Source organism: Lathyrus oleraceus, chromosome 3, assembly GCF_024323335.1.
Source record: "Lathyrus oleraceus cultivar Zhongwan6 chromosome 3, CAAS_Psat_ZW6_1.0, whole genome shotgun sequence".
NCBI lineage: Eukaryota > Viridiplantae > Streptophyta > Magnoliopsida > Fabales > Fabaceae > Lathyrus > Lathyrus oleraceus.
The window spans coordinates 258,309,514-258,381,602 of NC_066581.1; the positions used below are offsets into that span (position 1 = coordinate 258,309,514).

At 36.6% G+C, this 72,089-nt stretch overlaps 2 protein-coding genes across 2 annotated transcripts; both read left to right on the plus strand.

The window, feature by feature from the left end:
• The first annotated feature begins 6,503 nt into the window (after positions 1 to 6,503).
• LOC127130725 (uncharacterized mitochondrial protein AtMg00810-like) lies at positions 6,504 to 6,944 on the plus strand. Its single transcript, XM_051059693.1, has one exon. The coding sequence runs from the start codon at positions 6,504 to 6,506 to the stop codon at positions 6,942 to 6,944; it is 441 nt and encodes a 146-aa protein (XP_050915650.1).
• Positions 6,945 to 24,224: 17,280 nt separating this feature from the next.
• Positions 24,225 to 32,053, plus strand: LOC127126762 (aspartokinase 1, chloroplastic). The gene is made up of 14 exons (XM_051055753.1): positions 24,225 to 24,402; positions 24,478 to 24,879; positions 25,275 to 25,357; positions 25,486 to 25,526; positions 26,119 to 26,273; positions 26,392 to 26,541; positions 26,653 to 26,748; positions 26,940 to 27,056; positions 30,044 to 30,163; positions 30,254 to 30,346; positions 30,425 to 30,541; positions 31,032 to 31,148; positions 31,482 to 31,544; positions 31,716 to 32,053. The coding sequence occupies exons 2-14, from the start codon at positions 24,502 to 24,504 to the stop codon at positions 31,854 to 31,856; spliced, it is 1,671 nt and encodes a 556-aa protein (XP_050911710.1). The 5' UTR covers positions 24,225 to 24,402; positions 24,478 to 24,501; the 3' UTR covers positions 31,857 to 32,053.
• Positions 32,054 to 72,089: the final 40,036 nt, after the last annotated feature.

A 72,089-nucleotide genomic window follows, 5' to 3' on the forward strand; every position in this document is an offset into this window, starting at 1 on the left:
AAGTTATAAGAGTTAACATCCTCTAAAAATTAGCAAATTAACCTCAAATGAAACATACAAAACTCCCTGATAATCAGCAAAGTAGGATCTTTCGCGATATACTTGAAATTTCCCACTAATGGAACAGTCTTTCAAGTTATAAGACTTAAGATCCTCTGAAAATTAGCATATTAACCTCAAATGAAACAAAAAATACTCCCTGATAATCAGTAGAGTATTATCTTTCATAATATACTTGAAATGTCCCACTAATGGAACAATACTTCAAGTTATAAGACTAAGATCCTCTGAAAATTTCCAGACAAGAATCTCATATGTTCATCTATTAGGGAAAATAATCCAGAAAAGACTCCCTTGGGAGAAGGTTTAGTAGCAATGCTTCGCAGGGGGAAAGTTCCTATGAGACTTTTTAGGATAACCTATTCTTAGGGAGAAAAAACAAAAATTTGAAAGATGACTTGCTAAGGAGTAATCCAATTAGCACATGTCGGGTAAGAGCTCACTCAGAGTGATACCACTGACGTAGCTGAGGACTGACTTGGATACTTATAATTTACCCTTGATCCTGATTTATATTATGTTATGCATGTTTGATTTTTGTATGGTAATCCATCTTAGTGGGAATATTATGCATGATCTGATGCATGTAGGGATGCAACTGGTTGATTGAAATTTGTGTAATGTCTCTCCTTGGCGGAAATGATATGTATGTAGTGATGCATGAAATGCATGTGGGAATGTATGTGATTGATATAATTTTGTGTAATTAAACTTCTCACCTCAGCGGGAATACTATGCATGAAATTATACATATGATGCATGTGAGAATGCATATGGGTGATTGGACTTTTTGGTGGAATTGGTCTCCTTTTTCTCAAATATGAGCTTTTAGTGTACCAATGTCAATTGTATTTAGATGAAGGAAAATGCCAACAGGGTAGACTTTTATTCTGGGAGACTAATAAAGACTGGTGTTGAGTGGGTTTGACTTCTCGACACTTGAGATTTTACGATGCTATGATCGATAAGAAGATATTGATACCCATAGTGCCCCAAGCTAGATTTGTTGATGTCAAGCTGCATATGAGCGAGTTCTTGAGAGAGCTAGGCTATTTGTGCTGAAAGGGTTGTGTCGACCTGCAAATTATTTGATGTCTTTATGCGACTGGATCATTATTGTCTCCCTTTAGACATTTCGAAAATAAAAAACAAAGTATTGTTATTTTCAAATGCTTTCATTATTGACCAAAGTCTTAATGCAATGTTTATAAAAAATAATGATATTTTGCAAACAAACAGATAAAGTAAAAACAATTGGTAACATTTTTATGAGTAAATCATCTTTTATTTATTTGACTTTAAATGGATAATGGTACATAAGGATGTAATTCCTTGAAGAGGTAATAAGTAAAATGGCAATGGGAACAGTCAAGTTTCCATCTAATTACAACACTACTATAGCCCTTAAGTTTCTGAAAATCTCAACACCTTGCTTCTGAGGAGAACAACTGGATTGATTCTTATCTTCTATAGCTTTCCATGTTAACATGGATTCACAGACCATATCCTTTTCCTTGAAAAAACCCCTAACTTTTGTCGGGACCACCCTTTCGAGTTTTTAGACCACTAGGATACCCATTTTTACCTAAGTCGCCCTATCGGGTTTTTAATTCAATTAATCTAAAGATCGTGATGAGTCAAGATATTGTGATTGATAAAAATTCTGCCTAGGATTGGAATTCTATTGATGAAATTGACAAGCCATTGATGAGTTGTGGTTTCAACGAAGCAAGTAATAATGTCGAAGTCGAAGATATTATCGATATTCAAGTCAAAGTCGAAGCAGTTGCTGACATGCTCGACACAATCGAAGTCGAAGATGGTGTAACTAGTATTAGTAAAAGACCTCAAAGAACTAGAGCTCGTCCAACAAGACTTCAAGATTATGAAGTGACTGGTGATGATGAAGTCACACCATATGGAGAATTAGTTCATTTTGCATTACTTGCAGGTGTTGAACCAATCAACTATAGCGAAGCCTTAAACAATAAAAAATGGAAGTCAACTATGGTCGAAGAGTTATAAGCAATAAAAAAACACATGGGAGTTTCTCTAATTGCCAACATATACGTAAGACATTAAAGTGGAATGTGAAGGAGAATAGTGATCCAAAATGCAACGGAAATTAAAAAATTTCTCCTTTAGTGATCCTTACAATGGGCATGATCAGTGATAGAATCGTTACCTCTTGTGGCGATTGAAACCTTTAATGTTGATCTAAGGAGTGATCACGAACATTAAATGATGACAACGCCTCTACTCAGTCCACACGAAAGGATTCCTTCAATCTCAGTGCTAGTTGATACGAATGAAGGCTTTGAGTGAGTGAGTGTGTGTGAGAGAGAGAGAGAGAGAGAGAGAGAGAGAGAGAAACGAAATTTTAACTGAACAAATGCTTCTGCACAATGGTTTTATTTATAGAACCACTTATGTGGGATGCAAGCTAAAAATCCCACTTAAGTGTATGTGGCCCAGATCTTATGATATGCCAAAATCGCTTAAGCGTGTGGTACCTTACCATATTTCGTATTCTACTTAAGTACATCATACCTTACAATGTTCTACAATTCACTTAAGTGCACAGTACCTTACGGTGTTCCTTATTTACTTTATCTCTCATCAATCCGTCCTTTTGTGTATGACCCTATAGGTTTTTGCGACATTGGTAATTATATTAAATCACGTATTTAACATAATAAACAGTAAGCGGTATCTAGCAACACATCACTGCTACCCAAGACACGAAAATGTCATGTGATCTGACAAATCCTTTTGTGATAATACTTATGTGTACAATTACCCGTTTGCCCTTATGTCTATATTAAACACAAGGCATAAACCGTGTCATCCTTGTCCAGTTCAATATTGGGCCCTTAGACATTTATCCTGTTACGCAGGATGGGAAAATTCCATCTAGGTCACTCATGTCCCTCAGCATGCTTCGTGGAGTACCCATCAACTGTCTTTATGGTCATCCAGTTACGGACAATGTTTTATCAACAATAAGGCACTCGACTCTACATCTAGGGTCCATAGTGGTTTCATGTCAAAGGGTGGTATACACCACTATCACTATGAGAATAACTTATGACACTTTGCATAACATTTTATATAGTATTCTCATAGTGGGTTAATCCAATATAAATATTACTCCTAATATTCATACTTATATTTAAGACTTGATAACTCTTTATCCATGACCCATGAGATGTGATCATCAGTCTATATACATAATAGTCTTAATGCTTTAATGTTATCTCACTTCACAACAAAGCTCGACTACGGATACTTTAAGAATATTTTCCTTATGTTTAATGGGATCTCATGATTAAGTCACACTTGATACATTAAACTGACTATCTATTTTAGGGACTTTATTAAACAAACATAATAAAGAAAAAGTCTTTTATTATTAATAAATAATTCGATACAAGTACCAAAAGTATTGGCCTCTAGGGTTTACACCAACAAATGGGTGTTCAAGTTGAATCACAATAGAAAGAAATAAGGAGAAATTGGTAGCTCTAGGTTTTCTTAAGACATCACATGTCGACTACTCTGAAGTATACGCACCAATAGAGGTGTTTGCAGTGCGGTTTGGGCAGTTTTGACGTTAAAAGTCATCTGAACGGCAAGAGAAAAAAACATGTGGTTTGGTTTAGTTTGATTGGATTTTAGAAATAAAACCAAACCAAACCAATGCGGTTTGGTTTGGTTCAGTTGGTTCCATTTTTACAAAAAAAGTTATTGATCTCATACATACATATATAGATGACAACATAACTTTGTATTTAGTCATTCATACACCGAATAACAACAAAACTTATCATGATTGGACAATAACTTCCCATTTAATATATAAAAATCATATTAGATAAATCTGAAATAACTAATATAAAATAATAGCATAAAACAATCAAAAATATTATAATAAAATAAAAAATAGAGGAGATACGAGATTAGTGAAGATGAAAAAGAAAGAACATAAAAGATAGAGATTATAGAAGAATGGGTGCGATGCAAATGAAATTTTAAGAGGGAACAATTACAGAAAAGTGAGAAGATGAAAAAAAGGAATATAAGAGAGTAAATATTAGATAAAAAGAGGCTAGATGTATGTGGTGAAGAAGGCGCAATACTGCTAGGAGATATTTGAGAAGGCTGAAACTGAAACACTAAGTGTGAGGTAGAGAAAATCATTTGTAATCGTAAGGCTAAAACATAATAGATTTAGGTTTGGGTTGGACGTGAGTTAAGTGAAATTTAAGTTGTAGCATAATGCAGTTTGATTCTGTGAGTGTAACTTTCCGTTAGATATATTTTGTATGATGTCAAAACTATGATACTCTAGCGTTTATGTATATTGGATGATATCCTCTGAGTCTCAATATGCATCTAAGCATTAGGAAGCATAATTTTTTTTTTAAATGAGTTGGAAAAGGTTCCATTCATCAAAAACAAGTTTTTATGGGCAAAACAATCTATATGTCGACACATACGTGCTTTAGGTCGACACATATAAGAGAAATTTCCATATGTCTCGACACATATGATTTTCAGGTCAACTCATGTAACTCATTTTTAAAGCATGTAGTCTCGGTTTGATGTGCTGATTGCATGTGTCAACTCATGACCTATACAGGTCGACACATGCATCGAAAGATACACATGACTTACATAGGTCGACACATGCACCATATTTTTCCAAAAATTCATGGTTTTTCTAAATCTTTTGTATTCCTTTTGCCTCAAAATATGCATGCGTGTAAATACTTAATACATGCATCATTTCTAGCAAGGTTCTAGAATAAACCTACATGAAACCGGGATTTCAAAGGGTTCTCATCATCTCCATCCTCATTCTATGCGTACACACAAGCAAACTACATATGATCATTCTTTGTTGGGGTGTCGTCTAGAATCCATTGATAATGTCTAATTTAGGTTGATTATATTATAAATTGGGTTGAGATCTTTGAGGGTTTCAAATAAGAAAACCAAGTTGGGGTTTTCCTTCAAGATCAATTAGGGATTTGAAGGTTTTGGACAATGTTAAGCAATTTGGATCCGATCGAGTGAAGGCGTTGAAGAACATAAGGTTCTTGCAAAGAAGTAGCGTGGGACGGCGAATCGTATTAGTAAATCTTAGGTTACAACAATTCACAATTTGTATTAGATCGAGTAAAGGATTTGAATAACGTAAGGTTCTTGCAAAGGAGTAGCGTGAAATAGTGAATCAAATTGGCATTGTTGGGTTATTTGATCAAGGGAAGATAAAGTTTCAGAATCAACATCAAACTTAGGGTTTGTAGGTTTGGATTTCTACATTTCTCTTATATTCTACTTTTGTAAATTAAGGTTAATTTCATTATCTTAATTCGAGTTTGAATTAAGGAGAAACGTACTCATAGCAAGGTCGATTGGGGAGCTGCCTAAACAAATATTTGTGTAATCTCTCTCTCTCTCTCTCTCTCTCTCTCTCTCTCTCTCTCTATATATATATATATATATATATATATATATATATATATATATATATATATATATATATATATATATATATATATATATATATATATATATATATATATATATCTTATTTTCACTTGTAAATTGTTGAATTAATCGATTGTGTGATTAATAAGTTTGGATAAGATTTTGATAAACCTTTTAAAAGAGGCTTTGTTGAGTAGATCACAATCAATTAGATTATGGTAGGATTTGAAGATCAACAAAACCATACATATTTTCAAACGAAATCGATTGCACACAAGGTGTTCGATAATTTGACTACAAGTCTTTTTATGTGTTTTATCAATGGAAATAGTCTATACTTGTAGCATTCCACTCAACTGATTATGATTAAAAGTGTTGTGGTAAATTTGTTGTCATTATCATCACTTTGATTCAATATACAGATATCCAATTTTTTCGATAGCGGTTCGGTTAGATAATTCGATACATGTCACTTCCGCTACCCCATAAAGTTTTAAAACAATTTTTTTTCAAGTTTTTAACTTCGGATCTATTCACCCCCTCTAGATCGTTGTTTATTGTCTAACGAGTTTAGTTTGCAAAATATAAACCACAAACTAAACCGTGCGGTTTTGTTAAAAGATGACATAAACACATCCAAACCAAATGTGGTTTTTTGCAGTTTTCGGTTTGGTTTAGTTTGATTTGTGATTTTATATTGGGTTGGCTTGGTTTTCAATACCCCTACGCACCATAGCAATATTGAATACTGTTCAACTAGTAATCGCCTTGACATGCAATTAAGGTCGGTCAACATTTCACTTAGATGTGAAATTAGCATTTTTGAATGGTCCCTTGGACGAAGAAGTCGATGTCACGCAACTTCCTGTGGTTTTGATTCAGGAGGAAGCAAGAAAAGTATAAAAGTTGCACAAAGAGCTCTATGGTGTCAAGTAGGTACCTAGGACATGAAACAAGAAGATCGACTCATACCTAGTCGAATTGGGATTCATCAATGCAAATCTGAGTATTGTGTTTATGTTCAGGTTATAACACAAGATAAAACAATTATCTGCTTATATGTCGATGACTTACTAGTAACTGGAAATAACTTGGAGAACCTGTTGAAGTTCAAAGAGCTGATGAAGAAGGAATTTAAAATGTCGGATTTAGGAAAGTTGTCGTACTTCTTAGGCTTGGAATTTCAAATGTCGAAACAAGGTATGATGCTACATCAAAGAAAGTGTGTCAAAGAGATACTCAAGATATTCCGGATGGGTGATTTGGCTCATGCATCTTCACTTGTCGAACTAAACTTGAAGTTGGATAAGCCTGGAGAGAAAGACCAAATTGATACAACTTTGTTCAAACAAATTGTCGAATCTCTTAGATTTGTGTGCAATAGTTGACCTAATATAGGTTTTTGAGCCAGATTAGTGAATAGATACATAAGTGAACCAATGGTGTCACACATGAATATTACAAGAAGAATCTTGAGATACTTAAAAGGATCGATAAACTATGGAAATCTATTTCGACGAGACTCTGAAAGCAAAGAAGATATGGTTACTTGTTATTCAGATGCTGATTGGTATGGAGATAAGGAATATCTAAGAAGCACGACTGGTTATTTCTTTCAAGTATTTGGTGTCCCAATCTCTTTGCTCAAAGCAACCTGTGGTGACATTATCATCGTGTGAGGCTGAATATATAGTAGGATCATATGCTTATTGTTATTGAAATACAAGAGACTAAGAAACATTTAAATAAATTGTGTGTTTTAAAAAGCACTAGGGAGACTTTATTATATATAGAGAGATCACAACTAATTACATGATATAGTCGATGTGGGACTATTCTATATACAAATATTCTTAACACTATATATTTACAAATATCAACACTTTCATTCAAGCTTGAGCATATAAGTCAAATGCACCAAACTTGTTACATATATAATTAGTTCCAGGGATTCACAAGGATTTTGTAAACACGTATGTCAATTGGTCGTTAGAGTTGACAAAGTTTGTGACGATGTCACCTGACTCGATTTTCTCTCTGACAAAGTTACAATCTATCTCAATATGTTTTGTCCTCTCATGGAAGACTGAATTTAAAGCAACATGCAATGCAACTTGATTATCACAAATAAGTGTCATTGGTCTTGCTTCTTCAATTTGAAGTTCCTTGAGCAACTATTTTAACCAAATAAGTTAACATGTTATCATTGCCATAACCCCATACCCTGCCTCAACGCTTGATCTTACGGCTACATTTTATTTCTTACTTTTTCAAGATATAAGGTTTCCTCCAACAAGTACACAATACCCAGAGGTGGATCGTATATCAATAGGTGACCCTACCCAATCAGCATCGGAGTACCGAATTATCTGAGTATGTTCTTTATTTTCATACATTATACCTTTTCCTGGAGCATATTTGATGTATCTCAAAATTCGGATAACAACATCCATGTGTTCCCGACAGGGGGAATTTAAGAACTGACTTACCATACTAACTGCAAAAGAAATGTTTGAACAAGTGACTGTGAGATGATTCAACTTTCCAACCAATCTCCTATACCTTCCTAAGTCAGATAGAGGCTCCCCCTGATTGGATAGTAGTTTGACACTTTGATGCATAGGAGTATCAGCTAGTTTAGCATTCAACAAACTTGTTTCTTCCAAAATATTCGTAGCATATTTCCGCTGAGAAATCACCAAACCATCTTTAGATTGGGCTACCTCAATACCTAAGAAATAACGAAGTTTACCAAGATCTTTTGTCTGAAATTGATTTGAGAGATGTTGTTTTAACTGGAGTATACCCTGCTGATCACTACTGGTTATGACAATATCATCTTCATACACAATAAGATAAATACACTATTGGGTTGAGTGATGATAAAAAACATAATGGTCAACTACATTACAGACCATACCAAACTATTTTACTACAATGTTAAATCTACCGAACCAAGCTCTCGGAGATTGCTTAAGACCATAAAGAGACCTGTGTAACCTACACACCATATTCGGTGACTCCCTCTGAGCAACAAACCCATGTGGTTGCTCCATATATACTTCCTCTTCAAGATCACCATGTAAAAAATCATTTTTGATGTCAAGTTAATGAAGAGACCAGTGTAGAATGGTTGCAATGTCCATAAGAAGTCTAACAGATGCCATCTTGGCTACAAGAGATAAGGTATCACTATAATCCAATCCCAAAATCTGAGTGTATCCTTTGGCTACCAAGCGAACTTTAAATCGATCAATCTTACCATCTGGACCAACCTTCACTGTATAAAGATAATGACAACCTATTAAATATTTCCCATGGGGTAGAGGAACCAGTTCCCTTTGAAGAACACACATTTCATCAATCATGGTTTGCCTCCACTCAGGGTGAGATATTGCTTCACCTTGAGTTTTAGGAATAGAAACATAAGACAAAGAAGACAAACAAGTATACTGCAAAAGAGAAAGACGATGATAACATAAATTAATATAATATGGAGAAGGATCTTATGTTTGACGTATACCTTTTTGAAGGGAAACCGGAAGATCAGACCCAGGTTGCAGGGTTAGATCCGGTGATGGCAGAGGCGTCAAAGGAGAGTCTACAATGACCTTAGGGACATGTATGACCTCATGGACAGGGACGAAAGGCGTTGGGTGACGATGCTAATATGTTTGAAGTGGTCGAGAAGCGTGTGGGCCAAAAGCCATAGACTGATGGGGGATAATGGTAGGCAGGGCATTAATAACTGTTGGAAAATGTGTGAGAGTACTTTCTTGGATGGGTTATGGAGTTACGTGACTGGACTCTAAATATGGAACAGACTCGAAGAAGGTAACATCGACCGATATGAGGTATCATTGTAGAGTATGTGAATAACAATGATAACCTTTTTGAGATTGATGATAACCAAGAAAGACACACTTTAGTTATTAAGATGATAGTTTATCAAGACTATGAGAGAGATTATGTACAAAACATGTAGAGCTGAAGACTCGGGAAGGAATTGGGTGAAGTGGGGAATTGGGAAAAAGGATTGAATGAGGGATTTTATTGTTAAGGACATATGAGGGCATGCGGTTTATAATGTAACATGTCGTTATAACAACATGCCCCCCCCCCCCAAACTGAAATGGAACATTACCATGGAGAAGTAGGGTAGTGGTCTCTATGAGATGTCAATTTTTGCGTCCGGCTACTCTGTTTTATTCAGGTGTGTGAGGGAAAGATGTTTGATAGAGAATACCATTGTGTGACATAAAATATTGAAATTGTTGGGATAAATATTCACGGGCATTGTCACTTCTTAAGTTATGGATAGACACACTGAATTGAGTTCTTATTTCTTGATAGAATTGTTCAAAAATAGAAAATAACTCAGATTTATTCTTCATTAAAAATAACCACGTGCAACGTGAAAAATCATCAACAAAGATAACAAAATACCTAAACTCAAGAGTAGAGACAATACGCGAGATACCCCAAACATCGGTGTGAACTAAAGAAAAAGGGGACGAGGCTCGTTTATTGACTCAATTGGGAAACTGACCACAAGTGTGTTTCCCTAACTGACATGACTCACAATGTAAATTAGATACCTTCGATAAACTTGACACCAACTTATGTAGTTTGGAAAGACTGGGAAGACCTAACTGAGCATGGATACTGAGTGGAGAATCTTTGACTAAGCATGTTGATGATGACATTAAGAGGTAATAAAGGCCTTGAGACTCACATCCAACGCCAATCGTCTATCCCGAACTCCGATCTTGCAGGGTAACATTATTGTTAGTGAATGTTATATTACAATCAAGATAATGAGTTAAACGACTAACTGAAAGTAAATTAAACAGACAATTAGGTAAATAGAGGATATAAGTAACAAAGAGAGAAGGTAAAATTTGAACATTACCAATCCCTTCGGGTCGGGTTTGAGAACCTTTGGCAGACGTTATACTAGGTAAGAAACCAGATGTAGAGAGGGAAGAGAAAATATTTTTATTACCAGTAACATGATCAGACGCACCAAAATCAAAGACCCAAGGTCCAACAGAAGACGATTGAGAAAGACAAGCAGATAAATTACCAATGTGTGCTACTAAAACAGTAGAATCTAAGTTTTGATAATCCTGATACACTTGAGGAAATCATTGTAGTTTGGTATAAAGTTATGAGGAGTAGCCATGAGTATCTAAAGCGAGAAAATATCACACGAACCGGGTAAAAAAGGCCCTGGTTGAACTGAATCACAATTTTCCGTAAGTGGAAAATAAAATCTGAGACCGAATCTGAAACAGTTGCCATATGAAGAGTGGGGCGGTGGAAAAACTATCGAGATCGATCGTCGGACATGCTGTCACGTGCGAATCATGTGTTGACACACGAGGCCCACGCATAGAGACGTACGTGACGCGTGCGTAGGTTTCTGCCGGTGAAAAGTGGGGAACGACTAGATCAGAGGAGACGCTTCTTCCAATATGGTTAGTTTGCTGGAACTTCGTCGAGAACATTAGCAACGACAGCAGACGACTGCAGCAGTGCGGTGGTGACTGGAGAATTTTATAAACATATGTCGGAATGAGTCACGAGAATGTATGAAAGGAAAGTCAGATTTATGACACGGTTTTTCAAAAAAAAATTTTCATCGGAAGACAGTTGGTCAATCGGGTAAATCACAGTGAAGGGTTGTCTCTCAGTAGGCTCTAGATACCATGTTGAAATACAAGAGACTAAGAGATATTGAATAAACCTTTTGTTTTGAAAATCACTACAGAGACTTTATTATATATAGAGGGATTACAACTAATTACACGATATGGTCGATGTGAGACTATTCTATATATAAATATTCTTAATACTATATATTTACAAATATCAACATTTGTCAAGCAATTTGGATCATATATGTGCTTGAATAAATGGAAGTCGAAGTAAAGAAATCCATAGTGTTGCAGATTGGCAAAAGGTCAGCTATAAATCTTGCGAAAAATCTAGTTTTGCATGGAAGGAGTAAGCACATCGAAGCTAGATTTCATTTCTTAAGGGAAAAGGTAAATCGAGGTGAACTTGAAGTAAGACATTGCTCAAGTGAAGCATAGTCGACTGACATTTTCACAAGAGGATTGAAGATTAACATATTCCTGAATTTGAGAAAGAAATTAGGAATAATTAGATTGACTACAATTAGTTGTCGTGTGAGAATCGGAGACCAAGCTATTAGGTTAACTTGACTCGCAAAACAAAATGTCACCACTGAACTTTAATTTATCCAAGGGAAGGGGAAAAGATCAAATAACCCATAAATATGTAATGCAAACTAGTGCAATAAAGAGATTGAAGGTTTGGAGGTTTGTTATGAAAAGGGAAGGTACTAGCACCTTAATCATTTATCGTGTTCTATAGGAACCTCTTGAGATATTTGTGTTTGGTTATTGTTGTTTGATAAAGATTAGGGAGATGAGAAGAGAAATGTGTTTTATTGATTTTTTAATATGAAAAGACATAAAGTCTTGTGTCTACGTACCAATGAAGGATAAAAATCCCATAGTTCGGGGTACAAATAACAAAAGGGTTTGTTTAGTTGATTTTAGAAGAAGAGATAAGTTGTCATCTTAAGAATAATACTCATCTAAACCACAAAAAATATGAGAAGATGAATCTTTGCATCATTATGAAGGAAGGACTCCAACTTGGATATAGAATCTATAAGTATGCCACTAACTCCTTCATATGGAAAAAAATCAACATCAATTGCAATCATTATTATGGGATAGGAGATTTATATCTCAACTATAAAGATGTTTCATGTCTAGTCTCTTTTGAGAAAGGGTTTAAAGTGAAAAAGCCAAGTGGCAAAAGTTTTGAATGAGATTTGTTGTTGGTGTAAGCCCTAGAGGCCAATACTTTTGGTACTTGTATCGAATTATTTATTAATAATAAAAAGGTTTTTTCTTTATTATGTTTGTTTAATAAAGTCCCTAGAGTAGCTAGTCCGTTTAATGTATCAAGTGTGACTTAATCATGAGATACCATTAAACATAAGGAAATTATTCTTAAAGTATCTGTAGTCAAGCTTTGTTGTGAATTGGGATAGCATTAAAACATTAAAACTATTATGTATATAGACTGATGATCATATCTCATGGATCATGGGTAAGGATTTATCAAGTCTTAAACATAAGTATGAATATTGAGAGTAATATTTATACTGGATTGACTCGCTTTGAGAATACTATATAGAATGTTATGCTCAGTGTTCTAAGTTATTCTCATGGTGTTAATGATGTATACCACCCTTTGACCTGAAACCACTATGTACCCTAGATGTAGAGTCGAGTGTCTTATTACTGATCAAACATTATCCGTAACTGGATGATCATAAAGACAGTTGATGGGTACTCCACGAAGCATGCTGACTGATGAGGGACATGAGTGACCTAGATGGGATTTACCCATCCTGCATAACAGGATAAATGTCTACAGGCCCAATATTGAACTGGACAAGGATGACACGGTCTATGCCTTGTGTTCAATATAGACATAAGTTCAAAAGGGTAATTATACACATAAGTATTATCACAAAAGGATTTGTCATATCACATGACATTTTTGTGTCTTGGGTAGCAGTGATGTGTTGCTAGATACCACTCACTATTTATTATGTTAAATACGTGATTTAATATAATTACCAATGTCGCGAGAACCTATATGGTCACACACAAAAGGACGGATTGATAAGAGATAAAGTAAATAAGGAACACCATAAGGTATGGTGCACTTAAGTGAATTGTAGAACATCGTAAGGTACGGTGCACTTAAGTAGAATACGAAATATGGTAAGGTACCACGTGCTTAAGTGATTTTGGTATATCATAAGATATGGGCCACATACACTTAAGTGGGCTTTTTAGCTAACAGCCCACAAAGTGGTTCTATAAATATAACCTTTGTGCAGAAGCACTTGTGTAGTTGGAATTTCATTTCTCTCTCTCTCTTTCTCTCTCTCTCTCTCTCTCTCTCTCTCTCTCTCTCTCTCTCTCTCTCTCTCTCTCTTTCTCTCTCATACACACACATACACACACACACGCACGCGCGCACACACACACACACTCAAAGCCTTCATTCGTAGCAGCTAGCACTGAGATTGAAGGAATCCGTTCGTGTGGACTGAGTAGAGGCGTTGTCCCCATTCAACGTTCGTGATCGCTCCGTAGATCTGCATCAACGGTTTCAATCGCCACAAGAGGTAACGATTTTATCACTGATCATGCCCATTCGTAAGGATCACTAAAGGAGAAAAATTTTATATTCCGCTGCGTTTTGGATCGGTATTCTCCTTCAGTGGTATCAGAGCCACTTTCGAAACCATGCATCTGATAGCTATTTATTTTCTGTATTAATACGATTAAAAGACATAATGAATCAAAGAATAAACGAGTAATTAAATCTGGCATCGTGTGTGTACCTTTTGGATGATTGATGTTGACTATGCTTCAGAATCCGATGTTAGTATGGTGAAGCAGCGATACATCGATCGTCCATAGGTTACGCAATTGAGATCGATCAAGTTATATATATGATATAAGTAATTCTGATGCAAAATACGACATATATGATATATTGTTTCTGTTTCGTTCATTCAAATACTTAATGGTTGTTTTCCTTTGAGCGATCAATGGTCATTTGCTTCTTGATCCGACATTAGTATGGTGAAGCAATGACGTGTTGATCAATCATACTGAATTAAAAATCGAAGTGTGTTTGACGATCTGAAATTGGTGCATTAGGGTTCATGACAGTACAAGGGTTATGCTATCAAAGAGTTATGCGATTAGGGTTGTGACTGTGCAAGAGTTGTGCTTTAAAGTATCAAGTGTTGATGCGAAAAACAACGTTGATTTCAAATGAATTGTTCATTAAAATTTTGTGTCGGGGCGCTGCCCCTAACAACCCCGCAAGGGGGTGCTGACCGGGCAGCGGAACCCCCGACTAACTATGCGTAGTGTGATTGGTCGCCGAAATTTAATTTGGTTTATTTAATTAACAGAATTTAAATTAAGAATGCTAATGTGTTTATTATTATTGTCTTCTGGTGATCAGTTATGGCCTTAGTTTTCCTTTATTTTGTTTTGGGATTTTAAAATACGACTTGCGTGTCGTGCCTCTCTTTTAATCTCTTAATATAACTTCTTTTCTCGTCTCACTCCCTTGTATGTAAAACGAGTTTCTTTGATGTAATGTAATGTTATAAAGTAAGAGAAGAATACAATATCAAAGGAGGAAACCCTTGAAGATCTTGCTTGGAGAAGCTTAGATCTTTATTAGGATAGCTTATGTTCTCTCATTGGCTTGGGAGAACACTTGCGCTAGGGGCCATAATTGTTTCATTTTGTATGTATGTTGATGCATGTGAAAGACGATTTATATGATAAATAAGCCACTGAGATCAGAATTATTGTAAATTCCCTCAAATTAAATATTAAGTTTATGCTTTCCAAGTTTTAGCACTCATCAAGACTAGTATCAAATAATGTAGGTTTCGCCTACGCGAGATGCATGTTCTATATTAGTAAGGTGCGATGACATATTTGTAATATCCAATTGCTAAAACAATGGGTCAAACTTAACTAAACAAATTATAATAAGATTATATATGTTTAGAAGCAATAGTTGGAAATGATCCATATGATGGATTTGAACAAGGAGTTATTCATCCAACTAAAATATTCGAGAGTTCTATTAGATACAATTGGAAGGAGTTCCTACCTAAATAACATAGTTTTATGTAATCCGCCTACGCGGACTTAAAACAAAGTGAAATATGGATCTCGACCCACTAGAAAATCTTCCAACGAGATTTTTCGAATCAAATGGTGAGGGTCATTTGTTTTGAGTAAAATAGTGGGAGCATATTTAATTAAAGGCCTAATTAAATATGTTATTGATACTTATATTTTCATTATTTTCATGTAGATTACCATGACAATAAACACCTCTAATAACATTTTGCAATTAATCCTTTATAAGGAAAAATTGTCTGGGAGAAATTTTCTGGATTGACACCGAAATCTGAAGATTATCCTCAAACATGATAGAAAGTTGTATGTCTTGGAGAAACCTGTTCCTGAAGAAGAACCTCCTAGTTCTGCACCTAAGGCAGAAAGAGATGCTTATAAGAAACATGTCGATGATGCCAATGAAACTGTTTGCCTCATGCTAGCTACCATGAACTCAGAGTTGCAAAAGCAACATGAGAACATGGCAGTGTTCGATATGATCGAACACCTGAAGATGCTCTATCAAGATCAAGCAAGATATGAAAGGTTTCAAGTTTCAAAAGCCCTATTTCAAGGCAAGTTAATTGAGGGAGCTCTTGTAGGTCCTCATGTGCTCAAGATGATTGGGTATATGGAGAACCTTGAGAGGTCGGGTTTTCCCCTCGGAAAGGAACTTGCGACTGATTTGATCTTGCAATCGTTGCCAAATAGATTCAGTCAATTTGTCCTTAATTTCAATATGAATGATATGGATAAATCTCTTCCTGAATTGCTAGCCATGTTAAGAACTGCTGAGCAGAATCTGAAGTCAAAAGGGAAGTCCATTCTGATCATCGGAAATGGAAAGAGACAGAACAAAAGATCCACCAAGCAGGGTGATAAAGGGAAAGGCAAGGAAGTTGCCAAACCCAAACCAACTGCTCCTGCTTTGAAGCCTAGTGGAGGCATAGCAAAGGAAGACACCTACTTCCATTGTGGTAAGACCGGACACTAGAAGAGAAACTATCCAAAGTACCTGAAAGATAAGAAGAATGGAGTAGGGACTTCAACTTCAGGTATTTTTGTTATTGAAATTAATTTATCTACTTCTGCATCATGGGTATCAGATACTGGATGCGTTTCTCACATTTGTACCAATGTGCAGGGGCTAAAAAGGAGTGAAGATTTGGCAAAAGGTGAAGTTGACCTACGAGTTGGCAATGGAGCAAAGGTTGTTGCTTTAGCCGTAGGAACTTATGTATTGACTTTACCTAGTGGTTTAATAATTCAGTTAGAGAACTGTTATTATGTACCTGCAATTAGTAGGAATATTATTTCCGTTTCTTGTTTGGATAAGTTTGGTTTTTAATTTATAATAGAGAACAATTGTTGCTCAATTTATTTGAATGATATATTCTATGCTACTACACAAATGAATAATGGACTATATGTCCTTGATCTTGAAATGCCTATTTATAACATTAATACTAAAAGGATGAAACCTAATGAGTTAAATCCAACTTACCTTTTGCATTGTCGATTAGGCCACATAAATGAGAAACGCATTTCCAAACTCCATAAAGATGGACTCTTGGACTCTTTTGAATATGAATCATATGAGATATGCAGATCTTGTTTAATTGGAAAGATGACAAAGTCTCCATTCACAGGAAAAGGTGAAAGAGCTAATGATCTTTTGGCCCTCATACATACTAATATGTGTGGACCATTGAACATACCAGTCAGAGGAGGTTTTCAGTACTTCATCACATTTACTGATGATTTCAGTAGATATGGTTATGTGTATTTAATGAAACACAAATCAGAGTCCTTTGAAAAAAGTTCAAGGAATTAAAGAATGAAGTACAAAACTAAATAGGTAAGAATATTAAAACTCTTCGATCAAATCGAGGTAGTGAGTATTTAAGCCTAGAGTTTGATGACCATATGAAAGAGTGTGGGATCTTATCCCAACTTACTCCTCCTGGAACACCCCAATGGAACAGTGTATATGAGAGAAGAAATTGAACCTTGTTAGACATGTTCTGATCCATGATGAGTAACGCCGATCTTCCAAACTCCTTTTGGGGGCATGCACTATTGACATCAGCTTACACACTTAAATGTGTTCCATCCAAAAAGGTTGAGAAGACACCATATGAGATATGGAGTGGTAAGAAACCACATATGTCTTACATGAAGATTTGGGGTTGCGAAGTTTATGTGAAACGACAAATTTCAACTAAGCTTGAGCCCAAATCTGACAAATGCTTATTTGTGGGGTATCCTAAAGAAACAAGAGGGTATTACTTCTACAATCCTTCTGAGGGCAAAGTGTTTTCGCTCGAACTGGAGTTTTCCTACAAAAGGATTTTATTTCCAAAGAAATCAGTGGGAGGAAAGTAGAGCTTGAAGAAATTCAAGAATCACAAAGCATTGATACACCTATGGAGGAATTAGAGCAGGAAACACAAGTAGTTATGGAAGAGCAACCTACTCAAGTAGAACAAGACCAATGTAGGTCAAGCAGGATACGTCACCTACCTGAGAGATATGGATATCTCATAATTGATCAAGATGATGTATTACTCATGGATCAAGACGAGCATGTGACCTACCAAGAGGCCATAACGGGTCCCGAGTCTGAGAAGTGGCTAGAAGCCATGAAATCTGAAATGGATTCCATGTACACAAACCAGGTTTGGACCTTGGTAGAGCCTCTTGTAGGAGTTAACCCTATAGGATGCAAGTGAGTCTTCAAAAAGAAGACTGACATGGATGGTAAGATACATACCTATAAGGCAAGACTGGTTGCAAAAGGATATAAACAAATTCATGGGGTTGACTATGATGAAACCTTTTCACCAGTTGCAATGCTTAAATTTGTTCGGGTCTTACTTGCTATCGCTGCATATCATGATTATGAAATATGGCAGATGGATGTCAAAACTGCTTTCCTTAATGGGAATCTTCTTGAGGATGTGTACACGACACAACTTGAAGGATTTGACATACCAGAAGAAGCCCAAAAGATATGTAAGTTACAAAGATCAATCTATGGATTGAAGCAAGCTTCCAGAAGCTGTAATCTTCATTTTTATGAAACAGTAAAACAATATGGATTCATCAAGAATGAAGATGAGCCTTGTGTCTACAAGAAGGTTAGTGGGAGCATGATCGTCTTCCTGGTATTATATGTAGATGATATATTACTCATTGGAAACGATGTACCTACCCTACAACAAGTAAAGTATTGGTTGGGGAAATGCTTTTCTATGAAGGACCTAGGTGAAACATCCTATATATTAGGAATCAGGATCTATAAAGATAGATCACATAAACTGCTTGGCCCAAGTCAGAGTACATACATAGACAAAGTGCTGAGACGCTTTAATATGCATGATTCCAAGAAAGGATTCATACATATGCAATATGACTTGTGTCTATAAAAAACACAATCCCCTTATACTAAGGAAGAAAGGATAGCATGAATAAGATTTCATATGCATCTGCAATAGGATCTATCATGTATGCCATGTTATGTACTCAACCAGATGTCTCATATGCTTTAAGTGAAACGAGTAGGTACCAATCTGATCCCGGTGATGCTCATTGGGTAGTTGTCAAGAATATACTTAAGTATTTAAGAAGGACTAAGGACTCATTCTTGATATATGAAGGTCAGGAAGAGCTTGCTGTAATTGGATACACCGATGCTAGCTTCCAGAAAGATAAGGATGACTTTAGATCGCAATTTGGTTATGTGTTTTGCTTAAACGGTGGCGCTGTGAGCTGGAAAAGTTCAAAGCAAGATACAGTTGTTGATTCTACAACCGAGGTCGAGTATATTGTTGCCTCAAGTGCAGCAAATGAAGTTGTTTAGATCAAAAAGCTCATTAGTGAACTTGGCATAGTTCCTAGCATTGTGGATCCCATTGATCTATATTGTGATAACAATGGTGCTATCGCACAAGCTAAGGAGCCTAGATCTCACCAATGATCCAAACACATACTTAGGCGTTATCACCTTATTTGAGAGATAATAGATAGAGGAGATGTGAAAATGTGCAGAGTACATGCACTTGACAATATTGCTGACCCACTGACAAAGCCTCTTGCGCAGTAGAAGCATGTTGGCCATACTAGATCTATGGGCATTAGAGGTATGCCTGATTGGCTATAGTGTGGGTGTAAGCCCTATAGGCCAATACTTTTGGTACTTGTATAGAATTATTTATTAATAATAAAAAGGTTTTTTCTTTATTATGTTTGTTTAATAAAGTCCCTAAAATAGCTAGTCCGTTTAATGTATCAAGTGTGACTTAATTATGAGATCCCATTAAACATAAGGACAATATTCTTAAAGTATCAGTAGTCGAGATTTGTTATGAAGTGGGATAACATTAAAGCATTAAGATTTTTATGTAGATAGACTGATGATCACATCTCATGGATCATGGATAAGGAGTTATCAAGTCTTAAACATAAGTATGAATATTGAGAGTAATATTTATACTGGATTGACCCGCTATGAGAACACTATATAGAATGTTATGCTAAGTGTCATAAGTTATTCTCGTGGTGATAATGGTGTATACCACCCTTTGACCTGAAACCACTATCTACCCTAGATATAGAGTCGAGTGCCTTATTGCTGATCAAACATTGTCCGTAACTGGATAACCATAAAGACAGTTAATGGGTACTCCACGAAGCATGCTAAGGGACATGAGTGACATAGATGGAATTTGCCCATCTTGCGTAACAGGATAAATGTCTACGGGCCCAATATTGAACTGGACAAGGATGACGGTCTATGCCTAATGTTCAATATAGACATAAGGTCAAAAGAGTAATTATACACATAAGTATTATCACAAAAGGATTTATCAGATCCATGACATTTTCGTGTCTTGGGTAGCAGTGATGGGTTGCTAAATACCGCTCACTGTTTATTATGTTAAATACATGATTTAATATAATTACCAATGTCGCGAGAACCTATAAGGTCACACACAAAAGGACGGATTGATGAGAGATAAAGTAAATAAGGAACATTGTAAGGTACGATGCACTTAAGTGAATTGTAGAACATCATAAGGTACGATGCACTTAAGTAGAATACGAAATATGGTAAGGTACCACGTGCTTAAGTGATTTTGGTATATCATAAGATATGTGCCACATACACTTAAGTGAGCTTTTTAGCTTACATCCCACACAAGTGGTTCTATAAATAGAACCCTTATGTAGAAGCATTTGTGTAGTTGGAATTTTGTCTCTCTCTCTCTCTCTCTCTCACACACACACACACACACACACACACACACACACACACACACACACATACACACACACACACATACACACGCACACACACACACACACACACACACACACACTCAAAGCCTTCATTCGTAGCAGCTAGCACTGAGATTGAAGAAATCTGTTCGTGTGGACTGAGTAGAGGCGTTGTCATCATTCAACGTTCGTGATGGCTCCGTAGATCTGCATCAAAGGTTTTAATCGCCACAAGAGGTAACGATTCTATCACTGATCATGCCCATTCGTACGGATCACTAAAGGAGAAATTTTTTATATTCCGCTGCGTTTTGGATCGCTATTCTCCTTTATTTGTGTTTTTAGTATTATAGAAAGAGTTTGATATGCTTAAAGTGTTTTTGAAGCATTTATGAAGAAGGAAAGTTTGAAAATTCAATGACCTAAAGTCAGGTTTTTTTTATGAAAGAAGTTCAAGTTTAAAAATCCTAAGATTGGACTAGGGTTTAGAAGGGGATAAAGGGCACAAGATGGGTACAGGAAGCTACAAACACATATAATTAATATGCACATGACAATAAGTCAACTATAATTCATTTTCCTTGGATTATGAAAGAAGTTCAAGTTTAAAAATCCTAAGATTGAACTTGATTATGATGAATGGAGATCACTTGAATATTGTGAACGAATGAGAAGCTTGAATTACTGAGGAATGCCCATAATCTTGACCAGTCAATCACTTGAGCTTCTTAAACTAACACATCTACCCTGTGAAAGAATCAAATAAAACAAAACATATTTTTGTATTTTCATAAGGTTGGTAATGCATAAAAGACACACGCATGAGGTGTTTGATGCTACTCAAATGATGAAAATGAGATGGGATATTAGGGGTAAAAATTAGGGTAGGACATTAACGTTTGTTTAACAACTTGCATTGTAGGGGGTATGTTGAGATATAATATAACCCAAGTTGCGGGAGGCCCAAACCCAAAGATAATAAAGGTTTATGGTTGTTATATTTGTTATTTTAGTAGTCAAGTCACTTAGGTGTATATAAATAGATACATTGTAATTCAGTTTTATATCACAATCATTCTTCAATAACAATAATTCTTATTTCCTGACTCTCTCTCTCTCTCTCTCTCCTCACTAAAAGTGTCTCATGAACTAATAAAATGCACTATCAAGGATGTGTTTCAACAATTCATAGATTTACCAAGTTTCATATTCAAGCATAAACTAAAATTTGTTGTAAAATCAAACCATATGTGTAAAATACCAATCATCAAAGATCTCCATTTGAATCATTATAAATTGTTAGCATCCATGTAGTTTTAAAAATGAATCACCATATTTGATACAAATCAAGTATGTCAATATTAAACAGGTGATCACCAATATAAATCAAACAATTATGATTTTTCTATTTTTTTATTTAAAGTAAATAAAAGTAAAATAATTATTTTAAAAGATGTAGATAACATAAAAGAAAAAGGAAAAGTCGTTTACCAACTAACAAAGTGTTTGGAAGACCTCCTTGTACACAACATTAGTAGTAGTCAAACATGGTGCATTCTCCTTGTCATGTATTATAATTTTCAAAACACTTTTGCTCTTAACTCTTGAAATTGTAATATACAATTGACCATAACTAAAAATAGGTATATGTAAATACAATCTCACACTATCAAGTGATTGACCTTGGGACTTATTTATTGTAATTGCATACGAGACAATGATGAAAAATTATCTCTTAATCAACTTGAATGACCATGGTGAACCAGAAGGTGACATATACATATAAGGAATATAAATTATGTTACCAATGTTCTTTCCGAACATAACTTTTGCCTCAATAACGTGATTTGCTAACCTTGTCACAATTAATCTTGTTCCATTGCACAACTCTTCAGTCTGGTCCAAATTTCTCATTAGCATAATGGGGGATCCAACTTTCAATTTGATCATATGATTTGGTAGACTTGTACTAAGAAATTTATGGAGTTAGCACTTCATAAGCTTGATTATAATTGACTTTCGTTCTATCATTTGAATCGTAACTCATATACTCTTTCTCTTCTCCTAAAAAATTGTATAAGATTAAAATATTAATAATAGAATTTGATATATATGATTTTTATATGCATAAATTAATGCAAGTTAACGCTTTTTACATGGAATCAAGTCTAATACACAATGATTGATTATGTTCACTACTTCAATGGTTGAAGAAAGAATAGTTATGCATTGTAAGAATTATTCTTTTTTGTATATGCTATCAACAATAGCCCTTATAGGATCCTCAAAACTTGATATTAATATCTCTTAAAGAACTTCTATATCTACCAAATCATCAGTTGGTTCACAAATCTTACCATCCCCTACATTTAAAATCCATTTTGAGAATTCATAATCTTGATTAATTCCAAGTGCATTGTTTTGACAAAATAAAATTAGATAAACATTTGACTCATAGGTAAGACATACATGTCGTGGGATAAAAAAATGCAAAATTTCCAAAGAATCATTATATTGAACTTTATGGATGTTCTATATAAACCACTTGTAGTATATACATATGACACATTTTCCTTTTTTAACACGTCTTCAATTGGACGTGTCATTAACTTGGTATGATAGTTTGAAACTATAACAAAGATTGAACAACATTCAACAAAATTTAATGAATTTTCCAAACAGTGAAGTACTTATGAAATTCTCATTGAAGTTTATTAACATACTTTTTTCAACAACAAAGAAGGAATACATATTTCCATTGAAAAATGTTCAACCACACATCACGTTTTCCAAACAGTAATATGAACTCCTATATTGTGATGTCATAGATACCAACAATAATATGAATTATATGAAATATTTACATTGAAAAAATTTCAAGCACACATCACGTTTTCCAAACACAAAAGTTTATGAACATCAATGACTTCTTTGAACTTTTGTGTTTCCAAAAATAAATATTGAACGACATTCAACAAATAGAAGGTATAATCCATGATATAAATCTATATGAAATTCAACATTGAGCAAGTCGAGAAGGAAGACAAATATAATCGCGTTATTTAAACATTCAAGTTTATGAACAATCATGACAACTTTGAGCAAGAGTTTTCCAAAAACAAAGATTAAATAATATTCAACACAAAGAAAACACGAATAAGAAATCAAAGATTGAACATAAACTGCGATCGATGGAACAGAGATATAACCAAACCTATGGAACAAAGAGTAAAAAAATCACCTTGTTGGCATTCTGCGATAGCGATGGTAAATTTCTTCTTGCGCTCTACATAATTGGTGGAACACTACAACATTGATGGTAAAATTTGCGATGAAGGTGGCGAAATGAAGAGAGTGAATTTTGAATCTTTGAAAGTAATGTTCTTTTAATATTTCACCAATCAATGCGTGTCACTCCAAGTTCTAATGTGTCATTTGAGTACTCTATGCATCAAGTATAATTAAAATTAAAAATGACATATTTGAAATTGAAAGGAGACTTTTCAATTTTGTATGGATAATTTAAAGAATTAACTAAATGTGTTTAGACAAAAATAACCCGTAACTAAGACAAAACAGTCTGAATTAAAAAGGGTTTAATAGCTATTTCTAGGGCATATACTAGATAACAAAAGTCATAATCCTTTTGTTAGTAATTGTTTACTCCATACTAATTTGCTTTTGATTTAACAGCACCTAATTGTCGTTTACTCAGAGCGAGTTGAAAAAAGAAAAAAAAGTACAGCCGCCGGTGGAAGCAGCACACCAGCCTCTTTCCCACGATCACAAGGTACTCATTTTTCTGTTTCTCTCTAATTCTCTCCCAATCCTTCATCTTTTCCAAATCTTACATTCCATTTTCTAGGTTTCTCTATCAGTTGAAATTAACATGGCAACGCAAGTTGGTTGCGTTAAAAGCGTCTTCCATGTATCGACTAATAGTCAAATCTTTCATCGGGAATCACCGTTATTGCCGTGTCGAATTGGGTATACAGCGCGTGTTGCTCACGTTCCCCTTGTGAGGAAAGTGTCCAGTAATGCAATTAGAGTCCGTTGTTGCAGCAACAATGGGAGGAAAAGTGGTGTGGCGGTGGAGAAGGTGGAGGAAATTGAAAACAGTTACACCTGTGTTATGAAATTTGGTGGGTCTTCCGTTGCCAATGCCGTGAGGATGAGAGAGGTTGCTAACCTTATACTGAGTTTTCCTGAAGAAAGGCCTATCATTGTTCTATCTGCTATGGGAAAGACTACTAACAGGCTTTTACTGGTATTGCTTTTCTATTTCTTGCTTCTTTTTTTTTTTCATGGCTTAATTAACTTTTTAGTCCATATATGTATATAGAATAGACCTATTTCAGCTTTAGGGTATATTGGGATGAACAATTTAATCAAAAAATGTATATAGGATATGTAAAATGAAAATATAGTCCTTGTTTTCTGGCCGACCGCTATGAGAAGAGCCTTAGGTGCATAACACTTTAGCGGACGCTGTAAGGTAAATAGTAGGATAGCGGCCTCTATCGTTTTCCCCTATATTATATACCTTCTATTGGCCTGTGCTAGTAGGTTACTAAGTCCTGACTGACATGTGATAGTCAGTAAGTTACAGTAGTTACAGCATTTATATCTGTCTTTGACAGAACCATGCTTTTGTCTTGTCAGGCCGGAGAAAAAGCTGTAAGCTGTGGAGTTACTAATGCCGATAGTATCGATGAGCTCAGTGATATAAAAGACTTGCATCTCAGGTCTGGACAATGGACTGTCCTTTTAGTCTTCCCAAGTGCAGTGAAAACGCTTTCAACAAATAAATAAAGGAAATCACCTTTTTAATTGACTGTGCTCTCTCTTTGTCACTGTGTGTTATCTTATTCAGGACAGTGGAGGAACTTGGAGTGGACAGAGATGTTATTGCAAGTGAGCTATATTCTTCCGCATTACATAATTTTTCTATTACACTGGATTCTGTTCTGTAACTGGGAAGTTATATTTATGCATTTGTGTGTTGCTCCATTATGCTTATGAGTGTTAAACATTTGTTTGAATATATCAGTTTATTCACAATATGCTTTTATGCTAGTTACAACTTGTTTTACTTTTATTTCTAGTTTCAATTTAAGCATTATGATATCAATGTTCATGTTTTACTGAAAGTATTCTTTAGAAGTTTGCTAAACTAAAGAGCTTATTTTAATATGGTTGCTTGATATTGAATATGCCGTGAAAGTTGTATAGTGGTAGGCTAGTTGTATAGTGATTGGCAATATTTTATATTCAATGGCTTACATGATGAAACTGGTCCTTTCATGAGTGAGAAGATGCTGTATATGATAATGGTAATTGGTAATTATTGTAATTGGCAAAAAGGACATACCACAATTTGAGCTTGTTATATCATACTAATTCTACAGAGGCCTTCTTTATTCTCAATATGCATATTCAATAAGTTTTATTTTGTATGTACTCATATTTTTGCGTGTCTTGGTGTTGGGTGTTGCCACATGAACAGAGCATCTAGAAGAATTGGAGCAACTTCTTAAGGGGATTGCTATGATGAAAGAATTGACTCCACGGACGCAAGATTACTTAGTCTCATTTGGAGAGTGCATGTCCACTAGAATCTTTGCTGCATATCTTAATAAAATAGGTGTTAAGGCTAGTCAGGTATGTTTCTCTTGTTTGCCTATGAGTACATATTGCAGCTAAATTATTTGGTTTTGAAATTGCGATGAGGGGATTGCCTAACTCTGGATCCCGATCATATAATTTGTTCCTAATGCAGTATGATGCATTTGAGATTGGTTTTATAACAACTGATGACTTCACTAATGCCGACATTTTGGAAGCAACATATCCAGCTGTTGCGAAGAGGTTACATAGTGACTGGGTTTCTGATCCTGCAATTCCAGTTATTACAGGCTTCCTTGGAAAGGTCTTTGTGATACCTTACATTTTTAATGGTTTTTCCTCCCCTTGTCCTGCTCTCTACATTTGCTAAAGTAAGAAACTCGCAAATACGTGTAATATTTTTTACTTCTTTCAGGCCCGGAAATCATGTGCAGTGACAACACTGGGTAGAGGGGGCAGTGATTTGACTGCTACAACAATTGGAAAAGCACTAGGACTGCCAGAGATTCAGGTTTGTACATAAACTCTTAGTTGGGCATGTCAAAATCTTGCCAGAATGTCAGTGTACTTATTTTACATATTCATATTATAAATAAATAGTAGGATGAAGTATGAACGACTGAAATAATTTATGCATAATTTCCTTAGCTTGTAGACTAAGCGTTGATAAAAAGAAATGGCTAATCTCGGTCCCTTTAACAGGTATGGAAAGATGTTGATGGTGTTCTAACATGTGATCCAAATTTATGCCCACAAGCAGAACCTGTTCCATTTTTGACATTTGATGAGGCTGCCGAGCTTGCTTACTTCGGTGCTCAGGTATCATTATTCATTATGTTCCCTTATCCTGTTCTCTTGCCAAAGTACACTATATCATTTTTTATGGGTATAAAATGTTTATGCATTGTAGTTTGTACTCTTTGTTCTTCTTTAGTGATTCACATTCCTCATTGCCACAATCCAAAATATCAGAAATAATATTTTAAAATTTATATTTGCTTTACAGAGTATAGATCCCACATTTTGGGATAGAGTTTGATTATCATCATATTTGTTTCTTCCCTTCACAATTTTTTATATTTAATTTGATTCATTTTGAAAATAGAAGATAGCAAACAATGCAAATGAATGGCTAGGGACTAGGGAGGGTATGTTGTCCGGCAAATAGTGGAACTAAATAAAGGAGTCTACATGACTGACACAACAAGGCTGTTCAGTCTTTTAACGCATCATAAAGTGATTCTCTCTTAAAAATGGTCATGAAGGGAATATCAGACAGCAGCTTTTTCAATAACTAACATATGGCTATTCTGCTCCATCCTTAATTCCTTATATACGTGAGAACCACATAACACAATAACAACAATTACCACAAAAACCCTTTGCCACTAAGTGGGATTGGCATTATGGATCAAAGTCAAACAATACTAGTGTATTTGGAGAGCCACACAACACAGAGGAATAGTAACAATTGTTACAAATTTTTGAATATTTATTCTTATCAAATTCTTTGAGTTGTATTAGAAGAAACTGAGCCATGCAAAAAGTAGGCACCAAATGTTCACCAATGATGCCATACAATTTAATCGAGCATTTATGTAGCTGATCACAGTGTGAAAATAAGTGGGCTACTCTCTAGAGCTAGACTTGCATATAATGCACGTTTTGAAGAAAGTAGAAACATCCATCTGGCCCTGCATTTATGCAATCTGTTATTCTGAATTAATCTGATATATGTGATTGAACTGGACCGAAAAAGAAAAGGAAAGAAAAAATATTTATTGAATTGAATGAAAGAATGATACCAAGAGTTATTTGTAATATGTGAGCGTAATGGATGATAATAATGAAATGTAGGTGATCTAATATTGATACTCTCTGGTTTTTCGTTGCCGGCAGAGGTTGTTACATTAATCACATAAAATACAAATTGTTGTCACAAGAAAATAACTGCAGAAAACCAACAAACCTCCAGGAAGTAGAGAGCCTAATCTCTCCCAACCAACCAAACTTAAGCAAACAACCGAAGTAGCAGTATATGTCCATCATTATTCTATTTAATACATGAAAGTAAACTATATCCGGCCTTGTCTATTAGGCCTACGCCTCATGTAGATATTCTTAATTGGAAGCCTAACAAATACTCAAGTCTCGACTACCAAATTGTCTAATATGTTGTCCTTTTCAATTTCCTTTCAAACTGTTTATACTCCTTACACTTCTCCTAACCAACTATCTAACTAACTAGCTGTGGCCAACTCTGATGAGTTGAAACCTGGCTCTGACTAGCTTAGACCAACTCCAATGAAAGGAACCCAGTCCACCATCTTTCACTCTAGTAATTTTGAGCCTTATGGTTTGTTAATTTGTCCAACGACTTTGAATAAGTTATGCTCTTTTTGTGAGATTAGTTGCAAACATATCTTGTGACTTGTTAATTTTGCTGTCAATTTTTAATTGTAATGCTGGTCTGGCCTGGCCAGGTTAGAATGCCGAATATTGAACTTTATATTACTTAGTTAGAATGTGGAATGTTGAATTAGTTAGATTGCTGACTTTTTCTATGGACCGAGTGTTTTTGAAGTTTCTCAAGTTTGACAACCTTGCACAACACCCAAATTTTAAATACAAAACTGTATACAATAAAACTATTGGAAATCATCTTGTACTAGAGACCACACAATGAGCTTTAATCTTTCAAGTGGGACCTTCAAATTTCAGATAAGTTTCATCATGAGAACATAAAGGTCTGTTTGGGAGTTTGGAGGAGAAGGGAGGGGAGGACTTTGAAAAAAGGGAAAGATTGAGTGGAAAAAATTGAAGGATTTTGATTGGGAGGGTTTTGGAGGATTTGTTTTTATTCATAACACCAAAAACCTCCTAATTTGGGAGAACTCAAAATTTGTATTGAAGGAGGATTTTGGAGGGCTTACATAAATTTTCCAAATATATTTTATATTGTTATAGTATTCTAAAAATTAAAAATGTAGTAATGATAAACACTCTTTTATCATTCTATAGAAAATCATTCTTTCAGAAAATGTCAAATATTATTCTATATTTTATTTTAATTTTTTTTTTAGAAGTCTTCCCCTCCCCTCCAAACTCCCAAACAAAGCCTAAATGTTTCATTAAGTACAGTGGCTAGAGGTGTGCGTGGATTATAGATGCTAAGGAATAAGAAAATATCTAACAAGTCATTGAAAGAGTAAAGTTAAGAAGGCATTTATCCACATAAGATGTAAACTCAGAAATGCCTCATTAAGTACAGTGGATAGGCAATGAATTTAGGAAAAGTTGTAAAAGAATGAGTTTATACTTCCTAACTTTACTTTCCCAAAACTAATCAAATAATCGTCTCCTAAACCAGTATTCCAATTGGACAAAATATAGATTCACGATTGAGTTTCTGAGCTTCATCACTCCAATTCCACTCTAGGCACTGACATTAAGTGGCTTAGCTGAGTTTGGTTTTGAACTGCATGGGATTAAATGGCCTAGATCTAAATATTATGATTAAGATCATTATTCCATTCTGGATGCTGTCAAATGCCAGCTATCAAAACCTCTAATTTGTATAAAACGTTCAACAAAAAACAAAATTTCTTGGCCAATTGACTCGGCTCGCCATATTATCTCAGACTTGTATTAATAAAGGCTGTTCCTCACATTGTTTATGGGTTATTTACCCAGTTTCTAGTAAAGTCTGTAGCACTGTCATGAACAGCATGGGTTTGCAATTGATATGATATGGACCTTGGGATATTAGATTAATCTTGTGCGTGAATTATATCTCTAATTTGCAGGTCTTGCATCCACAGTCTATGAGACCTGCCAGAGAAGGTGATATTCCTGTTAGGGTTAAAAATTCTTACAACCCTAAAGCTCCGGGTACCCTTATAACCAAAACAAGAGACATGAGCAAGGTTTGTAGAAATGTGTCTTGGCGCATAGAAAATATGATTATCTGAAGTATGATTTTAGTCAATGCTAACTATTCCTATTTTCAATTCCAGGCATTATTAACTAGCATTGTTTTGAAACGTAATGTTACCATGTTGGATATCGTAAGCACTCGCATGCTCGGTCAGTTTGGGTTCCTTGCTAAGGTGAGAAAGTTAATGACGGTGAAACTTGTCCTCCTAGTGGATGAATACTTTTGTCTTCATGTTTGTACATTTATGCAGGTGTTTTCAATCTTCGAAGATTTAGGCATATCAGTTGATGTCGTAGCTACAAGTGAGGTTAGTATTTCCTTGACGTTGGATCCGTCAAAGCTGTGGAGCAGAGAGCTAATTCAACAGGTAAGCTTTACTCCCATTCAATATTTTTTTGAGTTCCTTCCTTCAACTATTTTGTTGACGATTTATAATATTATTTGAAAAGTCTAGTTCTTTGTTTATTTTTTCAAATTTTGCAAAACAATGCTGTTATGGGTGAGTTTTTTTTAATAAAAGAAGCATGGCCTGGCTGGTAATTAGAAAGCATGACCCAACCAGCTGGCCAAGTCACCAGTTATTTGCACACATGACTTTTTCGTTAAGCACTGAGATTGGTCATATGATGAGTTATTGGGTTAGCCGGTCCAACTGTCCTGTCCAAGCTGATAATTTAACATTGCAATGGGATCATTTGTTCGATGTAGCCTCTCTTATCTAATGGGATTGTCTTTGGTTATTATTATTAATTTTCCGGATGGTTCTATAAGATAACATCTATCAACTTGACACATATTTTACACTAAAAAGACCCTTGTGTAATTCTAATTGGCTGTTATTCTTTCTCTCTTTCCAGGAACTTGACTATGTTGTTGAAGAACTGGAAAAAATTTCTGTGGTGAATCTCCTAAAGAATAGATCCATTATCTCCCTCATTGGAAACGTTCAGATGTCATCACTAATACTGGAGAAGGTTTTGTATTGCAGTATCTCTATTTGAATATTTGTCTACAATTTATTAATAAAAAGTTGTTTTAATGCTTAGAGATGCTACAATATCACTATTTGGGCCTTCTGTCCTATCCCTCCCTTTTGATTTCTGGCTTGAGGATGTGATTTTTGTTGATGGTGCCTTTTCTTCCTAACATAGGGCATTGTCAAAATCAGCATATAATTAAATTCCATGCATTGTTAAATGGCACTTTTCAAGCATATAATTAACTTGATTGGCACCAACCTGCATGATTATAAATCTTCCGCATAAAATTGATGTTTTGCTCTTTTTTTGGCTTGCATTTTATTGCAGGCCTTTCAAGTTCTTCGCACCCTTGGTGTCACTGTTCAAATGATTTCTCAAGGTGCATCTAAGGTATTCATCTATCAGCTATTGAACTATGCATTTCACCTTCAGTCCGTCCTTCTACTGCCAACAAGCTAAAATATAATTAATCAATTTAAGGGCTTTCACCCTCTTTAATAATATTATCATTAGGGGGAAAATGAATATTTTTGTTTTTTGTTCTTGTTTGTTTTACGGCAGGTAAATATCTCATTAGTTGTAAACGACAACGAAGCAGAGCAGTGTGTCAGGGCCCTTCATAAAACCTTCTTTGAGTGCGAGGTCTCTGAATTAGAGAATGAATGCATATCAAAAAATGGTTCTGTTCCTGCATTATCTTAAAGAAGACACTTTCAGATCAAGTTCTACTAGAAATATTCCTGTGTAGCAGATAATTTTTATTAACATTATGGTTTAAAGACAATTTTGGTTGGGAGGAATGATATATAAATACATTATGTACTAGTCCAGTTGTTTGTTTCTAGATCATACCTTGGTATCTTTTGGTAGCCACCCCGCAACAGGGGGATTTGACTGAATTGAGGTTATTAGGTTTTTTTTTAGCAAATGTACTGAGAACACACGGCAGACTTAATGAAAAGTATATTATTTAATAATACATTAAAAAATAAAAATACTTTTTTTCACTAAATAATTCTATTTTAAAGTATTTTAAGTGTCATTTCTAATAGCTTCCTTTATTATATTTTTGGATGTTGGATCTACACAGAAACTGGAAGTCCCTTTATGTCCTATGAGATGGATCTGAAGTAGGTATCCATGTATTTATATGTATATTTTTCTTTACAAGTATTTATATCTCATATGTATATGTTTATTTTTCTTTACAAGTATTTATATCTCATATATGTATATGTTTATTTTTCTTTACAAGTATTTATATCTCGTGTTTTTAAATGATGTTCCCTAAAATAACGTTCATGTGTAGAATTTAAACCTTCATAGTTGATAATTTGGGTGAAGGTTAAGATGTTGAATTTTTTTTTTATTATTAGGATGAACTATTAAAATACATAGAATATGTTAGCAAGTTTAATAACAATTTATATGATTATTCAATAGAATCTTGAATTATATTTGTATTTTTTATAATTTATATAAAAAGTGTTTATAAAATTATTCACTAGTCAAAATAAATATTTCAAATATAAATTATAAAATCATTTATTTTTATGATAATTAATAGTTTATTAAAAAATATTAAAAACCATTATTGTTTCTCTCACATGAAAAACATTATCATAGTAAAATATCAAACAATCACGGAGTAGTGAATTGAATAGACAAATAATCACTTTTCTTTGAAGTGTAGTTCATCTGCGACAAAGTATTTGAGAATTGCTCTTTCCATCCTTAGGGTTCTCCTACACCATCCTGAAAAGATTCAAATGTCTCCAGCATCCGGATATGCATCTCCGAACGCATATTTTAACACAGTTGAGGCGAAAATGGTGCGACACCTTTTTTCTATTAATATTTAATATGTAGATTGATTCGGAGATGCATCTTCGTAACTCCTTAGTTCATTAGTTTCTGAGCTTTTCGAAGATACATCTTTGAAATATACTCTGTAAGTTCAAAACAGAAAGATTGACAGAATGAAAACCCAACATAAATTAACATCAAAATTTACAAAACAGAAAGATTGACAGAATGAAAACCCAACATAAATTAACATCAAAATTTACAAAACAGAAAGATTGACAGAATGAAAATCCAACATAAATTAACATCAAAATAAATATTACATAGATAAACATTACATAAGTTTAACATTACATGTCATTAAAAGTAGGTAGTCCAAGGCGTTGCAACATTTCTTATAATATCTTCGGGCAATCTTTGAATCGTCACATCCACTTCAATCGGACATTTGTTGAGTAACGTTAAAAGGTACTCTAATAACCTTTAAATCATCATTTGTCTTCAATTCAAACATGGTGAGCCGTATCTTCCATTTGTTGTTTATCGAGGGTGAACGATACAGTTTGACTACTCTGCGATTTTTTGGATATCGCATGAGAGTATACAATTTGGTTTTCAGATCGACGAGAAGTATGTCCTCGCATATCCGAAATTGAAATGGGATTTTGCGTCATTGAAATACACAAATGCAATATAAAAGATATGTAGTCATTGTGGTTTGTGTAAATAAAATAAAATTATAGACGCTATTTATAGAAGTTGTAGAGTAATAAGGATCTTACAAACATGATCATATATGCATGAAAGACTTCAGAGATACATATTCGGATACGCCTTCTTTTTAAAAAAATAAGGGTATATCCTGATATGCATCTCCGGATGATACATTGTTTTATTTTTTTAATAATTAGAAGGTGTGTCCGGAGATGAATCTTCAGATGATCCCCTGTTTTGTTTTGTTTTTATAATTAGAAGGTGTGTTCAGAAATGCATCTCCAGAACCACCCAAAAATTATGCAAAACAAATCCAATTGATAATGCAAATCAGAATTTTAAAAACAAAATTTGTCCTGAAAATATCATCCAATTTTATAACATTATGTAATGTGTCAGTTACAAAAAAACGTATTACATTGTTAGATTACAACTTGATGACTTCTCAACAAGTGTACCGATAGTGTCACAGTAATAAATCAGGTTGAGTTTAAAATCCCCTCGCGAAATAACTCACTAATCACTACTCGAAGCTTCATATCCATAGTCCACCAGCGTAAGTAGGATTAAACAATGCACAAAATGTTAGTACCGTATGCCACTTATCTTATTCCTAATAAACCAGTATAAGTACAACAATTTCCCTAGGTCCAACACATAGACTAATAGTCAGTATTCCATATGTGTCCATAATCAATTTAAAAGAGTATACCACATAAAAAGCATTAAGAACAATAAGCAATTGAATGAGATTATAAATCAAAAGATTTATACAAAGTCAAATCAACATATTACCCAACACTATTGAGATAAGTTTATCATAACACAACCTAGTCTAAAGGAGCTTAGCTACTCATAATTCAGATTACAATACCAAAAACAATAGATGAAAATAGAATGTGAATTTCCTGGAAGTAATGGCCTCTAATAGCTTCCAATGCCCTCAAAATCATCCTTGATGTTGTCAAAATTGTGCTTTGCTCTCCAAAATTCGTAACCCTTATCAAAGTGCTGAATTTACCCTTAAAAATAGCTCATAATAGATCAAACGCATCAGAAAAAGCCCAGAAAAATGAGTCATCGCGCGCATGATTATTTGCATCGCGCGTGCGATGCAGCCTTTATGTCAATATCGCGTGCGATGATGCGCATGAATTTTCCTTAAGTTGCACTCTTCTTCTCCCCTTTTCACCCAAATTTCCACTAAGTCCAATTTCTTCACACTTAGTTATTTTTTCCTCATTCTTTGGTATTTCTTCTTCATTTTAGCTCATCTTTCACCTGTTTTGATCTGATTCTTCGACTAAATTTATGCAATGATGAACTGTCATCACAACCTCAAACTTGAATTGTTGTTTGTCCTTAAGTAACCCGCATGCAACTACACATTCCAATAAAAAACAAGTTGTATAATAACAATCGAGCATTACCAAATTAAAATTTTCTTTTACTTGACCATTGTTCTAACTTCTGAATTATATTCGACAAATTCGAAAAACGTCTTCAAACATTGATGAGTACTCAACCCATCTCTCAGCTCACATTGACCCACTTAATGGATAAGGTTGTCTCTCAATCAACATGCAAACTCAAATGTGCTTAGCTTGACCATGTTCTAATATAGTTCATCTCATAAATCACAACACATACATTTGAGGTCTTTTTAGGTTGTAACTTGACTTATATTTGGATAGGATATTTTTAGGAACGTAGGTTTAAACCTTTAGAGATCGGTGTCTAGTTCTCCTTTTAATATCATACCTCTTTGTTCCTTTTTTACGGTACTAGAGATCTTTGGTCCTTCTTATACTTACTTTTTTTTTAAGTGTCTTTTTTCACTTCTTATTTCCGCATAATTTTTGAAGTTTTTGGCCAATTTTCTCTAATACCCCAACCCCAAAATTAAAACTTTGCTCACTTCTAAGAGCAACCCCAAACTTAATCTTTTTCATACACTTTCGAAACTATATTTCTATCTAACTCCAAAGAGAGGATGGAAAGAAAGATCTTTCAAGTCATATGACTAAGAACTTTAGGCTACGTCACCGAAAAAAAAGGCTAAGCTCAAAGTGGTTAGCAATAGATAAACCTATTACTACATGGTGGTTTAAAAGGCTCAATGTTATAAACAAAAAAACTGCCTCAGTGTGTGTTAGTCAAACCAGATGAACTTAATCGAAAATAGATTAACCCAGATAAAATAATAATGCACGGATACACTAAAAAATAAAGAAAAATGAATAATGGAATTTATTTTGCTCAAATCTTACTAGATGAGGTATTTGTAGGTTGAGTACAAGTCATTTGATTCTTTTCTCATCTTTTACCTTCAAGTTGCAACTTGTTATTCGAATGATCAAGTTTCTTTTAGAACATATGTTCAATGCCAGAGTGTTAAACTTGCAAATCTGGAAGGGAAAAAACACAACTACAAACTTGTTTATTAAAGACAATGAATAGTCATGGAAAGGGCATGCTCGAGTAGCCAATTCCTCTATAGGAAGATCTCTAATAATATAATGTAAACTCTTTTTTAAAAAATTGGTTATAACTGATGGGTTGCCTCTCATCGAGCGTTTCTTTTCCGTCATTAACTTGACATATGAAATCATGGGTCTGACAATATTAGGGAGGTTGTTTCACTTGGGATCTCCTATCTATAATAATGCTTTAGTCGTTATACATTCACTTTAAATCTCCTCATGTCACCAGGATCCTGAATTTCAATAACACCGCTCTGATAAACTTCGGTAACCACAAATGGTCCTGACCACCTGGACTTCATCTTTCCTGAAAATAACCTCAAACGTGAATTAAACAATAATACTTGTTGGGCTACTTGAAAGTTCCACCTTATGAGTCTCTTATCATGATATATCTTGGTCCTTTCCTTATAAACTAACGCATTTTCATATGCGGACAGTCGTATCTCCTCCAATTCATCCAGTTTCAATAATCTTTTCCTCCCATCTAACTTTTCGTCCAAATTTAGGAATTTCATCGTCCAATATGCTTTATGCTCCAATTAGACTGGGAGATGACATGCTTTCCCATAGACCAGTAGATACGGAGAAAAACTCAAATGTGTTTTAAAAGTTGTTCAATATGCCCATAGGGTGTCATCCAGTTTTGTTGACCAATCCTTTCAAGAGGTTGCCACAATTTTCTCCAGGATTTGCTTTAGTTGTCTGTTTGATACCTCAACTTGACTGCAAGTCTGAGGATTATATCGTGTTGACACCTTATGTTTAACATTATATTTTTTCAACAGTATTTCCAAATACATATTGCAGAAATGTGTCCCTCTGTCACTGATTAATACCCTTGGTACACCAAACTTGGCAAAAATATTATTTTTCAAAAAATTAGTAACAGTTCGGGCATCATTAGCACTACAAGCAATTGCCTCCACCCATTAAGTAACATAATCAACACATACAAGAATATAAAGATACGTATTTGATTTTGGAAATAGACCCATGAAATCAATGTAAGGACAAGATTATGTTTTGCATATGGTCTTTAGTTTTGATGATAACAATGCATTATTTCTTAGAGAATAATCATGTACACTAATGGTTTTTTATCTAGTATGCAGATTTTGCTAATAGGTTCTGACTCTAAAGCATTTACGTGTGACATCATCAGATTCTAGAATCAACACACTCTGACTTTGAGAATATACAAGTGTTTTACAAGATGTTGTCAAGTTCTAGAAAGCTCTTAGACAATGATTCTGATGAACGTTTATGTTAAAGCTTCTGACTGTGACTTTGATTGAAGAACCTTTGAAGGATTGTCAGCCTTCAAGATTCTGCGCTCAAGTTTTGAAGATTTTGAGGAACAAGATCAGAAGACTCTGAAGACCAAGTTCTGACGAATTGTGTTAAGACTCTGATGATCGGGGTTCTGAAGATTATGTCGACTAGTCTCTTGATCTTTCTAAGCATGCTTCAATATCATTTCATCATAAGCCTCTAAAGATTAGAAGATAAGATAAAAAGGTTTTGTGTTAGAAAAATAGTACACAATACAAGATCACCCTTCCCTCCACTACATCGATTTTGTGGGCTAAGGACAGTACTATTATACCATTTTGTCTCCTATGTGCAAACTGTTACACAAAGAGACAACTACAATTTTCTATTCTAATTTTACCCTCAAACGGATCCTTTAACTGCCCATGTAAAGGAGTCTTGGAAGAATGGAAGAGTTGATAACTCATTGCGCTAAAAACTACGCTCATACACACGCTATTTGCTAAAGTATATATTTTCTATGTGTAGTCTTTGTAAACACATAAGAGATGTTGCTCATTATTGTGTGAAGATATTCATTGTATTTAACTTGTGTTGATCTTCTTTCTTAGAAGTAATACTTGTGAACACACACTTGTAAAGTTGTTTGTGTGAATTCCTTGAGTTACTATGTTTTAGTCAGATAGACTCAAGAAGACAAAGACAATTTGTCTTTGTGGTGTATGTAATCAGTTTCGATTATAGTGGATTAAGTCCTTATTGAGAAGGCAAAATCACCTTGGTAGGATGGACTAGAGGTAACTTCCTTAACAGTGAACCAATATAAAAATAACTTTGTTATTTTTATTGTTCGTGTTTTTGTTAACTGAATTTGTTTTGAAAAAGCTTTTGTTTTTAGAAACTCAATTCAAACCCCCATTTCTTATGTTTCTTTCCACCTTAAATCAATTCCCCAACAATTAAATGGTTCTACTTCCAACATGATATTTAAAGACATCCCATCTCGCTTTAAGATGTTACCCATTTTGTTGCATTCAAAGCATGTAAACACATATAACTTACAGTTAGTAAATATAATAGGCCACCAAAACCCACTCTATAGTATCTTAGTTGTCGTTCTCTCTCCACTATGGTGACCCCCATATACTGAGTTATGATAGTGCCGCATAATGCTATCCGCTTCTTTACATACAATACACTTGTGAAATAAACCATCAGGGTTTCTCTTAAACAAGTATGGATCATCCCACTGATGAAAATTTTCCTCTTTATAAAAGCGTTTCCTTTGTTGCCAAGTGTATTCTTCTAGCAATGCATCCGTCGCCTTATAATTTTCCATGTCCGCAAACCATGATCTTTCACTAATTGCCATAAGTTGCTCGTCCGAGAAGGTTTTTGTAATACCTTGCTTATTTTTTGTCATTTCCATATTTTATAACCTTTAGAGGTGATCTGCAACCACATTTTTCTACTCCCCTCTTGTCTTTAATTTCCAGACCAAATTCTTGCAACATAACCACTCATCTTAGAAATCTGGGTTTGAAATCACTCTTATTGAATAAATACTTCAAAGTTTCATGATCTGTAAAAATAATAACCTTTGAACCAATTAAATAAGGGCAATTTTTTTCCAAAGCGAATACTAATGCTAGCAATCCTTTTTCAATGGTGGTGTATTTAATTTTATTATCATTTAAAACCTTGTCAGCATAGTAAATTGCATGGAAAAAATTTGTATGTCTTTGGCCAAGAACTGCGCCAACCATATAATCACTAGTATCACACATAATTTCAAAAGGAAGCTCCCAATTTGGGGACACAATTACCAGAGCCGTTGTCAATTTATTTTTTATGACATAAAAAAAGTGTAGGCAATCTTTGTTAAAGTTGAATTCATTTTCTTTGATCAGCAGGTTATACAAGGGTTTTGAAAATTTTGAAAAGTCTTTAATAAAACTCATATAGAAACATGCATGACCTAGAAAACTCCTTACTCCTTTAACATTTATTGGAGGTGGAAGTTTTTCTATCACTTCAATTTTTGCTTGATCTACCTCTATGCCTTTAGAATATATTTTATGGCCAAGAACAATACCTTCAGTTACCATAAAATGACATTTCTCCCTATTTAAGACCAAGTTTGTCTCGGTACATCTCTTAAGAATATTATTTAATCAATCAAGATGAAGATCAGATGATTTACCAAAAATAGAAAAATCATCCATAAATACCTCTATTGAGTTTTCAACCATGTTAGAAAAAATAGAAAGCATGCACCTTTGGAACGTTGTTGGCGCATTACATAGTTTGAAGGGCATCCTTCGATAACAAAAACTCGGAATGGGCATGTGAATATGGTGTTCTCCTGATCAATGAGATCTACAGCAATTTGGTTGTATCTCAAATATCCATATAGAAAACAGTAGTAGGCTTGTGCGACTAATCTTTCAAGCATTTGGCCATAAATGGTAATGGAAAATGATCATTTTGTGTAGCTAGATTTAACCTGCGATAATCAATACATATTCTCCATCCTGTAACAGTACAGGTTGGGATTAATTCATTTTTTTCATTATGAATAACAACGGTGCCCCCTTTTTGGAACTACATGCATTGGACTTACCCACGAACTATCGAAAATAAGATAAATCATACACGTTTCAAGTAACCTAAGGACTTATTTTCTTACCACTTCTTTCAAGGTTGGATTTAAGCATCGTTGAGGTTGAACAACCAGTTCAAATTCTTCCTGCAATTTGATTTTATGCATGCAGTATGCTGGACTAATCCCCTTCAAATTTTCTACATTCCATCCCAATGCTTCATTGTTTTCTTTTAGTACTAGTAACAACTTTTCTTCTTCAATTTTTGACAAAGCACTAATAATAACTACGGGGTGCCTATTTCCTTGACTTAGAAAAACATATTTCAAAATCTCAAGGAATTCTTTTAGTTCGGGTTCAGTCGATTTCTCCTCACTACGTCCTCTTGGTTGTTCAATTTTTTTATAAGAAAGATCCCATTGTGTTGCTTGCAATTGTAGAACTAACTCATTTACCTTAACACCATCGTCATCTTCTCTTATTTCCTCAATAAATTGTACTAAATTTGTTTCTAGTTGAGATGAAGATTTTTCTTCTTTAGAAACATTTTCTATCAATTTGTCAATCAAATTAATTTGGTAGCATTTCAAATCCTCATATGCATGTTTCATGGCTTCAAACACATTAAATATTACATGCTATTTGTTGAACGGGAGGATTAATTATCCTCTTTCCACATCAATCAAAGTTCTGCATGTGTCAAGGAAAGGTCTTCTTAACACTAATGGTGTTTCAGCATCTTCCGACATGTCCAAAATGACAAACTCATTGGGAAATAGTAAATCATCAACCTTTACCAATATGTACTCCAGTACTCTGCAAGGATAAATGACATTTTGGTCGCCTAGAGTCAAAGTCATTTTTGTAGGTTTTGGCTCCCTACAATTTAATTTCATCACCATAGATAACGACATGAAACTTATGATAGCCCCTAAATCACAAACTGCTTGGCCAATTTTTAATGAACCTATAGAGCAAGAAATTGTGAACCTACCTGGATCTATGAGTTTTGGTGGTGTTTGCGTTGAATGATGGCACTACATTCCTTTGCTAAAGCTACATTTTCATCATCCTTTAATTTGCGTTTACCATTCAAAAGTTCTTTCATGGATTTAGCGTATACGGGCATTTGCTCCAAGGCATCACAAAATAGAATATTGACTTGTAAAGTTGTGAGCATCTTCATGCACTTTTTAAATTTCCCCATCTCCATTACTCTTTTCGGCTTCTTCTTATTCAAAGGATACGACAGTTTAATGTAATCTAGTAAATGAGGGTTTAGTTCATTGAGGATTTGGTTTTTCGTTCTCATAAAAGATGAATCTTTGTCAATGAATTTATCAAGTGTTTCCCCTTTCTCAAGAGTCTCACTAGAAACCTCATCTTCTTTTAGGGTGGATTTTGGTTGCTCATTTTTCTCATTGCTCTTATCCACTATTTGTTTCTGTCTGATTCTACTGGGAGCTGAGGGAACTATGCGGTTCCTTAATTCGATGGCGTCGCAGTTCCCCCTCTCCTGTGCTAATGATATGATTTGTTGGGATAGGTTAGACATTTTCCCTTTTAGTATTTTCACGGACTCCTCGTATCTTTTGTTGAATGAGTTTTGTAACCTGTTAACGCCCAAGAATTTGCTTTGTGTTGCCAACATAAATTAAGTCAGTGTTTCTTCCAACAATGAGATCTTGAATTCAATATCTATTTGTGTTGATATTATATTGTACTTCATAATCACAGCTTTTACTTCTCCCCTAAGTTGTTCTTCAGCACAATCTCCTACAAAATGTTCTTCCCCACAGTTAGCACATAATAAAAATACTACCTCATTTGAAGATTCCTGTGTTGTACTTGCTATATTCAGCTTTTGATTTAGTACTTCCAACTTTGTGAGAAGCTCCTTGTATCCTCCTAAAGTCAACTCACTCAGAGATCTATTCTTTGTTTCTACCCGGTTAAACCCTCTGCTATTTGCAAAGTTGCATTCATTTAGACTCATCTTCTCTATCATCTCTTTTACCAGTAGTTTGGTCAGTGTTCTTATTGTACCTCATGTTGATGCATCTAAAAGCATTCAAACTTGCATTTGGAGACCCTTCACAAAATTATGCATTTGTTTCATAGTGCTCATATTGTGATTATGGTATATGTGTATCAATAATTTAAACCTCTCCCAATAATCGTAAAGAGATTCGGTCTCTTGTTGTTCAAAATGTGTAATTTCAGTTTTTCTCTCAGTGAATTATGTTGTAGTGAAGAATCTTTCTAGAAATTTGTCTTCTAATTTTCTCCAAGTTCTATTACTCCATTTGAAAGACATAATAACCAATATTTCACTCTCCCAACCAAAGAGAAGCTGAATAATTTCAGTTTAACCTGATCTTCCGTAATATACTCTGGTTGACACATTAATGTTGTCTCATGTAATCTTGTTAGATGTGCCCATGGGTTATTGGTTGTGTTCCTGTCAAATGGTTTATCCCTTAAATATGAAAGCATAGAGTATTTGATGTTGAAATTTACGGGATTAGCTAGAATAAACCCCAAAGAAACCTGTGATGCATTAGTGGGCCTAGAGTAGCCCCATATAGTTTATGCTCTTGGTTCTGCCATGGTAGACTTTTGAACACTTGTGCCCTGCACTTCACCAGCAAGAACAAACACCCAAAATAGTATTTTCAAAAATAGAAAGCAATATTTTTTTAAATAAATGCTTAAAAGTAAAAAAGAATATAACACGTTGCACAAACGTCGCCTTGTTGAAATATCAATAGTCCCCGACAACAACACCCAAAACTTGATGACTTCTCGGCAAATATACTAATAGTGTTGCAGTGATAAATAGATCGAATCCACATGCACTGCTTTTTAGAAAGACAAAATATGTGCAATGTATTGAAAATAGTAAAAGGGGGGGGGGGTTAGAGTATGCAATGTGAAAAGTAAATAAGTGTTTAAACAGAATTACAAAAGCGATCAGGTTGAGTTTAGAACCCTTTGTTTCTCTTTTGTTGATGTTTGATACCTTATATGAATGATCTTATCACTATAATCCCACAGCGAATTAACAAAGCTGCTATAATCGATCACTCGTAAATTAACTCACTAATCACTACTCAGAGCTTCCTATCCCAAGTCCACCATCGTAAGAAGGATTACGGGATGCATAAAATGTTAATTCCTTATGTCACTACTCGAGGTCTCTTATTCCTATTCAACCAGCATAAATACAACAATTTCCCTAGGTCCAACATATAGACTAATGATCAGTATTCCCTATGTGCCCATAATCAATTTAAAAGATAATCTCACATAAAAGTATTAAGAATAATAAGCAATTGAATGATATTATAAATCAAAAGTTTCATACAAAGTCAATTCAACATATTACCTAACATTATTGAAATAAGTTTATCATAACACAACCTAACCTATAGGAGCTTAGCTACTCATAGTTCAGATCACAATACCAAAAATGGTAGATGAAAATAGCATGTAATTCCCTTGAAGTAATGGCCTCAAATGGCTTCCAATGCCCTCAAAATCACTCTTGATGCTACCAAAATCGTGTTTTCTATCCAAAATTCATAACCATTTTCAAAATACAGAATTTCTCCTTAAAAAGAGCTCAAAATGGATCATTATTGCACGCGTGATGGTGCGCGTGATTTTCTCCGAAGTTGCACTCTTTTGCTCACTTTTCATCCAAATTTTCACTAAGCCTAATCTCTTCACACTTAGTTGTTTTTTCCTAATTATTTGATCTTTCTTCTTCATTTTAACTCATCTTTCTCTTATTTTGTCCGATTCTTCGACTAAATTCATGCAATAACGGACTGTCATCACAACTAAAATGCATCAAGACATATGTCACTACCTAAATCTATTGGTGGCTCATTCTTTGACCTTTCTTTATTTACTTCTCGTTCAATGTCATTCAACCTAGTGAACTCTTCCATCCTTTTGAGAAAGTTTCATGGCCATGTTTTAACATCTTGTGTGAAATATGTCGTTCACTCTGGTGACGTCTTTGATATAGGACATACCAGATTCAAATAAACCTAAATAAAATGTTGGTTTTTGATAGCAAGCCAATACATATGATATGTTCGGATAGATGGATTTTGAGGTGGCTTACTCTAAAGTATAAAGAATGTTTCCAATAAACCATATTGTGTTAAATAAATGCACACCCTATGATAAACACTTGTTATAAGATGTCTCGTTTATGGGAAACACATCCATTTGTAAATTTAATTTGCACCAATAAGACAAGGAACAAGAGCATTGAGAATTGTATTGTAACTTTCTTTGTTCCGATATAACTTTGTGTATGATTCTCTATGCACTGTCATCTTGTATAAGATGAAGGCAGAAAAATTGGTGGTCCTCCTTTCTTTTACCGAGTAAACCTGAAACAACTCGAAAACCACAGTTGCCGTCACTTTCAACATTTACAATCCGCTCAAAGTATTTGTGCATAAAAAGCTAAATTTCTTCAATGAATTTTATTTTTGATAAATGTGGTGAAAGAGATGGTTTACTAATGCGAGCACTCTTGAAAACACTTTTTTTGGGATTTTGGAGTCGGAGAATTCAGAAAATGTGAGTCAACATATTCAAAGTATGAAGGAGATTGTCTCATGGAGTTGTCACTTTGAGTCGATTGTACCTTTTTAGGTGCACCCTTTGTTTTAAACGGTTCCAACGGCAGTTTCAAAATTGTTGTTTCTAGATAGGAAATCTTCCTCAATTGATCTTTGATGTTCAATTTCACAATGTCACCAACTTTCATGAACCTCTCTTGGATCACTGTCCACTTGATCTTGATGGATATGTTTGATTTATCATCCTTCGTCACACCATCATCATCAAACGAAGCATTGTCAAGTGAGTGCAAACTTCGTCCATACGAATTTGCTTTTCAAGTTTTAGCTTCTTTGAAATTAAACAAGCATGTGGAAGACCGTAAGTCTTCCTAAGTGTACATCCATACTTTGAGTTATCTGAACCTGTTTTATCCCCTTGCTTGGCTTCATGAAAAATAAAATTCAACGCCTCCCGAGATATGTTTCCAATCATCGTGAATAAGGGATGTCGTATTTAAAGTGGTGTTTTAACACACTAATGCTCTGACCAAAATATGTATGTATCTCATTATGTTGGTTTTAAGAATTTGGTCCACGAAGTCCCAATCTAAACAAAATTCACCTTTACTGTTTCCTAATCAATTCTTCAGTCTAGCATATGCATATTCAACTTTGTTAGTTGTTGTATTACCAAAGTGTCAAACATGATTGATCCATGCACAAACAATCTTCTCTTTTACTTAATCCATAATAGTGCCCTTAACATACTTCAACAAATTTAGATATATCGTGCACACACACACACATACACACACACACACACACACACACACACACACACTCCTAAAATTTAGAACATAGTCAACATTCATGAAAGAATTTGTTATATAATTACATGCATCCATTATATTTTCCACCACCACACTAGGTTTGACAAGTTTTCCATCATCGTGTTTGGCTTGTTTCATGCCAACCGCGGGTTTTGCTCGACTTCTCACATTTTTGGTTATGTGATACTTAAAAAGTAATTCGGGCGATGTAGGAAACATTGTTGTAACTAAATTCATCAGTGTGATATCGCGATCAGTGATTACGAGTTGTATCATGTTTTATTGGTCCTTCAACATAGTCTTCCACATTTCAAGAACCCATGTAACGTTGTCCTCTTTTTCGGATTCCAGAAATACAAAACCGATGGAATAAGTCATCTTTGTAGAAGTAACACCAACCATTTCCAAGAGTGAAAGTCTATACTTGTTTGTTTTGTATGTTAAGTCAATTATGAGCACTGAGGGAAATGTGTTGAGAAACTTAACGGAATCAGGATGACTCTAAAACATATCTCGAACAATGACTTTATACTCCTAAACTATGTACCTTGAAACATAGTGGTCATCATTCAAAAGCTTTAAGAGTTATTGCATCTTAGATCTTGGTCCTCTTACGACCGTGTTGTCTCAAGCACGCACATAGTATATTTGTTTTATATTTGAAACATTTAGAGGTATTTTTTATTTTAAAGACGTGAGTATGTTTTTTGGTACCACCGTGTTTAATGTCATGTCTGAAACAAGTTCCCTCTCCGGCACAAACACTACTATAAAAACTACTTTTTGCTCCAAGATCACATAATATTTTTCCATAAAAAGAATCGCCTATGTTGCATGGTATAATGGAACTTCCAGAATCCTTCCACTTAGGTGGTAGCTTTCCCTGGATAAACTCACTACATTCTTGAGTTAAAGCTATAATGGCAAACTCTCAAACTCTTATTCTATTTGTCAAAACACCCTTCATGAACTTAGAAGAGTTTGGCATTTGTTAGATGGATTCAATCAAAGGTATGTTGATGTTCAATTTTTTCAATATTTCCACGAATTTCCCAAATTATTACTCTTCTTATCCTTTCTAATCCTTTGTGGAAGCTATGGTGGTATCTCTTGCACAAATTTAGGTGTTGTGCTAACTTTTGGCGTATCAGCTGGGTGTTTTGCAGTTGAATTTGTCGTGCCAGAAGTTGTCAGATTGGGCTGCTTAGTTTGTAGTTTCTCTTGTCTTTCTTCAACCAAAGGAGTTGTTATAGGTCTTAATGGTTTTTCTTATACATCAGAGGATGTCAATCTCTTCCTTGGTTGGTCAATATATTGTTGACTTGGTCCTTCATACTCCTTGCCACTTCTTAAGGAAATGACCTCACATGTTTCAATGCTCTTTGCTCCAGATGTGGATGTTGATGTTTGAGTATAACTTGTTAGTGCTCTCGTAGGTCTTAAACTAAGTGCAAAAGCAATTTATCCAACTTGTTTTTCCAAGTTGTTGATGCTTGCACCTTGAGCTTGAAACAATTTCTTTGGTTCTTGTATAAAGAACATTGAAATATTCTCCAACTGGTTATGTCATACCCCAAAATTTGCCCATTAATCTTGCAAAACATTTTTCAAAGCCCTCCAACTTATTCTGCAAGGCATTGACCTTAAAGGAACAAAAGCCCAGCTTACAACAGGCCCAATCCAGAAAAAGGCCCAAACTAGCTTGCTCGCTAGGCGAGCAACTCCTTCGCCTAGCGAAGCTTGCGAATACCAGAATTATTGGGCTTCATTCTGAGCCCATTAGGTCACAGATGGCCTGCTCGCTAGGCGAGCAAATCCTTCGCCTAATGAACCCTTCGCTACAACGCTCGCCTAGCGAAGCTTGCGATATATCAGAATTTTTGGGCTTCATTCTGAGCCCATTAGGTCACGACAAACCATTATAAATACCAAGGACTTCATTCAGGAAGGGGAGGAACGAAAACGGGAGAACGAAAACGGGGGAACGAAAACGGAGAGACGAAGACAGAGGAAGACGGACGGAAACCCTGGCATAGAAACCTTGCTAGCCCAGAGAATTCAGAGTAAGGGAACCTTGAAGGCAGCTCATCCGCACCGAAGCGACCGCCGCCCAACTCAACCCGATACCTAGAGTGATCAGTCCCTTTCAACATTGCAATTGCAAACAGGTTTGCGCATCATTACTGTTTTATGATTCCAATCGGTAATCTTTACATACATAATGCATCATGATTAAATTTTTGGATATGTAATTTGATTTCACATGTGAATTTAAGTATGCCTGAATATCTTGAATGTTTGCCCATGTTATTCCTGTAATTAAATGCCATAAAGTTCAAGGTTCCGGAGATCATGCTGCTATCACACTCAAAACCCGTAGCAGCTCGCTAGCACATCGCTAAGCGAGCCTGTAGCGAGCACTCGCTAAGCCTTCGCTAGGCGAAGCAGGAGCGAACGGGACAGTGGCTGTTTTGTTTCTTTTCTGTTCTGCCTTATGTTTATCTAATCAAGATTTATTATAATTCTACATTATTTGGCCTGACTTTATGACTGTTGTGTTTATTTTGTGGTGCAATTTTCAATTGTACTTTATCTCGATGTTCTAACCCGTGTGCTGAATTGTGTAAAGGCTTACACATTCCCGAAGAAACGGCCGACTAAGTATTCCACTTTATTTGTGGGATACCCTTATGGAGATGGATTCTGAATTACTTAATTTTAATGTGGAGATACATCCTAAATTATCTAGCTGATTTTAATGTATTGATTTCATCGATTTTAATGTGGACCTAATTACTTAATCGATTACGGCTATCTAATTAATTGTAAAACTTTGCCTTTAAATATGCGATCTTGGACCTCTCTTTGTTACCCTACGCTATCACGGTATTATGGTCATGTCCCGCGAATGTGGGGATACCCTTAGCCAAGACCCTTCGATTAAATCATCATAAAATAAATCATAGTCCCTCGGATGTTGCCTTCGAATATATGATTTTGTCCCTCGATGACCCTTCGGTGTAGCCTACGGTTAAATGATGATTGTCCCTTCGAATGCTAAGGTATCCTTACAACTGTTGCTTTCAATGACCAATCGATGACCCTACGATGACCCTTTTACATCCAAAGGATAAAACTACTTATTTCTCAATAATAAGGACGGTTTTACCCTCACAAGGATAGGAAATGCCCATCAAGACCTTGGGTAGGTATAACTCTTAATTGCTTACTCACAATTTAAAAATACTTTTCACACTTCACAAATACTAGAAAATCACCACTTGGTATACATTCATACTAGAATCATTACTGAGTTATATTTTTCTAAACCATTATCAAAACTAAACGAGATAACCACTTTGTATACATTCATACGAGAATCATTACAAAGTTAAATTCTCTTTTTCAAAACATTTTCTAAACAGTTCACGAACACTTTTTCAGACAAGAAAAATAATATAAGTGATCAAGCAATTAAGAGCCCATGGATAACCATGGATACAAAGGGTGCTAACACCTTCCCTTTGTATAATGTACCTCCCGAACCCAAAATCTAATTAAGGTCTTTCCTGTTCTTTTCCACCTTTCCTTATTGGATAAAAGAAAAGTCGGTGGCGACTCTTGCTATCCGCGACATTTGCTTTCCAAAGCAAAAACACATAAAAGTCAGTTCACCGTATGACAGAACTGGCGACTCTGCTGGGGACCCTTAAAAAGAGAGGTTACCTTAAAAACAAGATCACTTATTCAAATTGTCTGATTTACTTTTAAGGGATTGCTTGGGTATTTTATGCTTGAGTGAAAGATCCTACACCCGGATCTAGTGTACCTTAGGTAAGTAGCAATAGATCATCGCGACTATCCGGCGTATACTGGAATGGTTAAAATGATGGCTACGGTTAATGTGACACTTTGGATGTCCTGATGTTCCTCATGTTTACTTGAGGAAAAATTTGGCTTCCGCGTGGTGTCATCAAAACATTAACCAGACCTTTAGAACCCTAATTGACTCATCCTAGCCATTAGAAAGTAGTGAGATAATTGACTTCGGTTCCGACTGAGGTTGGTTGAGACTCGATACTACACTCTTTGAGATTGGACTTTAGGGAAGCTTCGGTCAACCACTTGGTGTTGCACTGAAGTGGACTTAAAGGAAGGTCAATGATTTGAGATCCTTCTAGAACCCGGTTATTATTCTAGGACAGGTTGAACCAACCAAACTTCAGTGGGGAGGGTACTTACCTATGGAACTCATGCAAGCCTCAAAACTTAGGAATGATTGTTGTGTGACTTGCTTGTGCTTGTTATTTACATAACATCATAACATCATAACATCATAACATCATGGCATTGTACTAACCATTTCAAGGACTTTAAAACATGGAAAACATTTCATACATGGCATAGCATAACATCACATAACATGTACTCTAAAGGGATCAATGTTCTCACGGTTTTCCTCCAAACAGAAAAATGGACCTTGAACAAACTGTCAAAGATCTCCATGCTCAGAATGCTCAACTCCAGGAGATGATCTTGAACTTATCCAAGGGGCAGGAGGAACTGAAGGCTCTCTTGCTCGAGAAGAAAAAGGACAAGAAACCTGTGAGTTACATTAACCCGGGAAGAAGGCTTAAGAGACAGGCTGCAGGAGTCAAGATTAGAATTCCGAAGGATCAAGAAGAGGAGACAGAGAATGATTCGGAGGAGAAGAATGTTGATCTCTTCAACCATGAGGACGACGATGAAGATTATGAAAATGAACAGTACTCTCCAAAAGATGATAAGTATAACTTGCTGGAAGAACGCATGCTAGCTATGGAGGGTCAAAAGGCGCCCGGTCTAGATTTCGAAAGCTTGGGACTGGTCTCTGATGTGGTCATTCCTCGCAAATTCAAGATTCCCACTTTCACTAAGTATGATGGGGCATCTTGTCCTCAGATGCATCTGAGAGCTTATGTGAGAAAGATTCAGCCGTATACCACTAATAGGAAACTATAGATCCATTTCTTCCAAGAGAGTCTGTCTGGCACACAGTTGGAGTGGTATTATCAGCTCGAGAGCTCTAACATCCGCACCTGGAAGGATTTAGCGACAACTTTTTACAAGCATTGCCAGTATAATTCTGAATTAGCACCTACTCGGTTACAGTTGCAGAATATGACTATGGGATCTAAAGAAAGCTTCAAAGAATATGCTCAAAAATGGAGAGATTTGGCTGGCAGAGTCAAACCTCCTCTGACTGACAGAGAGTTAGTGGACATGTTCATGAGCACACTGACTGGCCCATTCTACAGCCATCTATTGAGGAGTTCCTCATTGGGTTTCACTGAACTTATATTAACAGGTGAACATGTTGAAAGCGGCATTCGAAGTGGAAAGATACAGGCGGCTACCTCTGATCCTCCGGAGACTCCTAATGTCATCATTGCTCCTCTGCCTAATCATGACGAGACTGTCAATGTTGTGGAAGATACTGATAACGATTATGACTTGGATAGCTGGATTTTCCCAACAATTGGTGACGGACTCCAATTGGAAGGCTGAAGACACTATCCCGATTTCCTTTAGTCAGGAGTAATTGTTATTGCTTATTTTAATGTATTAAATTTTGTTAAAGGTTTTGTCATTTTTATAAGCATATTCACATTCAATAAATCAATGAACCTTTTTGCATTCAAATATTGCGCTCTTTATCTTTCCTGTCATTTTTCAAACAAGCTATGTTTTCTTGCACACACTCACGTAACAAATTGCGTATCCATATCCACTCTGGATCCTGTTGATAATAATCCCGCTACTGTTCATTATGACTTTGAAAACCCGATCTACCAAGCCGAGGATGGAAGTGAGGAAGATTGTGAAGTACCTGGAGAGCTTGCCAGACTACTGCAAGAAGAAAAGACTATTCAGCCGCATGGGGCATCGATCGAAATCATAAATCTGGACCGCGTCGCCCGATTTAGCTCCCATTTGACCGCTACTTGCAAATCCGTCCCCAAATTACTGAGACAAAATCAAGAACGATCTCCAAGAACCTTCAATTCTGACGCCACCAGTTGAAGGAAGACCTCTAATCATGTATTTGACCGTGTTAGAAAATTCAATAGGGTGTGTGTTGGGGCAACATGACGAATCTGGTCGAAAAGAGCATGCAATATACCACCTTAGCAAAAAGGTACCGACTGTGAAACAAGATACTCACAGCTCGAGAAAGCTTGTTGTGTTTTGGCTTGGGCTGCTCGCCGACTAAGACAGTATATGTTGAATCATACCGCTTTATTGATTTCTAAGATGGATCTTATCAAATATCTATTGGAGAAACTTGTTGTCTCCTGAAAGAGCTATCACTGATAATGGTGCTAATTTGAACAACAAGAGGATTACTGAACTCTGCACGCAGTTCAAAATAAAACACCATAATTCCGAAGTGGCGACTTGGTAATAAAGCGTATCATTCTACCACAAGGTGATTCTAGAGGCAAATGGACTCCCACATACGAAGGGCCATTTGTAGTTAAGAAGGTATTCTCTAGTGGAGCCATGATGCTTGTTACAGTGGATGACGAAGAGTCCCCGCATCCCGTGAACACGGACATAGTTAAAAAATACTACGCATGTACACCCGGCAAGTCGAAAACCTGAAAAGGCGGCTTGGGCAAAAAAGGGTATCCTGGTGGACTGAAAACCTGAAAAGGCGGTCCAGGCAAAAATTAGGGATTAAAGCGTATGACTATGTCCCGTTCTCGGTCAGCTTCACCCAAGTCAAAGGGACTGAACAAGCCAATCACTTCTATCCGACAGCAGGAGATGAGATGCTTGAAGACATAATGACAGTAGCAGAATTAGAATCAATAAGACTTTTTCTGCATAGCTTTCTCTTCGTTTTCTTGGCAATTTCCTCTTACTAGGATTTTGGTCTCCTTGTACACAAAATTGCCTGTCTATAGGCCCTCTTTCAAAATCAATACAATTTCATTTCCAAAAAGGTGTTTTGTTTTACTTTCTCTGTTTTGATTGCATAAACGTCCATTGATTTAATTTGAATTGATATGTGCATGTGAATATGATCGATGTTTACCAAAAATGCATGCATAAAATAGAAGTAGCAATTACGAAAGACTTCAGGATCGAGGAGAAGGTCTAACCATACTTTCCAATGAATCCGTTGCTAATTCTATTCCCCAGCAAAGCCAGAAGCAATTGGCATTACTAGACAAATTGGTCATCTCTTCCACCCCCAGCCAGGCTTCTGTTAAGTATTTCCACCATCAGACAGAAATCAAGTATCCCTAGCTGAGAAAGGGTCATCAATACAAGTATCTCCAACCAGAAGATGGGGATTTATTTTCCCCAGGGAGTCGCCAGGAAAAACTTTTCAGATGCATAATTCATTCATTACATCATTTCACAGCATACGCATGCATACATTGTTCGCATTTATTGTCATAAGCATAAAACATCCCATGCATCATGACATGGCATGAAGCTAACTTTATTTTTCAGGTTAATTATCCTCCTGATACATTCAAAACAAAGGTCCATTCAGACGGACATCTTTATCAATTACAGTCAAGATTCAAATACACCCCAGATATTCATTGCAAATACAACATATACAAATACTATCAGATATAGCCTGGCGTACGGTTCACTCTGATTCAGCTCAACGCATGACTCCTTCAACTCAGATACGATCTAGCGTACGATCCATTCTGACCTTCAACTACTCCAATACGGTCTAATGTACGACCCAGTTAGACCTTCAAGTCCTCAGATGCTACCTAGCGTACGGTACATTTCTGAAGCGTAGTCTAGCATACGACTACCCCTTTCATCATCAGATTCAGCCTAACGGACGGCTCATTCTGCTCAAATACGGTCTAATGTACGACCCAGTTAGACCTTCATCTCCTCAGATGCTACCTAGCGTACGGTACATTTCTGAAGCGTAGTCTAGCATACGACTACCCCTTTCATCATCAGATTCAGCCTAACGGACGGCTCATTCTGCTCAAATACGGTCTAATGTACGACCCAGTTAGACCTTCATCTCCTCAGATGCTACCTAGTGTACGGTACATTTCTGAAGCGTAGTCTAGCATATGACTACCCCTTTCGTCATCAGAAACAGCCTAACGGACGGGTTATTCTGCAACTCAGATACGATCTAGTGTATGATCCATTCCGATCTTTCATCCCCAGTGAAGTCACCCGCCTAATGAACAACTCATTCTACTATTCAGATACGGTCTATCGTATGATCCATTCTGATCCCTTATCCCCAGTAACGTATAACACACTCTGACTCCCCAGCGAAGTCGACAGCCTAATGGATGACTCACTATACGGTCTAGCGTATGACCCGGTATGACACCCATGTCTTCAGATATCGTCTAACGTACGACACAATCTGAAGCTCTCATCATTAAACTTCCTGGATGGCATCTTTAAGCCCATCTCCATCAAGACTAATTGACAAGTGCAAATTTTTGGGGCATTCTAGTGTTCAATAATCTTCCACCTCCGGACCACGAATGGCATACATGCCATCCTAACTCTCTCGGTTCAAGAATATTGAACAGGGGCAGCTGTCATACCCCAAAATTTGCCCATTAATCTTGCAAAACATTTTTCAAAGCCCTCCAACTTATTCTGCAAGGCATTGACCTTAAAGGAACAAAAGCCCAGCTCACAACAGGCCCAATCCAGAAAAAGGCCCAAACTAGCTTGCTCGCTAGGCGAGCAACTCCTTCGCCTAGCGAAGCTTGCGAATACCAGAATTATTGGGCTTCATTCTGAGCCCATTAGGTCACAGATGGCCTGCTCGCTAGGCGAGCAAATCCTTCGCCTAGCGAACCCTTCGCTACAACGCTCGCCTAGCGAAGCTTGCGATATATCAGAATTTTTGGGCTTCATTCTGAGCCCATTAGGTCACGACAAACCATTATAAATACCAAGGACTTCATTCAGGAAGGGGAGGAACGAAAACGGGAGAACGAAAACGGGAGAACAAAAACGGGAGAACGAAAACGGGAGAACGAAAACGGGGGAACGAAAACGGAGAGACGAAGACAGAGGAAGACGGACGGAAACCCTGGCATAGAAACCCTGCTAGCCCAGAGAATTCAGAGTAAGGGAACCTTGAAGGCAGCTCATCCGCACCGAAGCGACCACCGCCCAACTCAACCCGATACCTAGAGTGATCAGTCCCTTTCAACATTGCAATTGCAAACAGGTTTGCGCATCATTACTGTTTTATGATTCCAATCGGTAATATTTACATACATAATGCATCATGATTAAATTTTTGGATATGTAATTTGATTTCACATGTGAATTTAAGTATGCCTGAATATCTTGAATGTTTGCCCATGATATTCCTGTAATTAAATGCCATAAAGTTCAAGGTTCCGGAGATCATGCTGCTATCACACTCAAAACCCGTAGCAGCTCGCTAGCACATCGCTAAGCGAGCCTGTAGCGAGCACTCGCTAAGCCTTCGCTAGGCGAAGCAGGAGCGAACGGGACAGTGGCTGTTTTGTTTCTTTTCTGTTCTGCCTTATGTTTATCTAATCAAGATTTATTATAATTCTACATTATTTGGCCTGACTTTATGACTGTTGTGTTTATTTTGTGGTGCAATTTTCAATTGTACTTTATCTCGATGTTCTAACCCGTGTGCTGAATTGTGTAAAGGCTTACACATTCCCGAAGAAACGGCCGGCTAAGTATTCCACTTTATTTGTGGGATACCCTTATGGAGATGGATTCTGAATTACTTAATTTTAATGTGGAGATACATCCTAAATTATCTAGCTGATTTTAATGTATTGATTTCATCGATTTTAATGTGGACCTAATTACTTAATCGATTACGGCTATCTAATTAATTGTAAAACTTTGCCTTTAAATATGCGATCTTGGACCTCTCTTTGTTACCCTACGCTATCACGGTATTATGGTCATGTCCCGCGAATGTGGGGATACCCTTAGCCAAGACCCTTCGATTAAATCATCATAAAATAAATCATAGTCCCTCGGATGTTGCCTTCGAATATATGATTTTGTCCCTCGATGACCCTTCGGTGTAGCCTACGGTTAAATGATGATTGTCCCTTCGAATGCTAAGGTATCCTTACAACTGTTGCTTTCAATGACCAATCGATGACCCTACGATGACCCTTTTACATCCAAAGGATAAAACTACTTATTTCTCAATAATAAGGACGGTTTTACCCTCACAAGGATAGGAAATGCCCATCAAGACCTTGGGTAGGTATAACTCTTAATTGCTTACTCACAATTTAAAAATACTTTTCACACTTCACAAATACTAGAAAATCACCACTTGGTATACATTCATACTAGAATCATTACTGAGTTATATTTTTCTAAACCATTATCAAAACTAAACGAGATAACCACTTTGTATACATTCATACGAGAATCATTACAAAGTTAAATTCTCTTTTTCAAAACATTTTCTAAACAGTTCACGAACACTTTTTCAGACAAGAAAAATAATATAAGTGATCAAGCAATTAAGAGCCCATGGATAACCATGGATACAAAGGGTGCTAACACCTTCCCTTTGTATAATGTACCTCCCGAACCCAAAATCTAATTAAGGTCTTTCCTGTTCTTTTCCACCTTTCCTTATTGGATAAAAGAAAAGTCGGTGGCGACTCTTGCTATCCGCGACATTTGCTTTCCAAAGCAAAAACACATAAAAGTCAGTTCACCATATGACAGAACTGGCGACTCTACTGGGGACCCTTAAAAAGAGAGGTTACCTTAAAAACAAGATCACTTATTCAAATTGTCTGATTTACTTTTAAGGGATTGCTTGGGTATTTTATGCTTGAGTGAAAGATCCTACACCCGGATCTAGTGTACCTTAGGTAAGTAGCAATAGATCATCGCGACTATCCGGCGTATACTGGAATGGTTAAAATGATGGCTACGGTTAATGTGACACTTTGGATGTCCTGATGTTCCTCATGTTTACTTGAGGAAAAATTTGGCTTCCGCGTGGTGTCATCAAAACATTAACCAGACCTTTAGAACCCTAATTGACTCATCCTAGCCATTAGAAAGTAGTGAGATAATTGACTTCGGTTCCGACTGAGGTTGGTTGAGACTCGATACTACACTCTTTGAGATTGGACTTTAGGGAAGCTTCGGTCAACCACTTGGTGTTGCACTGAAGTGGACTTAAAGGAAGGTCAATGATTTGAGATCCTTCTAGAACCCGGTTATTATTCTAGGACAGGTTGAACCAACCAAACTTCAGTGGGGAGGGTACTTACCTATGGAACTCATGCAAGCCTCAAAACTTAGGAATGATTGTTGTGTGACTTGCTTGTGCTTGTTATTTACATAACATCATAACATCATAACATCATGGCATTGTACTAACCATTTCAAGGACTTTAAAACATGGAAAACATTTCATACATGGCATAGCATAACATCACATAACATGTACTCTAAAGGGATCAATGTTCTCACGGTTTTCCTCCAAACAGAAAAATGGACCTTGAACAAACTGTCAAAGATCTCCATGCTCAGAATGCTCAACTCCAGGAGATGATCTTGAACTTATCCAAGGGGCAGGAGGAACTGAAGGCTCTCTTGCTCGAGAAGAAAAAGGACAAGAAACCTGTGAGTTACATTAACCCGGGAAGAAGGCTTAAGAGACAGGCTGCAGGAGTCAAGATTAGAATTCCGAAGGATCAAGAAGAGGAGACAGAGAATGATTCGGAGGAGAAGAATGTTGATCTCTTCAACCATGAGGACGACGATGAAGATTATGAAAATGAACAGTACTCTCCAAAAGATGATAAGTATAACTTGCTGGAAGAACGCATGCTAGCTATGGAGGGTCAAAAGGCGCCCGGTCTGGATTTCGAAAGCTTGGGACTGGTCTCTGATGTGGTCATTCCTCGCAAATTCAAGATTCCCACTTTCACTAAGTATGATGGGGCATCTTGTCCTCAGATGCATCTGAGAGCTTATGTGAGAAAGATTCAGCCGTATACCACTAATAGGAAACTATAGATCCATTTCTTCCAAGAGAGTCTGTCTGGCACACAGTTGGAGTGGTATTATCAGCTCGAGAGCTCTAACATCCGCACCTGGAAGGATTTAGCGACAACTTTTTACAAGCATTGCCAGTATAATTCTGAATTAGCACCTACTCGGTTACAGTTGCAGAATATGACTATGGGATCTAAAGAAAGCTTCAAAGAATATGCTCAAAAATGGAGAGATTTGGCTGGCAGAGTCAAACCTCCTCTGACTGACAGAGAGTTAGTGGACATGTTCATGAGCACACTGACTGGCCCATTCTACAGCCATCTATTGAGGAGTTCCTCATTGGGTTTCACTGAACTTATATTAACAGGTGAACATGTTGAAAGCGGCATTCGAAGTGGAAAGATACAGGCGGCTACCTCTGATCCTCCGGAGACTCCTAATGTCATCATTGCTCCTCTGCCTAATCATGACGAGACTGTCAATGTTGTGGAAGATACTGATAACGATTATGACTTGGATAGCTGGATTTTCCCAACAATTGGTGACGGACTCCAATTGGAAGGCTGAAGACACTATCCCGATTTCCTTTAGTCAGGAGTAATTGTTATTGCTTATTTTAATGTATTAAATTTTGTTAAAGGTTTTGTCATTTTTATAAGCATATTCACATTCAATAAATCAATGAACCTTTTTGCATTCAAATATTGCGCTCTTTATCTTTCCTGTCATTTTTCAAACAAGCTATGTTTTCTTGCACACACTCACGTAACAAATTGCGTATCCATATCCACTCTGGATCCTGTTGATAATAATCCCGCTACTGTTCATTATGACTTTGAAAACCCGATCTACCAAGCCGAGGATGGAAGTGAGGAAGATTGTGAAGTACCTGGAGAGCTTGCCAGACTACTGCAAGAAGAAAAGACTATTCAGCCGCATGGGGCATCGATCGAAATCATAAATCTGGACCGCGTCGCCCGATTTAGCTCCCATTTGACCGCTACTTGCAAATCCGTCCCCAAATTACTGAGACAAAATCAAGAACGATCTCCAAGAACCTTCAATTCTGACGCCACCAGTTGAAGGAAGACCTCTAATCATGTATTTGACCGTGTTAGAAAATTCAATAGGGTGTGTGTTGGGGCAACATGACGAATCTGGTCGAAAAGAGCATGCAATATACCACCTTAGCAAAAAGGTACCGACTGTGAAACAAGATACTCACAGCTCGAGAAAGCTTGTTGTGTTTTGGCTTGGGCTGCTCGCCGACTAAGACAGTATATGTTGAATCATACCGCTTTATTGATTTCTAAGATGGATCTTATCAAATATCTATTGGAGAAACTTGTTGTCTCCTGAAAGAGCTATCACTGATAATGGTGCTAATTTGAACAACAAGAGGATTACTGAACTCTGCACGCAGTTCAAAATAAAACACCATAATTCCGAAGTGGCGACTTGGTAATAAAGCGTATCATTCTACCACAAGGTGATTCTAGAGGCAAATGGACTCCCACATACGAAGGGCCATTTGTAGTTAAGAAGGTATTCTCTAGTGGAGCCATGATGCTTGTTACAGTGGATGACGAAGAGTCCCCGCATCCCGTGAACACGGACATAGTTAAAAAATACTACGCATGTACACCCGGCAAGTCGAAAACCTGAAAAGGCGGCTTGGGCAAAAAAGGGTATCCTGGTGGACTGAAAACCTGAAAAGGCGGTCCAGGCAAAAATTAGGGATTAAAGCGTATGACTATGTCCCGTTCTCGGTCAGCTTCACCCAAGTCAAAGGGACTGAACAAGCCAATCACTTCTATCCGACAGCAGGAGATGAGATGCTTGAAGACATAATGACAGTAGCAGAATTAGAATCAATAAGACTTTTTCTGCATAGCTTTCTCTTCGTTTTCTTGGCAATTTCCTCTTACTAGGATTTTGGTCTCCTTGTACACAAAATTGCCTGTCTATAGGCCCTCTTTCAAAATCAATACAATTTCATTTCCAAAAAGGTGTTTTGTTTTACTTTCTCTGTTTTGATTGCATAAACGTCCATTGATTTAATTTGAATTGATATGTGCATGTGAATATGATCGATGTTTACCAAAAATGCATGCATAAAATAGAAGTAGCAATTACGAAAGACTTCAGGATCGAGGAGAAGGTCTAACCATACTTTCCAATGAATCCGTTGCTAATTCTATTCCCCAGCAAAGCCAGAAGCAATTGGCATTACTAGACAAATTGGTCATCTCTTCCACCCCCAGCCAGGCTTCTGTTAAGTATTTCCACCATCAGACAGAAATCAAGTATCCCTAGCTGAGAAAGGGTCATCAATACAAGTATCTCCAACCAGAAGATGGGGATTTATTTTCCCCAGGGAGTCGCCAGGAAAAACTTTTCAGATGCATAATTCATTCATTACATCATTTCACAGCATACGCATGCATACATTGTTCGCATTTATTGTCATAAGCATAAAACATCCCATGCATCATGACATGGCATGAAGCTAACTTTATTTTTCAGGTTAATTATCCTCCTGATACATTCAAAACAAAGGTCCATTCAGACGGACATCTTTATCAATTACAGTCAAGATTCAAATACACCCCAGATATTCATTGCAAATACAACATATACAAATACTATCAGATATAGCCTGGCGTACGGTTCACTCTGATTCAGCTCAACGCATGACTCCTTCAACTCAGATACGATCTAGCGTACGATCCATTCTGACCTTCAACTACTCCAATACGGTCTAATGTACGACCCAGTTAGACCTTCAAGTCCTCAGATGCTACCTAGCGTACGGTACATTTCTGAAGCGTAGTCTAGCATACGACTACCCCTTTCATCATCAGATTCAGCCTAACGGACGGCTCATTCTGCTCAAATACGGTCTAATGTACGACCCAGTTAGACCTTCATCTCCTCAGATGCTACCTAGCGTACGGTACATTTCTGAAGCGTAGTCTAGCATACGACTACCCCTTTCATCATCAGATTCAGCCTAACGGACGGCTCATTCTGCTCAAATACGGTCTAATGTACGACCCAGTTAGACCTTCATCTCCTCAGATGCTACCTAGTGTACGGTACATTTCTGAAGCGTAGTCTAGCATATGACTACCCCTTTCGTCATCAGAAACAGCCTAACGGACGGGTTATTCTGCAACTCAGATACGATCTAGTGTATGATCCATTCCGATCTTTCATCCCCAGTGAAGTCACCCGCCTAATGAACAACTCATTCTACTATTCAGATACGGTCTATCGTATGATCCATTCTGATCCCTTATCCCCAGTAACGTATAACACACTCTGACTCCCCAGCGAAGTCGACAGCCTAATGGATGACTCACTATACGGTCTAGCGTATGACCCGGTATGACACCCATGTCTTCAGATATCGTCTAACGTACGACACAATCTGAAGCTCTCATCATTAAACTTCCTGGATGGCATCTTTAAGCCCATCTCCATCAAGACTAATTGACAAGTGCAAATTTTTGGGGCATTCTAGTGTTCAATAATCTTCCACCTCCGGACCACGAATGGCATACATGCCATCCTAACTCTCTCGGTTCAAGAATATTGAACAGGGGCAGCTGTCATACCCCAAAATTTGCCCATTAATCTTGCAAAACATTTTTCAAAGCCCTCCAACTTATTCTGCAAGGCATTGACCTTAAAGGAACAAAAGCCCAGCTCACAACAGGCCCAATCCAGAAAAAGGCCCAAACTAGCTTGCTCGCTAGGCGAGCAACTCCTTCGCCTAGCGAAGCTTGCGAATACCAGAATTATTGGGCTTCATTCTGAGCCCATTAGGTCACAGATGGCCTGCTCGCTAGGCGAGCAAATCCTTCGCCTAGCGAACCCTTCGCTACAACGCTCGCCTAGCGAAGCTTGCGATATATCAGAATTTTTGGGCTTCATTCTGAGCCCATTAGGTCACGACAAACCATTATAAATACCAAGGACTTCATTCAGGAAGGGGAGGAACGAAAACGGGAGAACGAAAACGGGAGAACAAAAACGGGAGAACGAAAACGGGAGAACGAAAACGGGGGAACGAAAACGGAGAGACGAAGACAGAGGAAGACGGACGGAAACCCTGGCATAGAAACCCTGCTAGCCCAGAGAATTCAGAGTAAGGGAACCTTGAAGGCAGCTCATCCGCACCGAAGCGACCACCGCCCAACTCAACCCGATACCTAGAGTGATCAGTCCCTTTCAACATTGCAATTGCAAACAGGTTTGCGCATCATTACTGTTTTATGATTCCAATCGGTAATATTTACATACATAATGCATCATGATTAAATTTTTGGATATGTAATTTGATTTCACATGTGAATTTAAGTATGCCTGAATATCTTGAATGTTTGCCCATGATATTCCTGTAATTAAATGCCATAAAGTTCAAGGTTCCGGAGATCATGCTGCTATCACACTCAAAACCCGTAGCAGCTCGCTAGCACATCGCTAAGCGAGCCTGTAGCGAGCACTCGCTAAGCCTTCGCTAGGCGAAGCAGGAGCGAACGGGACAGTGGCTGTTTTGTTTCTTTTCTGTTCTGCCTTATGTTTATCTAATCAAGATTTATTATAATTCTACATTATTTGGCCTGACTTTATGACTGTTGTGTTTATTTTGTGGTGCAATTTTCAATTGTACTTTATCTCGATGTTCTAACCCGTGTGCTGAATTGTGTAAAGGCTTACACATTCCCGAAGAAACGGCCGGCTAAGTATTCCACTTTATTTGTGGGATACCCTTATGGAGATGGATTCTGAATTACTTAATTTTAATGTGGAGATACATCCTAAATTATCTAGCTGATTTTAATGTATTGATTTCATCGATTTTAATGTGGACCTAATTACTTAATCAATTACGGCTATCTAATTAATTGTAAAACTTTGCCTTTAAATATGCGATCTTGGACCTCTCTTTGTTACCCTACGCTATCACGGTATTATGGTCATGTCCCGCGAATGTGGGGATACCCTTAGCCAAGACCCTTCGATTAAATCATCATAAAATAAATCATAGTCCCTCGGATGTTGCCTTCGAATATATGATTTTGTCCCTCGATGACCCTTCGGTGTAGCCTACGGTTAAATGATGATCTTCCCTTCGAATGCTAAGGTATCCTTACAACTGTTGCTTTCAATGACCAATCGATGACCCTACGATGACCCTTTTACATCCAAAGGATAAAACTACTTATTTCTCAATAATAAGGACGGTTTTACCCTCATAAGGATAGGAAATGCCCATCAAGACCTTGGGTAGGTATAACTCTTAATTGCTTACTCACAATTTAAAAATACTTTTCACACTTCACAAATACTAGAAAATCACCACTTGGTATACATTCATACTAGAATCATTACTGAGTTATATTTTTCTAAACCATTATCAAAACTAAACGAGATAACCACTTTGTATACATTCATACGAGAATCATTACAAAGTTAAATTCTCTTTTTCAAAACATTTTCTAAACAGTTCACGAACACTTTTTCAGACAAGAAAAATAATATAAGTGATCAAGCAATTAAGAGCCTATGGATAACCATGGATACAAAAGGTGCTAACACCTTCCCTTTGTATAATGTACCTCCCGAACCCAAAATCTAATTAAGGTCTTTCCTGTTCTTTTCCACCTTTCCTTATTGGATAAAAGAAAAGTCGGTGGCGACTCTTGCTATCCGCGACATTTGCTTTCCAAAGCAAAAACACATAAAAGTCAGTTCACCGTATGACAGGTTATTTCCTTTAGTGGCCACAACATGATTCGGTGCAAAAAAACAACAGGGGGAATTTGTGGTGTTTGAGGCTTAAGTTTATTTTTGGCGTTACTCTATGAGAAGTTAGGATGCTTATGTTATATTCAGTTATAAGTGTTATTTTAAGGGTTATTGTAGTTGTTGTTGTCCACATAGTTTACAAAAATTGGATTCCCTGAGCATTCTTCAAATAAATGAGCCCCCCCACGATAAACACATGAAACAACATTGACATTAGTTACAACTTTGACTGGATTGACAACTGGCGTATCAGAGTTTGTCATCATGTTCTTCCTCATTTTGTGTATTTGAGTCACATGAGCATCTAAGACAGTGGTTTGAGTGACCTCGTGGACAACAATTGGCTTCTTTGGAACAACTATGGTGGCTTCCATGGTAACCAACCATTGGTAGGTGTTGGTAGTAATGATTTTAATCAATTTATGACCTTCTTCATAGGACTTAGATAACAAGGCTCCAACAGAGGATACATCCAATATGTTTCTTGAGGAAGGTACCAATCCATTATAGAATATTTTCAATTGAGAGCAGATTGGTATCCCATGGTGATGACATTACCTTAACAACTCCTTGAACATTTCCCAAACATAAAAAAGACTCATAATATCCTTGTATAAATGAAGTAATCTTATTCCTCATCTTGGCATTCTTGACATGAGGAAAGTACTTAGCTATAAAAATTCCAGCTAAGGAATTCCACGTGGCTATGGAATTGGGCTCTAAAGAATTCAACTAATTTTTAGCTCTTGATCGGAAAAATAGCAAGTGTACTAGTTTGCCTTTTATAGTAATAAAGGAGAAATTATCCGAATGTCGATCTCAAAGACTGCAAGTTAATATTGAATTCAATTTATTGTTCAATTAAACAAAAACTAAAGTTAGAGGTTTTTAGATTCAGATATAAAAATAAAGTCAGAAGAAAATAATATTGTAAGAATAAGGGTTTGCAAGATATGAGGAACAACGCCAAGGAAGGTGTATGATTTATCCCTATAATAACTCTGAGTCACTATTGCATCAACAAATATCAATTACTACCAGTTCTAAATGGTATTTCTCCCAAGTCCTTGGTGATAAAACCTTTAACATTCTACCCAAATTTCTATGTCCATAGACAATTAGGGTGAAGTTAAGCTTTTAGTATATCAAGAATGCTCTGATTCAGACAGGGTATCCCTAGTCCTAGGTGATATCTACTGTAAAGTAATATAATGAAAACCTTATCAATGGCAAACCAGCCTTATTGATAATTGTAAAACAATCTCGATTGGTCCAAAAGAGAAAGCATTAAACACATCAAAAGATTACCGCAAAAACAATATTATAAATGCAATCGTAAACTCATAGTCATTACAATTCTAAATCAAGGACACCCCCTTAGCATTGGGGGGTTTAGCTACTCATATTGTTCAAAACAAATTTAGGATAAAAAATACACATTACAAGTAATTAGATGAATTGGATCTTCAATCGCTTCCGCTCATGAAAACCTTCTGCTCTTTGAATTCCTTGATCTCTGTAATCCTTGCTCGTCTGACAATGTTGTGTTCACCTCCTTCCAAGATGATATTTTCTTTGGTAGAAGCTCTCCTAATATAGTGAAAAATCCTTATGCAAAAGGTAGAAATCTCCAAAACATCCATGTAACTCAAGCCCGATAAAAAGCCCAAAAATGGGAAAAATATGTGCTTGGGCTGACACGGCCCGTGCCAGCTGGCACAGGTGACCGTGTCAGCTCACTGTCCAACCTGACACACCCAAGATCCTGAAACATGGTCTCCTGCTGACCTGACACGGGCCGTGTCAGACTTTTGCCTTTGATCCATTCAACCTTGTTCTGTCTTCTGCCTGACACGGCCCATGTCAGGTGATACGGGTGGCCGTGTCAGGCCTCATGTACTGACTTCTCTCCTTTCTTTACTTGCCAGAATTCCTCACTGTCTTGCCTCGAATCCCTCAGTTCTTCTACTTGGACCTGGAGGACAAAAACACAGATAACCTCCACATAAAATCGCGAAAACATAAAATAAAAATGACAGTTAATAGAAATGCTAAAATATCTTACTGGAATTAGAATTTACTTTAAAGGTACCATAATGCTTGCACTGTGTCTCAAAATCCTTGGTTTCTTGTCGGATAAGTAACGAAAACACAATGAAAATGGTGACCGATCACAACCTCAAACTTATCTCATTGCTTGTCCTCAAGTAATGTCTTAGACGACTCAGTGTGTTACTTCCCAAAATTTTCATTCTTATCCTGATACTGTTGAGATCTTTCTCTAACGTATTTACTCTCCCTTTTGCAGTTCCTACTTTTCCTCGTGAATTATTCGTCGCACTTCCACATCGGGGTACCACTTCACCTGTCAGCTTATATCACACTCTCACGAAGTTTCTCGGGGTTAACGTGTTTTCACTCACAATTCAGAATATGCAATACCAACTCATAAGTTTGAATAGTTTCTCTTTTCATATCACCTACACACAACACACACTTTTTGAGATCTTTCGGGGTGTAACTGGGCTTGGGTTATGGTGTGATAAAATAAAATAAAATAAATAAAAAAGGGAAACAAGTGGTTTGGGGATCAGAGTCAATGTCAATATTTTCTTCACTGTGTTCATTCATTTTACTTCTCTTTTTTTTCAATCGCTCATTTTTTTTTCTCTGAAATTCTCTCTTTTTTTTTCAACCGAGTGTTCTTCCTTTGGTGAGTGCTTCTTTTCAAGCCATCGAGTATATTTTGTTTTCTCTTTCTTTTTTCGATAATCGTTATTTCTATATTTTTTTCTCGCACTCACCTTTGTTTTTGATACTTATGGGGTTTACCCCAAACTTAGAATTTCACACAGCTTGATAATATCATATTGACTCCGAACAGGGTTAGAAAGTGTTTGGGTCGTAGGTTAAATTTATGTGTGTTAGTTCTATGTGTTGGCATCAATTTTGGTAAAACTTAGAGTTATCACAAGTTGCCACGCGTGTTGTCTTGACATGTGATATCAACTTCCTGCAGGGTGTTTAAATATGGTTGTGCAAGATTTAGCTAAGATGTCAGAACCGATGTTAAGACATGAGTATAGAAAACATTCAGTCTGAATGTTATGTATCTTGAGATTGCGCTTTTCATGCAAATCTGTGTGTGCTTATGTGGAGATTGAATGTGCTATTCAAGGAGTAATTTGATTTAAAACCAGAATGATCTATTTTCCAATAAGGGATGATTAACAACCATTTCTTAGAAGATACGCAAGGAAAATAGAATTAGGGGTTTATGCTGCCCAGGCCCATTCAAAAGCTTCTATTTAAAGGCCATGTAAATCCTGGTTTAGATGCACAAGAAACGAACAAAAGAGTGAGAGAGTTTTAGGGTTTTAGTCTTGTGTAAGCTTGTGTATTGTGAGCCATTCATTCATCTTAGTGATGGTTGAATTGGACTGACTTTTGTGTTGTAATTTGTCCACTCTAAGCTTTGAAGCACGAGTGTTTGTTTACTTGGTTGAAGCTTTTAAGCAAGATCAAGTATGTGTCCTTGAAGAGTGTCTTCTTTCTTTGTAATATTTGTTTTTATATCACTTATGTGATTGAGGGGGAGTGAGTAGGGTCTCATATCTAAGAGTTCTTAGATAGAAGTCACACAGGTAGAGATTAGGTGAAAAAATTATAACTTGAAGTTGTTTACTGAGAGTCTTTAAGCTAATTTTGTTTAGTGGATTTCCTTCCTGGCTTGGTAGCCCTTAGACGTAGGTGAGTTTGCACCGAACTGGGTTAACAATTGCTTGTGTCGCTTGTTCAATTGTTTCTTTGTTTTTATCCTATTTATATTTTAGTTGTTGTTCAGATATTAGTGTCGTGACATTACCTTTGACATCTCATATCTGATACCAGAATTTTAATTGGTATTAGAGCAGGCATCCTGCTCTGGTTCTGGGTGAGATCTTGGGACGTTACTTTCTGGTACTATGGATAAAGATGGAGGATCTGTACACAGACCACCAATTCTGGATGGATCTAACTATGACTATTGGAAACCTCGAATGGTAGCCTTCTTGAAATCTTTGGATAATAAGGCTTGGAAGGTTGTTCTAACAGGCTGGGAACATTCCTTCACTACTAAGGATGGAGAAGTTACAACTGATAAGAAGCCTGAGGAAGAATGGACCAATGAGGAGGATGAACTAGCTCTTGGAAACTCTAAAGCATTGAATGCTATATTCAATGGGGTTGATAAGAACATCTTCAGACTGGTGAACAACTGTGAGGTGGCTAAAGATGCTTGGAATATTCTCAAAACCACTCATGAAGGTACCTCTAGAGTGAAGATGTCTAGATTCCAGCTGCTTACTACTAAGTTTGAGAATTTGAGGATGAAAGAAGACGAAAGTATTCATGACTTTCATATGAATATCCTTGAAATTGCTAATGCCTCAGGAGCCTTGGGTAAGAAGATGTCAGATGAAAAGCTTGTGAGGAAAATTTCCAGGTCACTTCCCAAGAGATTTGCCATGAAAGTGACAGGCATAGAAGAATCTCAAGATATCTGCAAGATGAGAGTGGATGAGCTAATTGGATCCCTCCAAACATTAGAGTTGGGAATGAGTGATGGATCTAAAAAGAATGTCAAAAGCATATCTTTATGTCAAACATTGAAGAGAAAGAGGAAGACAGTAGTCAGGATGCTGATAATGACCTGGTAAATGATGTAGCATTACTTGGGAGACAATTCAACAAACTCCTGAAGAGGATGTATGTAAGGTCAAAGTCTAATGTCAAGAACAACTCATTTGACATCAGTAGATCCAATGATGCTGGAAGAAGAACAAAATCTAAGGAAAAATCCAAACAGGGCAAAGGAATTCAGTGCCATGAATGTGAAGGGTATGGACACATTAGAGCTGAATGTGGAACCTATCTCAAGAAATAGAAGAAGAGTCTTGCTGCTACTTGGTCTGATGACAATTTTGAAAGTGAAACAGAAGGAGACTCTGCCAATCTTGTGACTGCCTTGACTGGAAGATGGGATTCTGAGGAAGACTCCAGTGATGATGAATTAACCTTTGATGAATTAGCTACTACCTAAAGGAAGTTGTGTTTCAGAAGTGAAGAAGTGTGTCAACAAGTGGAGAATAAGAAGAAATTGATAACCTAACTAGAGGATGAGAAGACAAAACACTTAGAAACCACTTCTAAGTTAAAGATCGAAGCCGCGTTCCTGAACTCCAAACTGGATGAGATGACAAAGTATGTTAGAATGCTAAACAGTGGATCTGACACCTTAGACAAAATCCTCCAGACTGGAAAGATGGTAGGAGACATGATTGGCCTTGGGTTCAATGAGTCCTCTCCTGATTGTAGTCCCACTGGTAGCAAACCAAAGATATCACATCAAGTGTCTCAATATCACAAGGAAAGACAACATGAAGGAAAACACCAAAGATGGAGATGTCATTACTGTGGGAAATTTGGCCACATAAAACCATTATGCTTTAGGCTGTATGGTTATCCTAGTCCTACTCATCATAAACCTAGACCCAAACAACACATAAAATAATGGGTTCCTAGGGCTGGTGCTACCAACTTGATAGCTCACACCTCCTTCAGAGTCTCAGCCAAAGAAGATTGGTACTTTGACAGTGGATGCTCCAGACACATGACTGGAAGCAAAAACCTGCTAATAGACCTCCAACCTCATGCCACCAGCTATGTAACTTTTGGTGATGGAGCAAAGGGTGAAATCAAGGGGATTGGAAAGTTGAACCGTCATGGAGTCCCTAACCTTGATAATGTGCTACTTGTTAAAGGATTGGCTGCAAACCTGATCAGTATCAGTCAACTATGCGACCAAGGTCTAAATGTGAACTTCACAAAAACTGAATCTTGATTACTAATGCAAAAAATGAGGTGATCATGAAAGGAGTCAGGTCTAAGGACAACTGCTATAAGTGGAATTCTCAAGAAACTAGTTATTCATCAATGTATGCTCTAGCTAAAGAAGAAGAAGAAGTGAAACTGTGGCATCAAAAACTGGGTCATCTGCATCTTAAAGGAACGAAGAGGATTATATCTATTGAAGTTGTCAGAGGAATCCCAAAATTAAAGATTGATGAAGGAAGAGTTTGTGGTGATTGTCAGATTGGAAAGCAGACAAAGATGTCACATCAGAAGATCAAACATGACACCACATCTAGAGTGCTGGAACTTCTCCACATGGACTTGATGAGACCTATGCAGGTGGAAAGTCTTGGTGGGAAAAGGCATGCTTATATTGTGGTGGACAACTTCTCCAGATATACCTGGGTAAATTTTGTACGGGAAAAATCTGATGTGTTTGATGTGTTCAAAGATCTTTGCCAAAGACTTCAAAGAGAAAGAGAGAGTCATGTTATCAGAATCAAAAGTGATCATGGGAAAGAATTTGAGAACAGTAAATTTGTTGAATTCTGTTCATCTGAAGGAATTGGTCATGAGTGTAATACCCCAAAATTTACCCTTCATTTTTCATGGAAAGCATGGGATTATTGTTTCACATTGCATTAGCATCATACTAGGTCATACTCGTTGCATACTGCATTAGTGACTTGGAAATCAGGGTTTGATTGATCACTCCTTAACAGAAGGAGCCCACACAAAGCAAGACTGAGAATTGAACTTCATTCTCCAAATATACAAGTCTCAAGGTGGTCCAGGTATCTTATGGTGGTCTACAGTTCATCAATGAAGGATTCAGAGCTCCCAGAGTGTGCATCTAGATTTAATCAGAAATTAGGGTTTCATGGCTATCTGCAACAGACAATGTTTGATTTAAAGTAGAGGGGCTCATTCATGTCATGATTAGAGAGGCATCTTGGTCTAGGAAGACTCACATTTATCTTAGGAAGATCCATTGGCAATCAGTGCAATCAGTTCCTGATCGATTTGCCTTAAAACTAGGGTTTGGTATAAAATCGGTTTATTTCTGATTCCTTGGGTGAAACTCTTTTCCATGGCCCTCCATATGTCCACAAGGGTCTACATACAAAAAATCGGCTCTTTATTTGAGCCAGAGGTGCTTCAATTGATCAATGGAATCGGGAATCAAACAGTTTGGGAAAAGTCAATTGTGGGCCCAGAAAAGTCAACTCCTGACATTTTAAGAGTGGAATCTCAAAATTCATGCCTAAATGAGCCTACATGTGAAATTTGATCAAGGTTGGATCATGGATTCATCATTTAATCAGGAGTTGGAAAAGTTACTAAATTTGGAAATAGTTGACTTTCCATTTAGGGCAAGTTTTTATGATTGTTACACCCACGTTAAGCCCATTTTCCATCAATATGCTAGCTCCATGTCAAAGTTTATCCAACATGAAAGTTGTTCCTCTTGTTCCAAGATTTCTAGAGATATAAAGTTTGTTTCATTTGGATTAAAATTGAGAACGTTATGCTTGGTCAAAGTGAGACATTATTTTAGGACACTTAGAAAAGTTTCTAAGTCCAAAATCTTCAAGATTTGTCAAGACTTATGGGCCAGTTTTCTTGCACTTCAAGGCATCTTTTGAAAATGCTTTATTCATGACAATTGTACCTTTCTATGTCCTCTTTCACATCCTTTTGGAATCATCCCATTTGGATCATTGGTTTGAGAGATGCACTCATCTAAAGTTGGCATCATGAATTGAATTTTTAGGCAGCATTTAGGCCAAACTGGCCCAACCACTTTGCAGTTATGGAACATGAACTTTAAGGCCATTTTTCACCTTCTTCCATTCACCATTTCAACTTGTGTTTAAGCCATCTTCCTACTGTTTGCATTGCCTTGCCATTTGGTCATGTATTCATCAAGATACATAGTCCTAAAGTCACCCTCTTGAACTTATTTTCAAGCCATGCCCTGCTGCAGCTAGACCACAAAATCGACCAACACACTCTTTACCTCATTTGGCCATGTACTTTTGTTATTCATTAACTTAAGTTTTTCCACAATTAGAGTTTACTTTCACCACCTCACTTTTTGCACTTTTTGCTCATGAATCCAAACCAAACATTTCAGCCCACTTAGACACATTAGACCCACATATTTAAAGCTTCTAAACCCTAATCTGAGGTGGTGGTGGTTGTTATTCTCAAAGTAAGCAAGGCAATCAAAAGATCCATTTCATTTTCACAAGTTCTTGAAGTTTCAAAGCACCTCATTTTCCTTCCATCCTCTCCAATACCAAGAGGCAGTGGACCTTGCATCCACTAGGTAAGCTTACTACTCTCTTCTATGGCCTTGCTCATTTCATGTTCATCCATACTTGTTCATTACTCTTTTTTCATGTTCACCATGCTTACTTCATGATTATTTTTCCATTATGCCATGCTTGTTTCGTGCTTATTTTCCATGTTAATACTATGCCATGTTTGGTTATGAAGCCCTCAACATGAGGCATGTTCATTAAGCTTGAGTTTATGTTGTTGTTTGCTGTTATATCCGTGCTCACTTGATCCCCTTGTTGTTCACTTTTCTCTATGCTAAGGCCATTATTTTTAATGAAATAAATACCATGGTGTTCTACTCATTTTGCACTTGAACTTTGCTTTTTATATCATCCCATTTGGTGAACCATAGCATGAGCAATCTTGGTTGGAAGGTTGAGAAAGTATGATGTTTTTCGCGAATCCATTAGTGCATGGCCCTAGGGTTTTTACGCTGCATGAAGAGGACAAGACGTGTCGTCTTTGTGGCCCTCAGATCGCGCGCTTGGCTTTAAATCTCATTCGCCCGTTCGTGTTTTGTCCTGTAGTGTTTAAAACC

What these genes read in the sequence shown, in the direction of transcription:
- LOC127130725 (XM_051059693.1), top strand. Translation starts at nt 6,504, where the DNA reads ATGAAACAAGAAGATCGACTCATACCTAGTCGAATTGGGATTCATCAA.
- LOC127126762 (XM_051055753.1), top strand. Translation starts at nt 24,502, where the DNA reads ATGGCAACGCAAGTTGGTTGCGTTAAAAGCGTCTTCCATGTATCGACT. An exon ending in TTACAGGCTTCCTTGGAAAG is followed by an intron (nt 26,542 to 26,652) that starts GTCTTTGTGATA and finishes TACTTCTTTCAG; the next exon opens with GCCCGGAAATCATGTGCAGT. An exon ending in GCAGAGAGCTAATTCAACAG is followed by an intron (nt 30,542 to 31,031) that starts GTAAGCTTTACT and finishes CTCTCTTTCCAG; the next exon opens with GAACTTGACTATGTTGTTGA.